Genomic DNA, 72,089 nt, shown 5'->3' with positions numbered 1-72,089 from the left:
TTTGGAAATAGCCAAGTTTTCAGGCTTTTCCTGAATTTGGTTAGTGAAGCACTCGGTCTGATCATTTGTGGCAGCTTGTTCCATAACTGTGCCCCTACAACGCTGAAAACCCTCCCCCCATCCGAGAGCGTTTAAATTTTGTGACTGTCAGCAAACCGGTACCCGAGGACCGGAGCGGTCTCGGAGGAAGATACCAGGAGAATCTTTCCTGTAGTGGAATTGGGACCATCTCATGTGAGGCTCTAAACACCTGGCAGAGTGACTTAAACAGAAACCTTTCCCTGATTGGTAGCCAATGAAGCGGTCTCAATGCGGAAGTGGAGGACGAGTCGCGTCGCAGACTCAGCACTAGCAGACTGGACTCTTTGCAGCCCTTGAAAGATGTACTGGGGGGCTCCTTAATATAGGGAGTTACAATAGTCCAGTCTGCTCAACACTGTGCTGCTCACTACCAAAGAGCGCAAATTTCTTGGTAGGATGGGGAGAATTTGACGTAGCAGGCGTAGTAAGCCAAAGCAAACATTAGCTGTCTTAGTTGCCTGTGACTCCATCTGGAGGTTCTTGTCTATTAGGACCCCCAGATTCCGCACCGTATTGGCCGGAATCAGTGGATCCTCCTCCGGACTGAGTCTAAACTCTAACGGAGAATATGTGGATGGCCTTACAGGAGAGCAGTAGAGCACCTCAGTTTTTCCGTCATTGAACTGCAAGGAGTTCCTCCGCAGCGAATCTCCAGTCTGGCGCATACACTCTTGAAAGTGCTCCAAGGAACCAGCCTGTTCTCCTTCCAAGGAGAAAGCCAGCTGTGTATCGTCCGCATAGTTGACCAAGACAACCCCGAACGATTTAATAATAGTAAATAGTGGCTGCAGGTAAGATTAAAGAGAATAGGGCTGATGGCAGATCCCTGGGGCACCCACGAGTGCCGATGTCTTGCAGGAGGTAAATGGTGCCATGGTGACTGTCTGTTCTCTTCCTATCAGATAAGAACATAGCCATTGCAAGGCCCTACCCCTAACCCCCATCCTTTCCAGTCTCTCTAAGAGGATTGGGTGGCTTACCGTGTCGAACGCGGCCGACATATCGAGAAGTACCAATATTACGCCATTCCCATTGTCGACTCGCGTTCGTAAGTTGTCCATCATAGTCGAGAGAGCGGATTCCGTCCCGTGCCCGGCCGGAACCCAAACTGATCCTTGTCCGACAGCTCGTGTTCATCAAAAAAGTTGGACAAGGACCTGCTTACAGCCCTTTCCAAGATTTTATTAGGAAAAAGGAGCAGAGAGATTGGGCGGAAATTGACCGGGATTGTGGGGTCCAAGGAGGGTTTTTTAATCACTGGTGTCACCACCGCCTGCTTCCATTCCCCCGGGACCATCAATAAGGGTTGATTAGACTGGTGCAAGGTGCCCACTAGAACTAGTGGACATCATATGGCAGGCTAACTTCTCACAATGGGCTTGTCCGAAAGTACTCTCGTTTTGGGAACAGGTTACAAAAGTGTATACAAGTGATGGTGGAGACATCCATAGCTTGCACACCTCAAGTATGTCTACTAGGTCATGTTACAGTGGTTAAGGCCTCCATTAGAAGGTTGGTGGTGATTGCACTCTTACTTGCCAAACGAAGAGTCTTCATATGCTGGGGAGGTAGACGGGCTCCGACTGTCAAATGCTGGTTGCAAGATATGGTCTATTGTCGGGACCAACTCACCTGTTACGCTGAAGAATTGCCCGGTACGTCATAACCTCGTGGTATATGGCGCCCCCTTACTTCATATCTGTTAACTCTACCTGATATTTGATAGATATGACACCAGCTGTATCACTTCTAGTTACTCAATTTTTACCTCATTTTTGGAGTCTTCCCTTTCGTCTTGATGTAATGTTTTTGATTGCCTCATGTTTCATTTGATTTGTAGCTCTGTGCAATGTCGTACTGGTGTCTATATAATGTGTCCCAATAACTACTCCTGCATATGTAATGTGTTTGGTTGTGTATTTGAAAGGCCAAATAAATAAATTTTAAAAAAATTAAAAGAAATAATGCAATACGTAATGCTACAATCATTTACTTTGCAATGGAGAAATAATGTAATGCATAACGCTATGAGCATGTACTTTGCAATGGAGAAATAATGCAGTGTGTACCGCTACGATCCTGTACTTTGCAATAAAGAAATAATGCAATGCGTAACAATACAATCATGTACTTTGCAATGGAGAAATAATGCAATGTGGAACGCCACGATCATGTACTTTGCAATCGAGAAATAATGCAAAGCGTAATGCTACAATCATGTACTTTGCAATGGAGAAATAATGCAATGCGTAGCACAACAATCGGGTAGTTCGTTATGCAAGAATAATGGCAGGCGTCATACGACTGTCAGGTAGTTCGTTATGCAGCAATGATGCAATGTGTATTACGACAATCATGTAATTCGTTAACAGTTGCCTCCAACAAGGATAAAAGATTAAACAAAGTACAGCTTCTCACTCTGGCCCCAGTACTGCCACTTCTTTGGCCAGTACGGGCCTCGATCCAAGCCAAAGCAGAGGCTTGCACCACTGGAAGGAGCGAGATGCCGAGAGAGTGTCCCTTCGGGCCCTCACCCCGCCCAAGGTGCTGATCCACGTTACCTGGGGGTCGCAACCTCAGTCTCCTACCCATCTTCAGTGATTTGGGCCTCCGGGCAGAACTCTGTCAATGGGCCACAGCGGGCTCCGGCTGGCGGCTCGGCTACTCCAGGGCTGCTGGTCCGGGCCACTACTGTACACGAAGATCTCAACCTGCCGCGGGGCACACATACCCCACGTCTCTGAGACTCACACTACCTCCGGGAGCACAATGACAAAGGCAATCCTCCCGGTCGTCTCCTTTGGCACGAAGCCACACACACAACGCTGATGGGACTCACGTTGCTTTCGGGTGCGCGATAACCAGGCACTCCTCCCGGCGGTCTCAGTTGCACCAAGACACGCACACCACATTACAGAGACTCACTTTACTCCAGGGCACACGATGACCAGCCGATCACCACCACAGTCTCAGGTTGCACCAAGACACATACGACGCGTCGCTGAGACTTACTTAACTCCGGTGCACACGATAACCAGGTGCTCTTCACCAACGCCTCCGATTGCACCAAGACACGCTCGCAGCACGTCTGAGACTCACTCCAACTACGGACAACCAGGCGCTCCTCACCAACACCTACAGTTGCACCACGACACGCACACATCGCGTCTGAGCCTCACTTCAACTCCACCTGCCCAAAATCACAGGGCACACCTTCAGAGGGTCTCAGGCTGCAACAACACGCACACACCACATCGCTTGAGACTTCTTATGGAAACTTCCACAACAGGGAGCCAGCTCACCTCGGGCCTTGGGGTTAACAGGACAAAGCACAACCCTCTTCAAGCAGGGGGACTCAATGCACAAAGCAAAGCCCCAACAGCCTCTTTTTTGGTTAAAACAGCAAACTGCAGAGCAGCCCCGGATCACAAAGCAAGGGTCACTCCTTCCCAGCAGTCTCTTCAGTTGCTTCTTCCTTAGCAGAGGTTCCTCTTGACCACGAAATGGGTCCAAGCCTTTTCAGTTTCAATGCATTTTGATTCCAAAAACCAAAGTCTAGGGGTTTCAGCTCTCCTAGATATACCACTCAATGTCTTTGAAGTCTTTGTGTTCAGGGGGGCACTGACCCCGGTCAAAATCAGTTCTGGGTGTCTGCCTCCCAGTGACACCTTCTCCCTTTGATACTGGGGGTCTGGATCCTTAATCAATCAGTTGGAGATGGGACAATTGTTCTATAGCAGCAACCCAGGCCTCTTCACCTCTAGGGGCTTCTCCTCCCCCTACACTCCAGATGCAGGTTAGCCTGTTGCAGTCTCAGCTCCTCCCCTGGGTTAATACATTCCTGAAATCCAGACAGCCAATCCACATCCAGCCAGAGACACCCAGAAATGCTAAAGCACAAAACCCCAGCCACTTCTACAAGAGTGGTTTCTGAACACCCAATGTAAAAACCACCTTCATAAAAAGATGTGTTATGACACTGTGAGTTCAGACATACTAAACTTCCCCTCTCCATCTTGAGCCTACAGAAAGATAGGCTGGAAAACATAATACACAGCCCCCCCTTTCTCTCCTATGGGCAAGATGGCCTTTCAACAGTGAAAAACAAAATGGGAGTGTTTTCACAGTTAGGACATAGCACACACCTCAGTGCATGTCCAGCCTTTCACATACACCACACCCTGTCCAGGGGTTACCTTGGACCTACCATAGGGGTGGCTTATGCGCATAGAAAGGGAAGGGTAAGGTCTAGTAAGTGGGAGCACTTGTCAAGACAACATGGCAATTTAACAAACTGCGCGCAGTCACTGCAATGGCAGGCCTGAGTTTCCTTTTTAGCGCTACTTGTGTGGGTGGCACAATCAGTGCTGCACCCACTAGAATCCTTTGCATTACTAGCCCTGGCACACACAGTCCACATTAATAGGAACTTTACTAGTAAGGAAAACACACCAATCACGGACAACCAATTACCATTACACTTTATACACAGGACACTTGCACTTTGACACTGATCAGCAGTTCGAAAGCAGCTAAGTTGGCAAAACTATGTCAGGAAAACGGTCTGGGGGGAAGGCAAAAGTTTTATGAAACTTTAGCCAAAAAGACCTATGTCCAACACACATCATTTCATACCCCAGCAGAAGTTTCTCGTAAAATGAGAAGGCATGCTCCCAGGAGGTAAAGATGGGAATTAGGAGTATGGGCTATGATTTAAGGTCAACCCAGGCCAGCTGTTACCAATGTCACCCTCTCCGAAGAATACGACAAGCGACACCGGAAAGATTAACAGAGAGTTACAAAAAAATCCTACTCGCAATGACGTTACCATGCAAAAACAAATGTAAATGATACACACAAATATATGTATATAAAGTGTTTGATGAGATTTACAAAGGAGTAAAGGGTCACATAACATTAGCCCATTAATTGATTCAGTTGACCACATCGTTGAGATAATTGGCAAAGGGGGACCGGCGCAAAATGAACTGTTGTAAACCCTGCCTTTACCTGCTGCGGAAAACCCATATAACAATGCCTGTATTATGTATATAAAAAATATTTTGAAAAAAGAATTGTAATCCCACAATCACTACAGAAAAGGGTGGTTGAAATGTCCATTACAATCACTAGGGTCACAGAGACAAAATTTCATGTAACAGTAGGTTTGGACTCCTTAGTAGAAGTGATCGCCTTGTCACTTGTGCCACATTATTGGGAACACTTAACCCGAAAAGCTGCTAATGTTGGAGGCTCCAGAATATGTTTGCTCTACAGTAGAGACAGTTTTGTTGCTCAGTCAGCACGTTCGCATTTACTCGTTGTTTAACAAGAACATCTGTGTCTTGAGCTGTACGTCCGGCATTGGATGATGTGTTTGCTGAATGGGAATACCAAACACTCAAGCTGCACAATTAGACAACATTCAGTGGAATGGAATGTCATAGCTTCCGTATTACATGGTTGACAGTCATAGGACAATTCCACCCTTACTCTCCACCAGCTAACCGTACGGCTGGGAGCCTCATGGCTGGCCTTAAGAGTGGCCCAAAGAGACAAAACATCACAGATCATAACACTCCAAGCAGTGGATCAATTGTTAGGTGATTATCTGGCAACCCTAGACTAGGGCTCGATTCACAGAACTAACTTCAGACAAAATCCTAAACTTACTACTTTTGGTATTCACAGAAGGCATTTAGTAGAAGTAAAGTTAGGATTTTGTTTAAGTTTGACTTAAGACAGACTTAAGACAGGAGTCTGTCTTAAGTCTGTCTTAAGTTTGTCTTAAGTCAAACTTAAGAGAAAATCCTAACTTTTCTACCACTAAATGCCTTCTGTGAATACCAAAAGTAGCAAGTTTAGAATTTTATCTTAAGTTAGTTCTGTGAATCGGGCCCATCAACGGCAAAGTCACCATCAGAAAACAAAACAGGCTGCCAAAAATGGAGAACAAACATGAACGGATTCAGAAAATGACAAATGAGCAAAGCAAAAGATGATGCAAAGGATATTCTAAAGGATCCAGTGTCAGGCCAGAGAATTGGGTCAGGAATAAATAAAATCAGATTAAATAACCAGATGCTCTACTTAAGAAGACACCAAAACAAGAAGCGCAGATCAAGAGCGACATTCCTACAACATCTCAGCAGAAGTCCACAACTTGAAATGTAGCTCATTTCCTCATGCAATGGGCCAGAGTTTACAAAGATTTGACGCAGACCCTAAATTGAGTCAAACAAAAAACGTCAAATCATCTCTGAGGATGTGTGTGACATCAGAGGCTGCAGCCAGCGGGAAAAGTGAGCGACTCGCATGTTTGTAGGCCTGTGAAAGTCAAACGGAGACCAATGTGATTTACAGAACAAGCGAGAAGCCTGCAGAGACGGATCGTTTAATGAAACAATGGTCGAGTGATTATACTTCTTACATTATTTCTTCTACTATAGTTGAACAAACGAGGAAGATGTAATGTTTAGATGAAGTAATGTGTATTTGCGTGTGGGATCTTTACATCTAGAGATGCCCACAGTTCTAAGATCTTTAAAGATGCAATGGGACTGGGAATTCTCCGTTGGTGGCTCAAAGCAGTGGGGGTTGAATTTTACCAAGCTCGGTGCCTACGGTAATATGGAATGTATAAAACACCGGAATACTTGCAGTGTCCTGCGTCCTGGCGATGAATCTGACAAACCTGCTCTTCCAGCCGAGGCTTCGGTGGGAGACCTGAGCCCTGGCCGGCAGACGAGGACATCAGACAGGAGCCTACTCTGGCTTCAGGTTCAGGATAAAGAAAGGCCTGCATCCTACTCTTGAGGTGAGATTTCAGGAATTCTACAGTGGTGCAAACAAAGGCTTGGCAAGTTCGTTTGTGCCTTTTTTGATGTTTGTGTAATAAGGTTTGGATTGTTCTTGTGAGATAATCCAGAGTGGAAGTATCCCAGGGCAATCGGTGGTTGATGGGCCTCAACTGCACCAATGTCAGTCACTGACATTCGGTGCCCTGACACCCCTGAGCAGCGGAGCCTGACACCCATGTGCAGCGGACCCTGAAACTAGAGCCAAGTGCCCCTTATAACACCTGGATTTCAGGTTAGCAGAGTTCTTCAGGCCTGACCCGGGGAGGGCTGTGGACTAGAAACTCACCACTCACAAGAATAGCACTTAAGAAATCAATCAATCAATCAATACATTTATAGAGCGCGCCACTCACCCGCGAGGGTCTCAAGGTATTGAGGGGAGGGGGGTGGGGGGAGACAGCTGCCACTGCTCGAAGAGCCAGGTCTTGAGTTGTTTCCTGAAGATGAGATGGTCCTGGGTCAGTCGTAGGTGTGCGGGGAGGGAGTTCCATGTCTTGGCGGCCAGGTAGGAGAAAGATCTTCCTCCGGTGGTGGTTCTGCAAATCCGTGGGACGGTGGCGAAGGTGAGGCTGGCAGAGTGGAGTTGGGAGTGTAGAACGAGAGGCGGTTGTTGAGGTATTCGGGGCCCATGTCGTAGAGTGCTTTGTGTGCGTGGGTGAGGAGCCTGAACATGATTCTCTTGCTGACGGGGAGCCAGTGCAGGTCTCAGGTGGGCAGATATGTGGCTGTGGCGAGGGATGTCGAGGATGAGTCATGCGGAGGCGTACTGTATACGCTGAAGTCGTTTCTGTAGTTTGGCTGCGGTTCCTGCGTAAAGGGCGTTCCCGTAGTCCAGTCGGCTGGTGACGAGGGCCTGGGTGACAGTCTTTCTGGTTTCGGTGGGGATCCACCGGAAGATCTTTCGGAGCATGCGCAGGGTGTTGAAGCATGAGGATGAGATGGCATTGACTTGTTTGGTCATCGTGAGGGAGGGGTCCAGGATGAATCCCAGGTTGCGTGTGTGGTACGTGGGCGTCGGTGCGGCGCCCAGCGCTGTGGGCCGCCAGGAGTCGTCACAGGCGGATGGGGATTGTCCGAGGATGAGGACCTCCGTCTTGTCTGAGTTCAGTTTCAGCCGACTGAGCTTCATCCATTCCGCGACGTCTTTCATTCCTTCCTGGAGGTTGGCGATGGCTGGGTATTTGGTGAGGGAGAGTATCAGCTGGGTGTCTGCGTAGGAGATGATGTTGAGGTTGTGTTTGTGTGCGATGGCGGCGAGGGGGCTCATGTAGATATTGAAGAGGGTTGGGCTGAGCGAGGAGCCTTGGGGTACGCCGTGGGGCGGAACAGAGGGAGGCAGACTCTCTGGGTTCTGTTGGAGAGGAACGAGGTGATCCAGTCCAGGGCTTTTCCTTGGATCCCATGTTGTGGAGGCGAGTTATTAGGGTGCGGTGGCAGACGGTATCAAAGGCGGCTGAGAGGTCTAGGAGGATGAGGGCGCTTGTTTCCCTGTTGTCCATCAGGGTCCTGATGTCATCGGTGACTGCGATGAGGGCGGTCTCGGTGCTGTGGTTGGCTCGAAATCCGGACTGGGATGGGTCGAGCGAGTCGTTTGTTTCGAGGAATGTGGTCAGCTGTTTATTGACAGTCTTCTCGATTACTTTTGCCGGGAAGAGAAGAAGAGAGATGGGGCGGAAGTTCTTGAGGTCTTTAGGGTCTGCTGTGGGTTTATTTCAGGAGGGCTTTGATCTCTGCGTGCTTCCAGCTCTCTGGGAAGGTGGCTGACACGAAGGAGTTGTTTATGACGTCCCAGAGGTGGGGCGCAATGATGGTGTCTGCTTTGTTTTAGATGTGGTGGGGGCATGGGTCCGAGGGAGAGCCAGAGTGGATGGTGTTCATGACGTTGGTGGTGGTCTTCAGTGCTGCTGGGGGTCCAGGCGTTGAGGGTGGTGGTGGGGGGCGTTGGTTTGGTGACTGGAGGCGGAGTCTGGGCACCAAAGCTGTTGTGTATATCTGCGATTCTGCGGTGGAAGATCATGGCAAGGGAGTTGAAGACATCTTGCGACGGTGTGATGTCGTTGTTGCTGGCGCTGGGGTTGGAAGGCTCTTTTATGATGCTGAAGAGTTCCTTGCTGTTGTGGGTGTTGTTGTCAAGCCGCTCTTTGAACGATGACCTTTTGGTGGTGCAGATCAGCTGGTGGTGTTCACAAGTGGCGATCTTGAGGGCTGTCATGTTTTCTGTCGTCCGTTCGTGTCGCCAGGTTTTTTCGAGGGTACGGCAGGATTTCTTTGAGGGCGTCGGTGAACCATGTGGTTTTCCTGTTGCCGGTCTTGCCTGGTGGGTTCTTTAGTGGAGCGAGGTCGTTGGCGCAGTTGGTGATCCACTGAACGAGATTGTGGGCTGCGTCGTTGGTGTTAGAGGTGTCGGCTGGTGGGTTCTGGCTCAGTGATGTGGTTAACTGGTCTGTGCTGACTTTGCTCCAGCATCTGCGGGTGATCTGTGGTGTGCAGTGGTGGGATGTAGTCTTCTTGAAGGTGAAATGGATGCAGCTGTGGTCGGTCCAGTGTAGTCCGGTGGAGTGGCTGGAGACGTGGTTGCTGGCGGAGAAGATGGGGTGCAGCGTGTGGCCGGCGTAGTGCGTGGGGGTGTTCACCAGTTGCTTGAGTGGTGTTGTCGTTGTTGTTCTCCAGGTGGAAGTTCAGGTCCCCTAGGAGGATGTATTCTGGGGAGGCTAGGGGGAGCGGGCTGACGAAGTCGGCGATGGTTTTGCTGAATTGTGTGCGTGGGCCCGGGGTCTGTAGATGAGGGTTCCTCTGAGTGTGGTGTAGGGGTCGGTGTGGATCTGGAAGTGTAGGTGTTCGGCGGCGGAGAGTGTGTCTTCGGCGTTGGTCGTGACGCTGACGGTGTTCTTTTAAGATGATGGCGACTCCTCCTCCGGTTTGGTTGACGCTGTCCTTCCGGGTGATCTTGTAGCCGTCCGGGATGGCTATGGTGATGTCGGGGGCTGAGGAGGCGTTCATCCAGGTTTCCGTAAGGAAGGCGACATCCGGTGCTGTTGTATCGAGGAGGTCCCAGAGTTTGACGGAGGGCTTGTGGAAGGAGCGAGTGTTGAGAAGGATGCACCTGAGGTGGTGGTGGTTGTTGTTGTTAGGTCCGGCGGGCGGGGTGCAGGTTAGGCAGGTGAAGGGTCCGTGGGTGCGTTTCGGGGTGGCTCGGTAGCAGGCAGCTGGTCGTCCGGTGTTGAGTGATTTGAGGGCGGCGGTGTTGTATCTCAGTCGGGGTTCCTGGCCTCAGTGGGGGCCAGGGGTTCTGGCGCTGGGCACGGTCCAGGCGCGGACGGGCGCAGATGGGCTTGCCTATGGCGCACCTTCGGCACACCAGCAGCGCGCCCGCTGCATGGCCTCCATATGAGGGGCAGAGGGAGGAGCAGTTGGGAGGTGTGAGCGGGGCTGCCAATGGGAGACTAGGGGGAGGGGCCACAGGGACACAGCGGCGGGAAACGGATGGCGGGGGGACAGAGAAGGAAGGGGGCACAAGGGGGGAAAACGGGCAAAAGAGGTACAAAAGGCAAAATGGACACAGAGGCAAAAGAATAATAACAATAACAGTACAGTACCAATCAGAGATGCAGGCGGGCTGAACACGGGCGGCAGTAGCAGAGAGTCACAGGTCACACATGGGGCTGCGTGGCGGTGAGGGGAGCGACCTGCCTGGTGACAGAAATCAATGTCCAGCCAATGATTGGACTTCAAAAGGAAATGTACTTTAAAGAAAACAGTACAAAATGAGAAACATTTATGAGAGTTCAGTTGAATTAAAAAAATACACTGAAACCTCCCATAGAGGGGCCTCGGAATAACTCTAATATAAAGCATGTCCTCTGAAGGTTTATCAAAGGGGGTTAGCTCCAAACATGGCCTGTTCTGGTTAATAGCTGACTATGTGTGCACCTGCAACCCCTACAATAAAAAGCAGCAATATCCCAAACCAGAAGCAGGCCTATTGCTACAAGGGGCTTTGCTCAATTACCTAGGTGACGCACACATGCTTTGTTTGGTGTTGCCACAATACAGACGTACAGGGCTGCTGCCTTTGTCAACACAATTTCCTGAGCACCAACAAGTGTAAAGATGAAGTGTGTCCAATTTTTCTTATTTCCAACTATATACATTTCTTCTGAATTCTTCCATCTCACAAGTTCTTATCTTCAAATATAGCCTTCAGATATAGTCTGTTTCATCAGATACAGACGTTCTTACATCACTGACCATCAGGACTTCCGAAATCCACAAAATATATCAAATCTTCCAATCGTTTCTCAATTCTTATCTATCTTATTTCCCAATTGTGAGGATTAAACCACGTGTTGTTCAGCCTCTTCGATCAATGACCACACCATCTGGAACCAGGCATGGAATACTCTCCGATCGAAGGGTCTGTCTTGTGCATCTTTTTGCCTCTCACTCTGCCTGTCTTGTGCATCTGTTTGCCTCTCTCTCTGCGGGTCTTATGCAACTGATTGCCTCTCTCTCTGCTTGTCTAGTGCAACTGTTCGCGGCCACCGAGATCATCTGCGGCGTCCCTCAAGGATCCTCACTCAGCCCAACACTCTTAAATATCTACATGAGCCCCCTCGCCACCATCGCACGAAAACACAACATCAACATCATCTCCTACGCCGATGACACCCAGCTGATACTCTCCCTCACCAAGGACCCAGCCACCGCCAGAACCAACTTCCAGGAAGGGATGAAATAAGTAGCAGACTGGATGAAGCACAGCCGTCTCAAGCTCAACTCGGACAAGACGGAAGTCCTCATCCTCGGACAGTCCCCATCTGCCTGGGACAACTCCTGGTGGCCATTGGCGCTGGGAACCGCACTGACACCCACGAACCACGCACACAACCTGGGCTTTATCCTGGACTCCTCCCTCACGATGACCAAACAAGTCAACGCCATCTCATCCTCATGCTTCAACACCCTGAGAATGCTCCGAGATCGGTGGATCCCCACAGAAACCAGAAGAACAGTCACCCAGGCCCTAGTCATCAGGCGACTGGACTACTGGAACGCCCTATACGCAGGAACCACCGCCAAACTTCAAACGTGGCTCCAGCGCATACAAAACCCCTCCGCACGACTCATCCTCGACATCCCTCGCCACAACCACATAACCACCCACCTGAGAAACCTCCACTGGCTCCCAGTCAACAAAAGGATCACGTTCAGAATGCTAACCCACACACACAAAGCTCTTCACAACATGGGCCCCGGCTACCTCAACAGCCGACTCTCATTCTACACCCCCACCTGCCAGCTCCGCTCCACCAGCCTCGCCCTCGTCCCACGAATACCCAGAATCACCTCCGGAGGAAGATCATTCTTCTACGTGGCAGCGAAGACCTGGAACTCCCTGCCCCTCACCTTCGACTGACCCGTGATCATCTCAGCTTCAGGAAGCACCTCAAGACCTGGCTCTTCGAGCAGTAGCAGCAGAAGCACACCCTCCTCCACTCCCCCCCAGCGCCTTGAGACCCTCACGGGTGAGTAGTGCGCTTTATAAATGCTTTGATTGATTTATTGACCTGTTTGCCTCTCACTCTGCCTGTCTTGTGCATCTGTTTGTTCTTCACTCTGCCTGCCTTGTGCACCTGTTTGCCTCTCACTCTGCCTGAAATGTGCACCTGTTTGCCTCTCTCCACCTGTTTTGTTCATGTTTCCCTCTTGCTCGGCCTGTCTTGTGCATCTGTTTGCCTCTCACTCTGCCGGTCTTGTGCACCTGTTTGCTCCTCACTCTGTCGGTCTTGTCTGTCTGTTTGCTTCTCACTCTGCCTGTCTTGTGCACCTGTTTGCCTCGCTCTTTGCCTGTCTTGTGCGTCTGTTTGCCTCTCACTCAGCCTGTCTTGTGCACCTGTTTGCCTCTCACTCTGCCTGTCTTGTGCACCTGTTTGCCTCTCACTCTGCCTATCTTGTGCACCTGTTTTCCTCTCTCTTTGCCTGTCTGGTGCACCCATTTGCCTCTCTCCGCCTCGCCTGTCTTGTGCATCTGTTTGCCTCTCACTCCGCCTGTCTTGTGCACCTATTTGCCTCTCTCTTTGCCTGTCTTGTGTGTCTGTTTGCCTATCGCTCGGCCTGTCTTGTGCATCGGTTTGCTCCTCACTCTGCCTGTCTTGTGCATCTGTTTGCCTCTCACTCTGCCTGTCTTGTGCATCTGTTTGCCTCTCACTCTGCCTGTCTTGTGCACCTATTTGCCTCTCTCTTTGCCTGTCTTGTGTGTCTGTTTGCCTCTCGTTGCCTGTCTTGTGCACCTGTTTTCCTCTCTCTTTGCCTGTCTTGTGCATGTGTGCTCCTCACTCTGCCTGTCATGTTGTGCACCTCAGCGCAACCATCACCCTCTCTTGCTTGGCTTTCCTATACACAGAGGGCCACCCCTCCCTCCCCCAACTCCAGGATGGACAGACCTCTCACTCATCTCAAACGCTTGGTGTGTTGTTGGAAAGTGTCATTAACACTAGAGGTGGGGGGTTCTAAGTTCCAGGAGAGCTGAGAGAGTGACTAAGCCAAATCTGCCAGGGGGTGGGGGGCTGGGTGCATGGAGGGCTGGGGGCATGGAGTATCTGGGTGGGTGTATGGAGGGCTGGGGTATGGAACATCTGGGTGGGTGCATGGGGGCTATAAGCATGGACGGCTGGGGGCATTGGATGGCTGGGGGCATGGAGTATCCAGGTGGGTGCATGGAGGGCTGGAAGCATAGATGGCTGGGGCATTGGAGGACTGGAGTATCCAGGTGGGTGGATGGAGGGCTGGAAGCATGGAGTATCTAGGTGGGTACATGGAGGGCTGGGGGCATGGAGTATCCAGGTGGGTACATGGAGGGCTGGGGGCATGGAGGGCTTGGGTCATGGAGGGCTGGGAGCACACAATATTCGGGTGGGTGCATGGAGGACTGGGTGCATAGGAGGGCTGGAGGCAAGGAGCATTCAGGTGGGTTCATGGAGGGCTGGGGGTATTGGAGTGCTGGGGCACTGGAGGGCTGGGGGCATGGAGTATCCCTGTGTCACCAGGAATGTGGAATCCTATAACCCGACGTCCAGGACATATTTTTTGGGGTCAAGGCAACAAGTTTTAATGTGTATTTTGTCCTTGAGATAAGTAGGCCCAACCCCCTGCAGCAAGAACCCTTTGGCTGCTAGTTTACAGTACTACATTATGGATCAGTGAAGGGCTTGGCCTACAGTTGATGTAAAATGTGTGTCCACGTGTCAATGCTGTTCAAACTTGTATTGATGGTTCATTAATTGAAAGCCTTTATTATTAGGGTGAGCTCTCCAAGTAAAAGCTCTGACTGCACTACTGACAGTGGTCCCAGCATAAATGTGTACACACGTTTTCAAAGTTTAGCAATATGAGGCTATGTATAATGATGCAAATATTTGCAGAAGCTTGAAAGCAAGATTGATGAGTCTTTGCTTTAAAAAAAAAATGTTCCTATAAAAAAATGAAAGTAGGAAAAAAAAATGTTTTGCTTAACTACTGTAAAATATCAGGTACCATTTATTTGCAGCATCATTTAGTAACATGTGTTGATGCATGCTAGTATCTCCCAAAAATATTCATAATGGAAAATCAGTGTAACCAGTTTCAGTAAGATTATGGGAAACACAAATAAACAAGCATTGGCAAAGCCAGTAGAAGTGAAATTGATGGTCAGCTTTTTAGTTTTGCCAATGTGTGACTTGTTTTAGCGTGATTTTTGTAAAACCTTACTGTGTGGGAGCTGCCTGGCCCTCACCATTATAACAAAAAAACATTGGCAAAAGCAAAAAGTGTTTTTTGGTATCAAAAAGCACACATTGCCACAGTAGTTACTGGCACTGAACAAAACTACTCAGTGTGCCGACATGCTCCTTGTGAAAGAGCAGAATGCCATCACTCACAGTGAAGCCAGCCGATAATCAGGCAGAGAGACAGAATTTTAATAAACACAAAAGGTCACGGTCAGCGCCAGACCAAATTAGGGGCCCAATTATTAAAGAAAGTCTCAAAGTGCGCCCATGGTATATGTCTTTGCATTAAGTGCAGCCATAAGGCTTTCATGAATTCCTAAGAAATTACAGAAGTAGAACAAGAATTAATACTCCAAGAAAATATTTCTGAACTTCATTTTGGCATGAGCAAATATGCATGTGTAGATTTTCTCATGAGAAAATCTGAGTGTTTGCAAGTTCACTTTCCCTCCAACCACTTTTTTTCCCAACTCTGGAAGAAGGTTTAAGTCTGCCAGCGTCAGGAGTAAATTTCCAACATTTCTCAGGATGGGAAAAGATTACAGAAGATTTGTTGAAAACCATCAAAACATGAATGTTAATAGGTTTGCACAGACTCAAAAAGGCATTAGAACCCTGGAACTATTGCTTACCACTACCTTCAGCCCCAGTATGTAGATCTTCAGAAACGTGGCAACATAAGGGGATTGCAAGTATTCAACCACTACGATGGTATGAGCCATGGCATAATCAGAGAGGCTATATCAGAGCTCTCATCAAATGAGATTGCTGCCATAATTTGTCCCCACACTACATGGCACCAAAGGGACAAGTGGATTTTATTACAGGACAAGTAGATTTACAAGTAGATATTTTATTAAATTCCACACCCCTGCGGTGTGTTTTACGTTTCATTCTGAAGTAGCTTAAGTGACAATTTAAGTACCATACTGGAAGCCCATGTGTGGGGTCTGGAGACAGTTTCCGCTGGCTTGGCGTGCCCCCTAAGCTGTAACAGCCTGACCACTAGACAAAACACTGCAGTGCCCTTTGCCTTTCTTGCATTGCAGAAGGAACCTCGGCTCACCCAAAATTAACAACAGAGCCGTGTGTGGTAAAAAAACGGATGAAAAACAGTAATGGACTTTGCAATGAAGTGCACAGAAAATATACAAACACATCCATGTACACCAAACCAATGTAAGGTATGCAAATCTTCCATCGCATTGTGCAACAACACTTTTATTTATTAACTGAAAAACATAAATTACCATCTTGATATCTAGAGCTATTAAGGGCAAAAAAAGGAAATGCATCTTTTTACTTCCTGCATAAAGGTCATGACACTGGACATCACCCCTACTGTGGGGAGGGCTCAGTTTGTGATTGTTTGCAGTTCCATGTGTCCTTTGGGAATGCTTCAGTCCTACCCTCAAAGCGCCTCCCACAGGCGCTGCCACTTCAGTCGTGGTCAGCAGCGCAGTCGCCAGGACAGCTGGAAGCCAGGTCATCGCCATCTTCATAGGCAGTTCCACACCAAATGCAGTAGAGATGTTTCTCTCTTAAGTAGGCTGTCAGAGCCTGCAGCTTCTCCAGGGAAGTCAGCTCTTCCGCCGTGGAGTCCTCTTTGTCATCCCCATCCTCCTCCTCCTCCTCCTCCTCCTCCTCATCCTCCGGTTCGTCAATCTTGGGCCAGAACCACAGTTCCTGAGGGGCTTGCAAGCCCTTCTGCTCGTCGAGCTGTAGACAGGCTCTTTGACTTTTCCTAAAATCTGCCTCAATCCTCATTTCTTCATGCTTGCTCTTGAACCGCATTCGGAAGTGGTCTGCAGCTTGCTCCGACGCACGCTGTCTCATCTGTATCTTTCGCCTATAATTTTCAAGCTTCTCCTCTGCTTTGCGCTTCTGCAACGCTTCATGGCCAAGTCCACTTCTGCCTGTTAAAACAAAAGATATTCATTAAACTCCGAGAAGAAACGAATAAATGTACAATAAAGTGCTTTAAAATTGTTCTAGAAACCAAGAAAAAGAAACCATTACCAGAGTATGTACCCCGCAGCAACAGAACATGACAAGGATACTGTTCACATCAACAAAACTAACACATTAATAAGGTAAGAATGATTTTTACTCAAGATACTCCACAGTTTTGATTGTGCCTCACCAGCCTGCGTGCACCAATCTGAGAGGTACAGTAACATTGTGCATTTGTATAACCATCGCCCCCTCCTGCAGGCTGTCGCTCCGATGGCGGACCGCCCCACAAATCTAGTCAAGTCAAGTCAACGAATTTATATAGCGCACTACATACCCAGAGGGTCTCAAGGCGCTTAGGGAGGGGAGGAGGATTACTTGTCAAATTTCCACGTTTTGAGTTGCTTTCTGAATGCTAGGTGGTTCTGGGTAAGGCGAAGGTGAGTGAGTTCCATGTTTTAGCAGCCAGGTGTGAGAAGGATCTGCCTCCCATGGTGGTCTTGTTGATGCGAGGTACAGTGGCGAAGGCTTGGCTGGAAGAACGTAGTTGGCGGGAGGAGGTGTAGAAGGACAGTCGTGAGTTGAGGCATTCCGGTCCGATGTCGTAGAGTGATTTGTGTGCGTGGGTTAGCAGTCGGAAAGTGATCCTCTTATTGACGGGTAGCCAGTGGAGGTCTTTCAGGTGGCCAGAGATGTGTTCGTTGCGCGGGATGTCTAATATGATCCTGGCTGAGGCGTTTTGGATTCGTTGGAGTTTCTTCTGGAGTTTAGCGGTAGTACCTGCGTAGAGGGTGTTTCCGTAGTCCAGTCGGCTCGTGACAAGAGCATGGGTGACTGTTTTTCTGGTTTCGGTGGGGATCCAGCGAAATGTTTTTTTGAGCATGCGGAGAATGTTGAAGCAGGATGAGGATACGGCGTTGACTTGTCTGTTCATTGAGAGTGAAGAATCCAGGATAACGCCTAGGTTCCGTGCGTGGTCCGTCGGGATGGGTGCTTTTCCAAGGGCTTCTGGCCACCAAGAGTCGTCCCATGCAGAGGGGGATGTACCTAAGATGAGGACTTCTGTTTTATCTGAGTTCAGTTTCAGACGGCTATGTTTCATCCATTCGGCAACTTCTTTCATTCCTTCATGTAGGTTAGTTTTGGCGGTGCTGGGGTCATTGGTGAGGCTTGCCCTTATAGACCAAAACTTGTGGAAAAACGGCACCAACATCAATTTCAGTGATGGGAGATAGAGAAAAATAAAATCTTGCCTTACAATCATAAATGAAACTCTGCAACAAAAGTGGAAGCCTCTAAATGTTACCAGAACTTCTTATACAATCATTTAAGCCACAGAAATCTAATAGAACAAGCATTTGCAATGCAATAGGTCTCGCAATTGCGAGATTTTAACCTATTGGCATTGTAAATGACAATGCCTTTTATTTATGTGTTTAAAACACACCTAAAAGGCCATTTCATTTACAATTCAAATAGGTTTCTAAAATGCGAGACCTATTGCATTGCAAACTGCAGGATGGTGGGGGCAAGCAACAAGGATGGCCAGAGTGTTGTAAAAGTAATATGGTGGTGGGGTCAGCGTTCAGCTGGATGCAAAGCAATATACAGGGCCGTGGGGGAGGAGAAGGTACGGACAACGGAAAGAGGGTGTGTGGGCCAGGGGAAGAGACACGGAGTACAGGGTGGAGGGCAGCAACAAAGAGCTAGAGAGCAATGTATAGGCAGAGGGGGAGAAGTACGTTTTCCTCAAAGCGGGTTAATTAAAACCCAGTGTCACGAGAAAAAAAAATTGAAAAAAAGGGATAACATGGTTTTAGAATTGTGGGGTATGTTGTTAACTCTGTGTGTTTTAAATGATGTTGTTTGTTTCATGATTATATAGTAAAGACTGTCATAAAAAATTACACAAGGGTTGCTTCATAAATAAAAAGTAGTTTGGGATCACCTAGTTTGAATCTGTGTGGAAATTTTGGTAGACCAGTTGCGTTTTAGATGGTATCTTAACCTACTGAATTTAGTTAGGATTTGTATTTAACCAACATTTACTACTCAAACAAAGGAATTGTTGTCCGGTAAAGAGTCAAAATTAAAACAGACTCAGTCTTGCATTTTTGCTAAGGCCGTAAACGGAGTATCATAAATAGTGTAACTAACACGTTATTTAGAGCATTTAGAAATGGCAGAAGAGAGTGTGACATGCTCAAAAGTTATGAAGTTAAAATGGCTGCTTTTCCTCCGCCTTCAGTCCTGACCTTTTAATCTTTAAGAGGTCAGTAATGTGAGTACCTTTTAACTAGATAACAATAGGAGCACTTGTTTACAGCTCATAGATATAACAAGATGTGGTAGGAAGCGTTACATGAAAAGCACTTTCATATTTTCTTTATAAACTATTTTCGGTTGTGACTAAATCCATGAAAAGCAAATGATTTCTGTATAAAATGCAGATACGAGAGAAAGATTTGAATGTGACCAACAGTGTGATGATTGGGTTTACTTTTCGCGTGGAAAACTTTCCCTTATGCATTCTAAGGAACCCTTCCCATAGGCGGAGGAAGAAGACACCCAACAGCCAATACAATTATGCAAGGAGCCAAAGCCCACTCCATATATATTTTAGAGAGTTGGTAACAATAAGTAATGCAGGCAGATGCACTGTCACTCCAGATCTCAATAGACAGAACACACTATTTAAGCTGCACAGTATCTGTATACACGCACAACAGCCCGGACCAAGGACTCAATCAACCACTACAATGTCTGCACAGCCAAGAGGCAGAACCAGTCTTCCAATCCCTTCAATTCTCTATTAACCAAAAGGCAGAATCAATTATCGAATCCCTACAACAGCTGCATAATTTAGAGACGGTTAAAAAAATCCAGTTAAAAAAAGTTGCGGTACAAAAGAGCACGAGATGATCATCTTCTTCCAACACGTGTATAATTCATAGCAGAACACTCATACAGCGTTGAGTACAAGAATCACAGGATGCAGAAAACAACATTCACTGGTACAACAGTCTCAAGAGAGAATAATCTGGTGCCAACAAAAGTAGACAAAACACACGAAGACAGAAGATGAAAAGGATGAAGCAGAAAACAAAAGGGAGAGATCTCAAAGTGAAAATGCACCTTATTAAAGAGTCCCTGCACAGTGGTCCTCGCATGCCAGCTCATCTGCAGGCACTCGAAGCACGAGCCCTTAATGTGGTAATTATTCTCTGGGAAGGTACCATGATTGGTTGCAGATGCTCATGCTGCCTTATGACAACCTCCAGCAGAAATAATTACAAGACAAAACATTCAAAATAAACGAGAAGTCTGAGTGCCTTGAGACTGAATCACTGTAGGTCAGGGAGCAGCTGGGTAGCCTGATTTGGCAGCACACACATCTGCCGGCGAGCAAGTGAAGGCCTGTGGCGGGGGGGATGGGTGATAAATACAGAAGTGTAAAAAACATGCGGGAGAAAAAGGGGGAACCATTCCATTCTCCAACATGCAGCATAAAATAAATGTCATAGTCCATATTCAGCATCAAGATGCACCAGGGAACAGTATATGTTTAATGTCATGTTCACTCCACAGCCACTTGTTCAGTGCTTCATGCTGCACAGTGCAGCTTCAGAGAGCTTTGCTTCAGGAAGTTGATGGACAGTAAAGGTTGTGTATAACTGGTTGTAACTACAACTACAAGGTTTTTAGAATTCCTGAACCGGAACACACTGTGCCGTTCTGACTGCACAATCTCCTTAAATGTGTATGCAAAAGTGAAAGAGAAAATGAAGACAAGCATTGGCCACGAGGCCATGAAAGCGATCACGCTAAGAAGCAGCAGCTGTTTTCAAGCATACTCGTGCTTGTGACACCATCCGCCTTGCGGGAGCGAGCAACAGCCAATTAGCATGCGCGCTGCTGCTTGCTCCCGCAAAAAGAGCGGAGCGACTGCTAAAGGTCCTTCTATGCAGCATATGCGCGCTGCGTAGGTGAGACCTACACAACGGGTTAATTCAGTGTGAAGTGTAAGGGGAATGAGGGAGGTTTCTTGCCATAAGAATTGATGGAACACTTGTGAGTGGCAGCACACACATCTGCCGGCGAGCAAGTGAAGGCCTGAGACTGGAAAAATATTGATATATCTCAATTAGCAGAGATGATACAGGATACATATATCCCTACTGAGCAAGACCCTACCAAAGCATCTCTAAACTACCTGTCCAACCTGGACTTGGCCTGTAACAAACTAGCCCCTCCCAAAACAACACACCGAAATAGAACAACACCTTCAGCCCCATGGTTCACGGAGGCCCTACGCATGCAGAAACAACATTGCAGGAACCTGGAAAGACAATGGCGCCGCAACTACAGCCCGGCAGACAAATCCAACTACAAAAATGCCCTCGCTATCTACAAAAGAGCGATAACTACTGAGAAAAGTCACTACTTTATCACTCAGATCAACCAGGCAAAAAATTCATCAGGAGAATTATTCAGGGTAGTCACCACCTTATCCAACCCCCCGACGCCGCCCTTAGAGACTTCTCAATCACTGACCGATGCCTTGGCTAGTTTCTTTGAGGAAAAAGTCAGTTCCATCTTCCAGACTTTTTCGCGATCTACCCCTCTACAATCTGTGACTTCTCCCTCTACTAGCAATTCACCAACTTTTTTATCTTTTAACCCTGTAGATAAAGATCATATTCAACGTCTAGTAGTCAGCACCAAATCTGGCTCTCCCCTGGACCCTTGTCCCCCTTCCATTCTCAACCGCATACCGGAAGCAATTTCCCCTTCACTAGCCACAATATGTAATGCCATGTTCACTACGGGAACATATCCTTCTGTCTGGAAAGAAGCGATAATAAAACCTTTGCTGAAAAAACCCACGCTAGACCCTCTTCTTCCAGCAAGCTATAGACCGATCGCTTGTCTCCCATTTCCAGCAAAGATTTTTGAAAAATCCATGAACCTGCAGCTGTCAAAATTCATAAATGACAACAACTTGCTAGACGACACTCAGTTCGGTTTCAGGCAGGGACACGGGACTGAGACGGCACTACTGAAAGCCGCGGACGAAATTAGAACAACTATGGACAAGGGAGGATCAGCTGTCTTGATACTCCTAGATCTCTCCGCTGCATTTGACACGGTCGATCATATCACTTTGATCGACCGTGTCGCAGCCCTGGGAATAGGAGGAACGGCCAAAGACCTGATTGCTTCATTTCTCGCCAACCGGCCACAGATTGTCAAAATGGGTAACTACACCTCCCAGACCTTCTCTCTCCCCTGTGGAGTCCCACAAGGTTCCTCGCTAAGTCCGACGCTTTTTAATATCTACGTATCGGACTTGGCGAGGGTGATAAAATCCTATGGCATTGCACTGACCACATATGCCGATGACACGCAATTAGTGCTATCGGTACATGATAACGGAACTAGCGTAGCAGCCAACTTCCGGGAGGGTATGAAGGCAATAAGCTCCTGGATGTCATCAAATTGCCTCAAGCTTAACTCTGATAAAACGGAGGTGATGACATTCGGGAGCTTGAAACCAGCATGGTCCCCACAATGGTGGCCACCGGAGCTGGGATCCCCCCCCGAACCGGTGACTAAGGTTCGTAACTTGGGAGTTATCTCCGATAACAAACTGACCTTCCACCACCACGCCAATGCCGTGATATCATCTGCATTCTTTATACTTAAAAAAATCAAGAAACTTCTTCCATATCTACCTCAGTCAGCTGGCAAAACTCTCATTAGTACTCTTGTGTTCTCAAAAATGGACTACTGCAATTCCCTGCTTCTCAATGCGCAGGAAGGAGTCCTTAACAAATTCCAGACCGTCCAGAATGCGGCTGCAAGAATTTTACTTTCAATCCCCAAATTCACTTCAGTATCCCACCGCATCAAAGAGCTCCACTGGCTCCCAATCAGGAACCGAATAAAATTTAAGGCTCTTTGTATAGCTTACAAGACCCTAAAATATCCAGGGCCTAAGTTCCTAAAAATAGCTCTTCATCCTCTGGAGCATCGCAGAACACTTCGATCCTCTACTACTTGCATGCGGTCTGTCCCTCGGACAAAAAAAGCCACTTGGGGAGACAGGTGCTTTACTACAGCTACTGCCAAATTATGGAATACCCTCCCACTGCATATCAAAACTGCCCCCACCCTCATTAAATTTCGAAAGAGCCTCAAGACATGGCTTTTCTCCTCTGTTTAACTACCCTCAAAGAGTAAGGAGTTCTCTGATCACTAGCGCCGAGACACCCGTATGGGTATTTGCGCGCTTTAAAAATAGCAAAAAATAAATAAATAAAATAAAGTGAACTGCATGTGCAGGCTCATCTATGAGACAAGCAGGGATAAAAGGGTAATGTGTTGCCGTAGACAAACAGTAACATAAAAGTAACATGAAGGTAATACTCCTGTATAGTACTTTTAGGCCTTTACAACAATACCTAGCGTATTTGAAATGTGCTGCTATACTTGAAACTGTTATTTACCTGCAACGTTTTAATAATAAAATAACAAAGTAATAACTTTTATACAAAAATATAGGTCTTGGATTCAGGCATTGTGTGCGTTAAAATATCTTTCCATGACTATGTACAACAAATGCTTAACACAGCCCTCTGATAAGCCTAACTGCTCGACCACACTGCCACAAATAGAGCTGAGTATTGTCTACTTAAGCGTCTGGAGATCCACTGGACTCTGTGCACACTATACTTTACTTTGGTACAGTATATAAAGAGCCAGGTTTCTACAAATGTTTAAATAAGTCATATTTAAACAAAGCCAGTTTAATAGAATAATCGTAGAAAAGTTTGATGGAGCGGGCGGTTCGGATGATTTTTTTTACTTCACTGGTGGGACGCTGCATTAAGAAGTTTTAAAACCACTGGTGTACAGCGATACTTCTCACAGCAGAGTGATCGACATTATGGACCACCCCCACAGATGCACAAAGAAGTAAGAGCTGTCTGTCCCTAGCTATCAGCGGCCACACTGAACATCGATCAGGGACGAGACAAAAGGATGGCCTTTTATCTTAACAAGAGAGACTGAAGGCCCACCTTTCACCAACACTATCTACCAAATGTCCAAGCTACACTGAGACTAATCAGCAGGGGATGTGTCTCCTCTGCTCCCACTTCAGTGTTGATTCTCCACCCTACAGCTTCAGGAATGTAAGCAAAACACTTCAACTGCCTGGGGAAATAAATGTACTACATGTTTACTGGTTATTAGTTTAATTGTATTTTAATGCGTGCTACTTTAACTCGGTCACTAGCTGCCAGGGATGCTTCCCTGACACCCTGCTTCATGGTCCCCCGCAGCTTGTGTCGTTTGCGTGCAGGAATGTTTTAGCCTTAATTCCAGTTTGCCCTGTCAGCAGCAGGTACCAGGCTAGCTGCTCCACTCACGTCACTTATGCCGGCTATTTCTAGCTGATGCCGGGACCGACGTGCAGCACGCCAGAACCCCTGCATCTCCACCATCAGTTTAATGGCATTATTGGTTTGTTAAAAATTAAGTACTTTTCCTGCCTTTGTCCTGGATAAAGTGCGAGCTGGTTTGTGCAGAGTCGCCTGGAGTCAGACAGTCGGTCATTTATTGAAGTGACACAATACCCCTCCTGTTCCTCCTTTTTCCAAATGTTTGTACCGATATGTTCATGTAAGGTCTCTGAAGGTGCATGAGGATTTTAAATTAAGACTCGTCTGGATAAAATATAATCATGTTTGTGCAAACCTGCCAAGTTACTGTTGTGATAGAATCAAGCCAAGGTACTTCTAAAGATGCAGGTGTCACGCTGTTTGACAAACTACAAGTGCTTAATGCCTTCATAAATCCGTCTGCATGCTCCCTAGAAATAACTATTTCACAAACACTCTGTGATGCCTTCGCCAACTACTTTGAAGACAAAATCTAAATGATTTATCAAAATTTCTCCAGTCCACTTGATTTTTGTACACTTCCCCCTAATTGTGCTACGAGCTGAAGTACATTTGAAGATTATTCACCAGAGACCATTTAGAAAACTTCTTGTCTAAGCTAAGTCAGGCTCTCCCTCAGATGTCTGCCCTCCCAGAATTATGGCAGACCTCTCATATGAGCTCGCCCCCTTAATCTGTTCCCTATTTATCTATCAACAGAGTAAAATTCCATTGGACAAAAAGACGTCTCAGATCAGATGTTTTTACAAAAAGGCCAATTTGGCACCTACCAATCTCACTCCTCCCTTTACTAGGGAAGCTACTAGAGAAACACAAACAACTTACAGAATATTTGGAGGCCAACAGAATCTTACACTCGTTTCAGTCCGGTTTTAGACCATCGCACAGCACAGAGACTGCCCTGGTAGCGGTCACTGAACACATCAGATGCTCTCTCGATGCTAAACACACCTTCAATGTTGGTGCTGCTAGACTTGTCTGCAGCATTTCATACTGTATCCCATCCCAGGATACTTGGTAGGTTGAAAGAGATTGGTATCCACAGAACAGCTTTACAATGGCTGGCTGATTTCCATTCTAATAGGACCTAAACGGTCATTCTGAGTCCCTATAAGTCTCGTACCATGACACTGAACAGGGCTCCTGCCCCAGCCATGCACTTTCCTTTTTTTTTTTTTCAATTTTTATTGTAAACAGGTTGACAGAAAAAGAAAAGAAAAATACATATATATATCCAGGACATGGAAAATATTAAGAGAAAAATTATTAAATATACAAATCAAATACATGAGAAGTAAGAAGTACTGAAGGTATCATTAATAAAACACCAAAAGATCATATACATACAAATTCATAAAACAGCAGGAAAAAAAAAAGTAGCTAGTATATTTCATAATGAGTCAAATAAAGATAAAGCTTGACAACGTCATATCAAGTCAAACAACAGGTTCCCCATTTTCTTTCAAATTTGACCAAAGAGCGTCCACCCCTTGTATTTGCTAAGGCAAGTACCATGGAATATATTTCCATTACTAGAGCCCACCAATCCCAAACAGTAGGTGGGTCGTAGCAATCCAGGCTCTTGCGATAGTTAGTTTAGCACAAGAAATTAGTATAGTTGCCAAGGGAGATTGAGGGGTTGGGGAAGTATTACAATCTAACAGAATTAAAGAAGCAGAAAGCATGGGCAGCCCAATCTTCTTAAGACTACATGTATCTTGGACCTTATCCCAAAAAGTCTTAAGCTTGGGGCAAGAGAATAGCATGTGTACTAGATTAGCAGCTACTTCGGAACATTTAGGGCATTTTGTACGATCTGTGAAATCAGGATTAGGGGACCACCTAGAGATTCTTGCCGGAGTGTAATAGAGCATACAAGTTGTTCTAAACTGCTGTAGCCTAAGGCTGGAAGATCTAACTAGCTTATTAATATTAGACAGCGAGTTCTCTATTTGCTTCATGGTAACATTTAGGCCGAGTTGGGCCCCCCATTTTTCCATTAGTTTAGACAGGTCATTTGTTTTGTATTTTACAAGTAGCTTATACGCCCCACTAATGACTGATTTGGTTTTTTTAGAATATAAACCGGTCCATATGTCACATTCTGTAATATTTCGAATCTTTTTTTTATTAATTAAAAAATCATGAATCTGTAGACACTTATATCTGGCATGTTCTGGTAAATCGAATGTTATTTTAAGCATTCTGAAGTCACCAAACCCCTGTGGGCCATATAAATTGGCCAGAGTATTAATTCCCTTCTCGGCCCATATGTTATTAGTATTGTCGGAAAATACACTTGGAAGACCTGGGTTGCTGCATAACGGTAGCTTTGGATGGAAAAATGAAGTCCTACTATAAGTCAGTATGTTTTTCCATATCTTTACTATATCCCTGGCCGTCTTGAACCTTACCCTCTTGAAATAGTTGGGGTCATTTACTCTAAACAAAAACATGTTTGACTCTTGTTTCAGCATAAATTGATGAAAAAATTTACTTCCCCCTTTATGAAGTAAAGAACGTAATCGTAAGAAAAATGAAGACCAAAAGTACAACTTAAAATCTGGAAAATTAAGCCCTCCCTCGTTCGTGGTGTTTTTCAAGTATTTCAATGATCTTCTTGCTTTTTTGTAGCCCCAGATAAAGCTGTTAAAGATGCCATCTAATCGTTGAAAAAACCGGTTATTCAGTGCTAACGGGATCGATCGAAATAGGTATAGGAATTTAGGTAATATCTTAATAAGATTGATTCTGCCGATAATATTCAAGGGTAACCTATGCCATTTCTTTAAAAATAAAGCTGTGGATTTGATTAATTCGTTGTAATTAATATGATTTATTTCTTGTATTTTGGCCGTAATCTTAACACCAAGATAAGTAGCTACCTTGCAGATCTCTGGAGTGGCCGTAGATGGTGAGTAATTGGCAATGACTTGCGTCTTTTGTATATTAAGCCTGTATCCAGACACTTTCCCAAATTTAGTAGCTTCTAATTTAATTTCTCTTAGAGCCTAATTTATATTGTGTGTATAAACGGCAATATCATCAGCGTAAGCGGTCAGTTTAAGCTCTTTTGAACCAGAGCTGAAAGGGACAATCAGGTTTTGAGAATTGAGAGCCATTAAAAAAGGTTCTAAAGAAAGAGCAAATAAAAGAGGTGAGAGAGGGCAGCCTTGGCGTGTGCCATGCAGAATTGGGAATCTGAGGAAGTTAAACCGTTATAGCTAGTACAGGCAATGGGGTTATTATATAAGGCCTGTATACCCCTCAGAAACCTTCCCCTAAACCCTATTTTGGACAGTGCACTCCAGAGATAGTTCCACCCCACTCGATCAAATGCTTTTTCTGCATCTAATAAGATCATGCCTAATGGGGTGGATTCTATCTCTGCGACGTCAAAAGCCGTAATAGCCACGTTTACATGTGAGGTGGTGTCTCTCCCAAAAATAAAGCTGTGTTGTTGTGTGTTAACTAGTTGGGGCATAATAGGTGCCAGTCTAAGTGCAAGTATTTTAGCAAAAAGTTTAGCGTCAGTATTAATCAATGAGATTGGTCGGTATGACCCCCCTCTCATCCTTCGGTTTATCCTTTTTTAAAAAAAATATTATTTTCGCCTTATTCCATGATTTAGGTGCATTTCCGTTCGTTCCTACTGACTGCATAACTTCTAATAATAGTAAGTCTAGTTCAGGCAAACAGGCCTTGTATAACTCTAACGGGATGGTATCTTCCCCTGCTGCTTTGCCCCCGGGCAAGGAGTTGATAGTCTGGTGTAACTCTATCATTGTTAAATTGTCAGACAAAAAGCTCAGATCTGGCCTATCAGCAGACCTTGGTGTATATTTATCAATATAATCCCGTATAAGATCAGAATCCGGTTGATTTTCTGGGGTATATAGAGTTTTGTAGAAGCTAGCAAATTGCTCTAACACTTCCTGTGGATTATTATATATATTGTTATCTGAACCCCGTATGTTGGAAATTAAAGAGCCTGCTCTAGCTTCCGCCACTTTATAAGCCAGAATACGGCCAATTTTGTCCCCTCCCTCGTATTGTGCTATTTTACGTTTGTGAATGTTGGCACTGTATTTCGGGTAAAGATCTTTCTTTGCATCATTTTTTAATTTACTAAGTTTAGGATTAATATCCATACAAGTTGGTAGATTATGTCGTAGTGCTAGAGCTAATTGCTCTTCTTGGTTAATTATTTGCAGAGTTACCAGCGCTTGACTTTGTTTAAGTTCAGCATTTTGCCTAAGCACATAAGCCTGTGTAAAGCCCCTGATACTTGCCTTGCAAGCATCCCATACTATATGACATGAGGCCGAGTTCTTGTTGATGCTAATAAATTCAGCAAGATGGGCTTTCAGCTGCGAAATATAAGATTGATCTGAAATAAGATATCTGGGAAAGGAAAACATTATAAAAGGAGTTACACTATGTGGTATGGAAAATGATATGATTATGGCATTGTGATCAGGTGAAATACGAGGGCAGAGGGTCATAGAGCAAGTCTTTAATATATTATCGCTGACTAGGGCCATGTCCAATCTGGAGCATAGTTTGTGGGGTGCCGAATAATAGGTATACCCAGGTCGTTTTGAGTAAAGTTGTCGCCAGGCGTCTTTGATGTTATGTAATCGGCAGATATCTGATATAGCTGCCTTCGTCTTATGCATCCTTTGATGGCTATTTGGTCTGGTTGTATCCAATTTATAATCCATAGTGCAATTAAAATCGCCCATAATTTTAAGTTCCCCTGCCCAGTCCAACAGTTTATTGTTCAATTGATCGAAGACCCTTGGTTCGTCTATGTTTGATCCATATACTACACATAGTACAAATGTATTATTTTCATACTTAAGCTGGACTATTGCCCATCTACCCTCTTTATCATGAGCAGTCTGCATCACTTCTGACCTAACTCGCCGGTCTTTAAGTATAGCCACCCCTCTTACTGACGTACCGGCAGAAGAGCAAACCATGATTTCATATCCTAGTTGATTAAGTAATTTCCTATCTTTCCAAATAAGATGTGTTTCTGATAGTAGACAAAAATGAGGCTTATTTAATTTCAGCTCTTCGGAGACCAACGATCTTTTGCCTTTAATATTCAGACCCGCTATATTCCAGGCTAAACATTTTATTTCATGCATTTTAAAATTAACAGATACATCGGTCCCAGCTCCCAAATGCCAATTAGTCGTTTGTAGTTGTATATATTAAAAAGCAGAAAAGGTGGCAAAAACATAAATTCTTGATTCCACAAACAAATAATACAGCGTCTGATGTACTTCTCATTCAGTACCATAACATCCATGTCTAGTCCATCTTCAAACAAGTCCTTGTCAGCCTGTGAACTGATTTTTACTGTTCTCCCCTCACCCACCCCCCACCCAAAATGACCTGCGGAGAAGGTCCCCACCCCCTTACCCCCCCTGGTACCTACCCCAGCCGGGGAGGAACCGCCCTTCAGCTTCAGCTGCCGTTGGTGAGGCAGCTAGTGTAGAGGATCGTCCCTACGGGCTCCCCGCCCCCCCCTTCCCTATAGTAAGCCATGATAAACCTATGCAGATTCTGATTGCTTCATCAAAAAGGACTAGAAAGACTAGAAAGATTCCCTAGATAACTCTTCTATAAATCTAGTTTAACTTTTGTCAGAGTTTATATTGGCTAAAAAAGCTTCGGCCTCCTTGAGATCGTTAAGATAATGTGTGCGCCCATTCTTGATAACTTTAAGACGTGCTGGCTCTTGTAGAAATATCTGGGCGCCACAAGCTTTAATGGGGTCAATCAATTTTCGGAGATGCCACCGCCTGTCCATAGTTTCCTTACTTAAATCTGAGCGAGTGAAAAGCGACATCTCCCCAACCAAGATTGGTGAGTTAGGACGTGCTCTCTGCCAAACAGCCTGACGTAAAAGAAAGTTCCCAAAATAAATTATAAATGGACGGGGAAACTGTGAGTCTTTGTTTCTCTGAAATAGTGGCAAACGATGGGCCCGTTGTATCTGTGAGTCCCAGTCCCAATCGGCCAAGTCAGGTAGGGCCTTCTGGAGTATACCGACAATAGAGGCCCTTGGATCTGATCCCTCCGATTTTTCTGGGATCCTGAATAGTCTCAAATTAGAGCGTCTTTGTCTGTTCTCGAAATCCTCAACTTTCTTTAGAAGACCAGAGATCTGATCATCATGTTTCTCGGATGATGCAGCCATTTTAGTAGTAGTCTCTTCCACCTCCGCGACCCGTTGCTGAAGCTCTATTGTTTCTTGTGATATACCACCAATTTTAGCCGTAAGTTCAGAAAGAGAAGATTGCATCTTATTATTGTCTTCCCTCAATTGAAGGTAGTATTCTTGTGCCTCCGCTCGTTGGTTACTTAGCATTTGTACTATTTCATCTAGCGGTGATTGATTAGTCATTGCAATCCCCGAGGTTGGACCTGGTGATACTTCAGAATCAGAGCCTTCAAAAGTCATCTTAGAAGACGGTGCATTTCTTGACTCGGTGGCTGGTATCTGATGCCCACTAATAGAGGGCGATGTGTCATTATTAACCATGCCTCCTACTACTGCTGGTGTCATCACAGATGTGTTAGAGGTGGTAGGATCCCCATGTCCCTTTGGAGTCAGTTCCGAGGTCTGCTCAGCTGACTGAACTAATATTGCTAGATGAGATACTTGTGGGGGTTCAGTTGAGGAGGGATCTAAGGCCATAGGGTCCGAGGGGCTCCCCCCGAGTCTTAGCGCCATGGTTTTAACTAGGCCCTTTGCCTCTATCCATTTTCTCAGCGGGCTCTTGACTTGTAGGGTTTTTTTTTGCGTTTGCGCTTGCTTATTGTTGCTTTTAAGTCTTGTTGGAGTTTTACAAACCTTGCCCCCTTTTTTGGCTTTCTGCTTATTTTTGGCCTTACAAATCCCCCCCACCCCACCCGAAGATTAGAGCTGTTGGCTTTAGGATCCCTGGCTTCATCAGATTCTGCCTCATAATCTTCGTAGGAGTCCAAATCGATATCCGTATCAATGTTGATATCATCTATTCCATCCATTTCCTCCAAATGCGTGAAGGTCGTTGATTGTTTAACTGGGGGAATATTCTCCTCGGTTCTGGCTGATATGCCCTCTTCTGATTCATTCAGGGGTAGGGGGGCAGTGCTACTATCTACATCTTGTGCTGATGGTAGATTAATGTCCGAATCATTCCCCTTACCGGAGGTCGACAGCCCTTGCCGCGCTCCCCCTTGTAGTGTCGGGATATCGAAGACCTTAGATGTAAGGGGGTGCCCTTCTTGAGCAGAATTTAGAGGGGAAGTAGATGGGGTGCACTCTTTCATCGAGTTAATGAAATTTTAGCCCGGACCACCTCCATTTGCTTCAGCTAAGAAGCCCGTTTTAGCTGTTAGTTTATCCCCGACCTTAATAGATTTAGTCTGTAGGTTTTTAATGTCTTTACCCACTATAGGCGGTTTCTGTACCTGTTTGCCTTTGCTTTGTGCCTGATCTCCAGTCCGGTTTTGTTTTCCAGCAGCTGTGGGTGTTGGCTGTGCCGGTAGTATCTCCGTGTCTCTTGCCCCTTCCTTCTCTCCACCATTGCAGTCATGGGTAGCCCCAGTCTCCTCAGCATTGTGGGTTACTGCAGCCGACTCCTCAGTAATCTGTGCTGGTATACTTGCAGCAGGCGCTGCAACAGGAACTGCTGCCGGAGTCGTCGAGGTAGCTTGTTTATTACTCCTAGTGGCTCGAGGAAGATTCGGACCCTTGGGAGACATCCTGCTCCGCCACCGCCTGCCGCTGGTGGTAGCAGCCCTGAGGCTCAGGCCAATCCAATTGAGCCCCGAGCCGCTGATCCAGACACGGAACACCCATCGGAGAAGTCTTGCCGGATCAGAGAAGCTGAGCATCGGAGTCCGGTCGTGCTGCAGTACGTCTCGAATCTGAAACCTCGTCTGCTCGGTGGAAGTGCCTCGAGGTAAGCAGATGACGAGGTTATCGAGACTTTGTTTCCAGCTTTGCTTCTCCGGCTTTTGAAACTATCCGCCGCTGTCGGTGAGCCAAAGTAGCGGGCTTCCTAATCGCTTTTCAGCGACGCTTCATTGTATCTCATTGTATCTCTGGAAATGTAATCAATCAATCAATCAAAGACATTTATAGAGCGCACTACTTACCCGTAGGGTCTCAAGGCGCTGGGGGGAGGGGGGTGCCGTTACTGCTCGAACAGCCAGGTCTTCAGCTTCTTCCTGAAGGAGAGGTGGTCTTGGGTCAGGCGCAGGTCGGTCGGGAGGGAGTTCCAGGTCTTGGCGGCCAGGTAGGAGAAGGGCCTTCCTCCTGTTGTCGCTCTTCGAATGCGGGGGACGGCGGCGAGGGCGTGGTTGGCTGATCGGAGGTGGCGTTTGGGAGCGTAGAAGTTGATTCGGTTGTTGAGGTAGCTCGGGCCTTGGTCGTGTAGGGCTTTGTGTGCGTGGGTGAGGAGGCGGAAGGTGATTCTTTTGTTGACGGGGAGCCAATGCAGGTCTCTGAGATGTCCGGAGATGTGGCTGGTTCGTGGGATGTCGAGGATGAGTCTGGCCGAGGCGTTCTGGATCCGCTGGAGTCTCTTCTGGAGCTTGGCGGTGGTGCCGGCGTAGAGGGCGTTGCCGTAGTCCAGTCGACTGGTGACGAGGGCCTGGGTGACGGTCTTCCTGGTCTCGGTGGGGATCCACCAGAAGATCTTCCGTAGCATGCGTAGGATGTTGAAGCACGCCGAGGAGACGGTGTTGACTTGCCTGGTCATGGAGAGGGAGGAGTCCAGGATGAAGCCCAGGTTGCGTGCGTGGTCTGTCGGTTTGGGTGCGGTGCCCAGGGCGGGAGGCCACCAGGAGTCGTCCCAGGCGGAGGGCGAGGAGCCTAGGATGAGGACCTCCGTCTTGTCTGAGTTCAGTTTCAGGCGGCTGGTCGTCATCCACTCGGCTACCTCTTTCATCCCTTCGTGCAGATAGGCTCTGGCGGCGGCGGGGTCGTTGGTCAGGGAGAGGATCAGCTGGGTGTCGTCGGAGTAGGAGATTATGTTGAGGTTGTGTTGGCGTGCGATGGCCGCGAGGGGGCTCATGTAGACGTTGAAGAGGGTGGGGCTCAGCGGGGATCCTTGAGGGACGCCGCAGATGACTTCGGTGGCCTCTGACTTGTACGGTGGTAGGCGGACTCTCTGAGTTCTTCCGTCGAGGAAGGAGATGATCCATTCCAGAGCCTTCTCCTGGATTCCGACGTTGCTGAGGCGCTGTACTAGGGTGCGGTGGCAGACAGTGTCGAATGCCGCGGAGAGGTCAAGGAGGATGAGGGCCGCTGTATCTCCGTTGTCCATCAGGGCTCGGATGTCATCGGTGGCGGCGATGAGGGCGGTCTCGGTGCTGTGGTTGGCTCGGAAGCCAGACTGTGAGGGGTCGAGGGATCCATTCGTCTCAAGGAAGGCGGCCAGCTGCTTGTTGACGGTCTTCTCGATGACTTTGGCTGGAAATGGGAGGAGCGAGATGGGGCGGTAATTCTTGAGTTCGGTGGGGTCCGCTGTGGGTTTCTTGAGTAGAGCGCTGAGTTCGGCGTGCTTCCAGCTCTCAGGGAAGGTGGCGGTGTTGAAGGAGGTGTTGATGATGTCTCGCAGGTGGGGTGCGATGACAGCGTCGGCCTTGTTGAAGACGTGGTGGGGGCAGGGGTCGGTCGGAGATCCTGAGTGGATGGAGTTCATCGTGCGGACGGTGTCTTCGGTGCTGATCGGGGTCCAGGCGCGGAGGGTGGTGGTGGAGGGTGGTGGTTCGGTCGTGGTGTGCGTTGGTTGGTTGTTGAAGCTGTTGTGTATGTCCTGCGATCTTGTTGTGGAAGTATGAGGCGAGGGAGTTGCAGAGGTCTTGTGATGGGGTGATGTCGTTGTTTCCTGCGCTGGGGTTGGAAAGCTCTTTCTCGATGTTGAAGAGTTCCTTGCAGTTGTGTGCGTTGTTGTCCAGCCGGTCCTTGAATGCAGTTTTCTTGGCGGCGCGGATCAGCTGGTGGTGCTTCCGGGTGGCAAGCTTGAAGGTGGTCCTGTTGTCCGGTGTTGGTTCCCTTCTCCAGACTTTCTCGAGGGCTCGGCAGTTCTTCTTGGAGCTCTTGAGTTCGTCGGTGAACCATGGGGATTTCTTGCTGCCGGGTCTGCTGGGCGGGGTCCTCAGCGGGGCGAGTTCGTCCGCCCAGTCGCTGATCCACTTCGTGAGGTTGTCGGCGGCCTGGCTGGGGTTCGCTGTGCTGGCAGGAGGGTGCTGGCTCAAGGAGGTGGCGAGCTGGTCGGCTGTGATCTTGTTCCAGCTTCTGCGGGCAACCTGTTGCTGGTGGTGGTGGGTCGTCGTTCTTTTGAAGGTGAAGTGGACACAGCTGTGGTCTGTCCAATGAAGCTCTGTGGAGTGGCTGAAGGCGATGTCTGTGCATATTTTGTATTTAGGTCCACTCCCCACGACTCTGCTCGTACCTAGTGATTTCCCATTGGACAACCTACCTTCCCTTCCTGTCAAGTACCCCAGCATACAGTTCAACGCAACTAGGTAACTTGAACCATTGATCACGACTACCACCGCCAGGTACTAACACCTGCGCAGAAGAAAAAGTATGATGGACACGGCACTGAATTATTCATGGGTTGCAGATTTACTCCTACCTGATTACCTTTGCCCCCAGAATATTACCCACCCTCCCGAGACTCCCAGTCACAGCCTCCTATAGACAGAAACCAGGTGAGTCACAGTCAAACTGCTTATACCAGCAATGAAAGTAGCCATGGCTGAACATGCTGGTACAGTCAACAGTTCAAACAGCCGCTGCCTGCACCCCAAGTTCAGTTATTCATAATCTTTTCTGAGGTCTGAACATCCCTGTAAGACATCCAGGTTCTCATACCTCAAACCATTAGCCCATTTGTGACACAGCATAACCAACAGCTTGATTTAATTCATCCCCAATAATTGTGTTAAGCACACCCGATATATATACCCGTGAGCAAGGCGAGTGAATCGCTGAAATGCGCTGGGTTGTTTTTCCATTGCTACGATTCATCATGCTGGAAATGAATTAAATAAATAGACCTTGAATATATATATCTTCAATAAACAAGCATTTGCCATGCAATAGGTCTCGCATTAGAAAAGTTTGAGCTATTGGCATTGTAAATGACAAATTTTGTCTTTATGTGTTGGTTTTGAAAATAGCGAATTTAATAGCTTTGTCATTTACAATGCTAATATGTATAGCTTTCGCAAATGTGACAACTATAGCATTTGTAATGCAATATGTGTTTAATTTACGTGACTTACATGTATTGATATTACAAATAAATGGCTTTTTTAAAAAATAATTAATACTTAAATAAAAGTTATTGTAATTTATAATGGCAATAGCTTAAACTTTTGTAAATAACTTTTGTGAAGATTATGTTCAGTGTATTTTATTGTGATGAAAATCCAAGAATAGATGTGAAATATGAACATCTTTTTTGTGACATTTATAATAAAGCTTGAAACATTGAGAGAACATATTTGAACTAGTTGTTGTTGAATGGTTGCACAGATTGATGCTGTGGTGGTGCTGAGTGATGCTGTGGTGGTGCTGAGTGATGTTGTGGTGGTGTGATATATAGAGTGAGGGTGATAGATAGAGAAAGGGCGATAGAGTGGGGGCGATGGTTAGAGTGGGGGCGATAGATAAATAGAGTGAGTGTGATAGATAGATAGATCGATAGAGTTAGGGCGATAGATATAATTATGTGGCACTGAGTGGTATTGTGTGGAGTGTGTGTTGCATTCAGTAGAGTGTAATTATGGGGCGTGTAATTATGTAGCATTGAGTGGTATTTGGAGTGTATGTTGCATTGAGTGCAGTGTAATTATGTGGCATGTAATTATGTGGCACTGAGTTGTATTTGGAGTGTATGTTGCATTGAGTGCAGTGTAATTATCTGGCGTGTAATTATGTGGCACTAAGTGGTATTTGGAGTGTATGTCGCATTGAGTGCAGCGTAATTATGTGGCACTGAGTGGTATTTGGAGTGTATTTTGCATTGAGTGCAGTGTAATTATCTGGCGTGTAATTATGTGGCATTAAGTGGTATTTGGAGTGTATGTCGCATTGAGTGCAGTCTAATTATCTGGCGTGTAATTATGTGGCACTGAGTGGTATTTGGAGTGTATGTTGCATTGAGTGCAGTGTAATTATGTGGCGTGTAACTGTGTGGCACTGAGTGGTATTTGGAGTGTATTGTTGCATTGAGTGCAGTGTAATTATGTGGTGTGTAATTACGTGGCAAAGTGATATTTGGAGTGTATGTTGCATTGCGTGCAGTGTAATTATGTGGTGTGTAATTATGTGGCACCGAGTGGTATTTGGAGTGTATGTTGCATTGAGTGCAGTGTAATTATGTGGCGTGTAATTATGTGGCACTGAGTGGTATTTGGAGTGTATGTTGCATTGAGTGCAGTGTAATTATGTGGCGTGTAATTACGTGGCAAAGTGATATTTGGAGTGTATGTTGCATTGCGTGCAGTGTAATTATGTGGTGTGTAATTATGTGGCACCGAGTGGTATTTGGAGTGTATGTTGCATTGAGTGCAGTGTAATTATGTGGCGTGTAATTATGTGGCACTGAGTGGTATTTGGAGTGTATGTTGCATTGAGTGCAGTGTAATTATGTGGCGTGTAATTATGTGCACTGAGTAGTATTTGTAGTGTATGTTGCATTGAGTGCAGTGTAATTATGTAGCATATAATTATGTGGCACTGAGTGGTATTGTCTGGAGTGTATGTTGTATTTAGTAGAGTGTAATTATGTGGCGTGTAATTATGTGGCACTGAGTGGTATTTGGAGTGTATGTTGCATTGAGTGCAGTGTAATTATGTAACATAATTATGTGGCACTGAGTGGTATTGTGTGGAGTGTGTGTTGCATTGAGTACAGTGTAATTATGTGGCTTGTAATTATATGGCACTGCGTGGTTTTTGGAGTGTATGTTGCAGTGAGTGCAGTGTAATTATGTGGCATGGAGTGGTATTTGGAGTGTATGTTGCATTGAATGCAGTGTTATTATGTAGCATGTAATTATGTGGCACTAAGTGGTATTTGGAGTGTATGTTGCATTGAGTGCAGTGTAATTATGTGGCGTGTAATTATATGGCACTGAGTGGTATTTGGAGTGTATGTTGCGTGAGCGCAGTAATTATGTAGCATATAATTATGTGGCACTGAGTGGTATTATGAGGAGCGTGTGTTGTATTCAGTAAAGTAATTGTGTGGCGTGCAATTATGTGGCACTGAGTGGTATTGTTTGGAATGTATGTTGCATTGTAATTATGTAGCATATAATTATGTGGCATTGAGTGGTATTGTGTGGAGTGTGTGCTGCATTCAGTAGAATGTAATTATGTGGTGTGTAATGATGTGGCATTGAGTGGTATTTGGAGTGTATGTTGCGTTGAGCGCAGTGTAATTATGTAGCATATAATTACGTGGCACTGAGTGGTATTGTGCGAGTGTATGTTGTATTCAGTAGAGTGTAATTGTGTGGCATATAATTATGTGGCACTGAGTGTGCACCTCTTGGCCTGCCCACTTGCCCAGACGTCAGTGGTGAACGGGGCTGCCCTCTAGTGTACAGTCATCGGTTCTCACCTCTGTGCCATCCTCTGGCTCCTAAAGGCCGACTCTCGGGTGCGCTCCTTGGCCCCGGTGCACCCTGGTGTCTCTGGAGGCCCAGCACGGTGGGCGAGAGGGAGAGCACCGGAATGAAGATCTGCCATACCTCGGGCTCTGCGCTGGCGCCGGGGTCCCTGCGGACCCCCCTCTCCTCGCTGGTTCCACCTGCCAGAGTCAGAAGGCTCGCCATCTTGCTCTGCTTTCGCTCAGAATTGTAGGATTGTGACCCCCAAGCCCTCTCAGCTTCTTAAAGTTTGTCTCTCGGGGGAGAATGGGAGGGGAGACTCGATGGGGGGCGGGGTTGCTCCCCAGAATCCATAGATATGCTAATGTGATCATCTTCCCCAGGTGTGTTGGTGCCAAGGCGGGAAGAAGCTTGGCAGTCTCCTGTGACCCCTGCCAGGAGAGCAGCTGAAATGCAGCGCTTTGTTATGGAACAAGATCCCCCGGTGCAATGCCTTCCAAACAATCAGTAAATTTGTAAAATATGAAGTGCAGGTGCGCAAATGTTTTTCGGAGGCCACGCCTACTTTTCTCTGGCTCCACCCGCCTTCTATATTAGCTCCACCCACATCGTCAACTGCCACTGCTAAAAGTCAGATGTAATATATACCTGATCTGAATTTCTGCAAGGAAGCCTTCTCATAGTAAGGTCTTGATAGGAGTTAACTATTTCCTGTGAACATTTTGATAAAGATTAAATTAAAAGTGCATTTAAAGCACAATTTTGGAATAAATTAGCTAAAATCACTAATGCAGTGAACAGGGACAATTTCAGTGCTGTATGTGCTGATCTGGTAAAAGGACAATACTGGGGTAGGGTATGCCATTTTTTTACAGTCTCTATGAGTTCAAAGGTACAACTTTTAAATAGCTTATGCGGCAAAATAAACCAAAATGTTGTGAAAACACTAAACAGATAAAGTGAATAAAATCATGCAATACACTTGAATGAGTCAGTCACAGTCACTTCCAGTGGCCGAAGGGGTATGGGGTTCGGATATTCAGTATAGTAGAGTATTCCGTAGGCAGTGGCATGAAAAGTCAAAAGGTGGCCTGTGTCATCAAATGCTCAGGTGGTGGCTGGGGCGCGTTACTGATTGCTTTGAAGTTCAAATTAAATTCATGGAGGACACTAAGAGGGTCATGACTGACCTACTTATGTCAGTTTTTTTGCACATCATCTCTTTAATACATATTACATCATGCTACTACAACCACGCGGTGACGTGACCTGCTGCGACCGGTGTCATGCCACCACCAACCTGCACATTATGCAATATTCCTGCCCTTCGCAAAAGGTCTCTCAGACTAATTTAGTTTTATAGCTCCTCTCATACCAGTGTACGGTGTCAGAGTCCTGCATCTGCCAGAAGCGGTCGCTCCCAACGCTGCTCCCTGCCCTGACCCAGACCCAGAAACTGGTATCGTTAAGATATTTCTCCAGACTGCTACTTGCCGAATTCGGATTTATTAACCCTCCGACCGCATTCCTGCAGACTCAATTTGTGGCCGCTCTGCTCACGCTACAGCTGCTCGCATTACTGCTGTTTTGATTTCGATTGCATTTGGGTCCCGCCCTGCTCGCACTACTGCTGCTTAACTCTATGCGTGGCTGATTGAATGAAGTAGCGCTCTGCTCGCACTACTGCTGCTTAACTCTATGCGTGGCTGATTGAATGAAGTAGCGCTCTGCTCGCACTACTGCTGCTTAACTTTATGCGTGACTGATTGAATGAAGTAGCGCTCTGCTCGCACTACTGCTGCTTAACTTTATGCGTGTCTGATTGAATGAAGTAGCGCTCTGCTCGCACTACTGCTGCTTAACTCTATGCGTGGCTGATTGAATGAAGTAGCGCTCTGCTCGCACTACTGCTGCTTAACTTTATGCGTGGCTGATTGAATGAAGTAGCGCTCTGCTCGCACTACTGCTGCTTAACTCTATGCGTGGCTGATTGAATGAAGTAGCGCTCTGCTCGCACTACTGCTGCTTAACTTTATGCGTGGCTGATTGAATGAAGTAGCGCTCTGCTCGCACTACTGCTGCTTAACTTTATGCGTGTCTGATTGAATGAAGTAGCGCTCTGCTCGCACTACTGCTGCTTAACTTTATGCGTGGCTGATTGAATGAAGTAGCGCTCTGCTCGCACTACTGCTGCTTAACTCTATGCGTGGCTGATTGAATGAAGTAGCGCTCTGCTCGCACTACTGCTGCTTAACTTTATGCGTGGCTGATTGAATGAAGTAGCGCTCTGCTCACACTACTGCTGTTTAACTTTATGCGTGTCTGATTGAATGAAGTAGCGCTCTGCTCGCACTACTGCTGCTTAACTTTATGCGTGGCTGATTGAATGAAGTAGCGCTCTGCTCGCACTACTGCTGCTTAACTCTATGCGTGGCTGATTGAATGAAGTAGCGCTCTGCTCGCACTACTGCTGCTTAACTTTATGCGTGGCTGATTGAATGAAGTAGCGCTCTGCTCGCACTACTGCTGCTTAACTTTATGCGTGTCTGATTGAATGAAGTAGCGCTCTGCTCGCACTACTGCTGCTTAACTCTATGCGTGGCTGATTGAATGAAGTAGCGCTCTGCTCGCACTACTGCTGCTTAACTTTATGCGTGTCTGATTGAATGAAGTAGCGCTCTGCTCGCACTACTGCTGCTTAACTCTATGCGTGGCTGATTGAATGAAGTAGCGCTCTGCTCGCACTACTGCTGCTTAACTTTATGCGTGGCTGATTGAATGAAGTAGCGCTCTGCTCGCACTACTGCTGCTTAACTTTATGCGTGTCTGATTGAATGAAGTAGCGCTCTGCTCGCACTACTGCTGCTTAACTTTATGCGTGGCTGATTGAATGAAGTAGCGCTCTGCTCGCACTACTGCTGCTTAACTTTATGCGTGGCTGATTGAATGAAGTAGCGCTCTGCTCGCACTACTGCTGCTTAACTTTATGCGTGGCTGATTGAATGAAGTAGCGCTCTGCTCGCACTACTGCTGCTTAACTTTATGCGTGTCTGATTGAATGAAGTAGCGCTCTGCTCGCACTACTGCTGCTTAACTCTATGCGTGGCTGATTAAATGAAGTAGCGCTCTGCTCGCACTACTGCTGCTTAACTTTATGCGTGGCTGATTGAATGAAGTAGCGCTCTGCTCGCACTACTGCTGCTTAACTTTATGCGTGGCTGATTGAATGAAGTAGCGCTCTGCTCGCACTACTGCTGCTTAACTTTATGCGTGTCTGATTGAATGAAGTAGCGCTCTGCTCGCACTACTGCTGCTTAACTATGCGTGGCTGATTGAATGAAGTAGCGCTCTGCTCGCACTACTGCTGCTTAACTTTATGCGTGGCTGATTGAATGAAGTAGCGCTCTGCTCGCACTACTACTGCTTAACTTTATGCGTGGCTGATTGAATGAAGTAGCGCTCTGCTCGCACTACTGCTGCTTAACTTTATGCGTGGCTGATTGAATGAAGTAGCGCTCTGCTCGCACTACTGCTGCTTTACTTTATGCGTGTCTGATTGAATGAAGTAGCGCTCTGCTCGCACTACTGCTGCTTAACTTTATGCGTGGCTGATTGAATGAAGTAGCGCTCTGCTCGCACTACTGCTGCTTAACTTTATGCGTGGCTGATTGAATGAAGTAGCGCTCTGCTCGCACTACTGCTGCTTAACTCTATGCGTGGCTGATTGAATGAAGTAGCGCTCTGCTCGCACTACTGCTGCTTAACTTTATGCGTGTCTGATTGAATGAAGTAGCGCTCTGCTCGCACTACTGCTGCTTAACTTTATGCGTGGCTGATTGAATGAAGTAGCGCTCTGCTCGCACTACTGCTGCTTAACTTTATGCGTGGCTGATTGAATGAAGTAGCGCTCTGCTCGCACTACTGCTGCTTTACTTTATGCGTGTCTGATTGAATGAAGTAGCGCTCTGCTCGCACTACTGCCACTTTCTCGTGTGCTAGAGTGCTGATTAATTTCCATAGCGCTACACAGGAGTTTGGATCATTTCAGTGCGCTATACTGCCACAGTGCGCAGTAATTCACCAATCAACTGTGTTTTTCTGCCTTTAAACTGTGCTATCGATTTTGGGTGGATTGTGCTGGCGCCATTGCCCTTTCCCTAGCCTAACTCAGGCTGTGCCCTAATCTGTTCGTGTTTGACTTTTTGGCTCGCAGCCATTTTGTTGTTTGTTGTTTAAACCCGAGCCCAGTTCCCCACCACGCTCCCGCCTCCCAGCTGCCCTGCCCTCGCCCCTCCCCTCTCCTCCATCCACTTATGACAGATGCCTTCCCGCGCAGCGTTCACGCGCAGCAATCGCGCCCAATGCGCGCCGAAGGTGTGCCAAAGGTAAGCCCGTCTGCGCCTGGACCGCGCCCGTCCCCCTGGTCCCCGCCGTTCCCAACCCACTAAAATCACATATGATGCCGCAACTCTCCTCGCCCTCATCCCCGGACGCACACCACAATGCTGCGAAGCCATCCCAGGACGTACCCACGGCCCATTCACCTGCCTCCCCTGCAAGTTCACCTGCTTCAGGACCCTCACCAAACCCACCGCCCCCACACACAGCTCCGACTCTAACCACCTGAAGTGCATCCTGCTTAACACCCGATCGGTCCACAGACACGCAACTGAACTCTGGGACCTACTCGACACTGCGTCACCGGACGTCGCCTTCCTCACAGAAACATGGATGAACTCATCTTCAGCACCCGACATCGCCATAGCCATACCGGACACTTACAAGATTATCCGAAAAGACCGCACCAATCAAACAGGAGGAGGCACCGCCATCATCCATAGGAACAAAATCAAAATCACGACCAGCTCCGACGATAATCTTGCAACCGCCGAACATCTCCACTTCCAGATCCACACCGACCCCAGGACCACACTTAGAGGCACCCTCATCTACAGGCCTCCAGGTACCCGCACTCAATTCAGCGATGACATCACTGACTTTGTCGGCCCACATGCCCTCGCCTCCGAGAACTACATTCTTTTAGGAGACCTCAACTACCACCTTGAAAACAAACACGACAGTAACACCACCACCCTTCTAGACAACCTGGCCAACCTCGGACTCAAACAACTTGTTTACACCCCCACCCATGCTGCCGGACACACACTCGGCCCTATCTTCACTTCCAGCAAGCTTATCTCCTTCGATCACACCACAGCTCTCCATTGGACGGACCACAGCTGTGTTCACTTCAGCTACAAAACCACCCTGAACCACAACCGCCCACAACCTATTCCTCGGAGAAACTGGAACAAAATCACCTCCGACCAACTCCTTACACCACTAAACCAAAACCCTCCCACCCTCTCACTGGACCCAAACCAAGCGGCCACCAATCTCAAGCAATGGATCACCCACAGTGCTGACGAATTAGCACCACTGAAAAAGCACCAGATCAAATCTGCCAGCAAAAAGGCTCCCTGGTTCAACGATGACCTTAAAAAATCCAAGAAGCTATGCCGCACCCTGGAGAAAACATGGAGAAAAAACCCAACCACCGACAACATGGCCACCCTCAAGGCAGCCACCTGCAAACACCACCAACTGATTCGATCCGCCAAGAAATCAGCATTTAAGGATCGTCTCGACAACAACTCTCACAACAGCAAGGAACTCTTCAACATCGTCAAAGAATTCACCAACCCCACCGCAGCATCAAACGACATCACTCCCTCCCAAGTCAAGTCAAGTCAAAGATTTATATAGCGCACTACATACCCGTAGGGTCTCAAGGCGCTTGAAGAGGGTGGGGAATTACTTGTCGAATATCCAAGTTTTAAGTTGCTTTCTGAATGCTAGGTGATTCTGAGTGAGACGAAGGTGAGTGGGGAGTGAGTTCCAGGTTTTAGCTGCGAGGTAGGAGAAGGATCTACCTCCCATGGTGGTTTTGTTGATGCGAGGTACGGTAGCAAGGGCTTGGTTGGAAGAACGAAGCTGGCGGGAGGGGGTGTAGAAGGAAAGTCGTGTGTTGAGGCATTCGGGACCAAGTTCGTAAAGTGCTTTGTGTGCGTGGGTTAGGAGGCGGAAAGTGATCCCCTTATTCATGGGAAGCCAGTGGAGGTTTTTCAGGTGACTAGAGAAGTGGTCTTTCCGCGGGATGTCTAGTATGAGTCTGGCTGATGCGTTCTGGATGCGTTGGAGTTTTTTCTGGAGTTTTGCGGTGATACCGGCGTAAAGGGTGTTTCCGTAGTCCAGGCGGCTTGTAACAAGTGCATGGGTGACCGTTTTTCTGGTTTCGGTGGAGCATGCGGAGAATGTTGAAGCAAGATGATGAAACGGCGTTGACTTGTCTGTTCATAGAGAGTGAGGAGTCGAGGATGACGCCCAGGTTCCATGCGTGGTCCGTCGGGATGGGTGCTTTTCCAAGGGCCTCTGGCCACCAAGAGTCATCCCAGGAGGAGGGGGAGGTACCTAAGATAAGGACTTCTGTTTTGTCTGAGTTTAGTTTCAGACGGCTGTGCTTCATCCACTCGGCCACTTCTTTCATTCCTTCATGTAGGTTGGTTTTGGCGGTGTTAGGGTCTTTGGTGAGTGAGAGGATCAGTTGAGTGTCGTCAGCGTAGGAGATGATGTTGAGGTTGTGTTGGCATGCGATGGACGCGAGGGGGCTCATGTATACGTTGAAGAGGGTGGGGCTGAGTGAAGATCCTTGTGGCACGCCGCAGATGACTTCAGTGGCCTCTGACTTGAATGGTGGGAGGCGGACTCTCTGGGTTCTTCCGGTGAGGAACGAGGTGATCCATTCCAGTGCTTTTCCTTGGATTCCGATGTTTCTGAGGCGCTGTAGAAGGGTGCTATGGCAGACTGTGTCGAAGGCTGCGGAGAGGTCGAGGAGGATGAGGGCGACTGTGTCTCCATTGTCCAGTAGAGTTCGAATGTCGTCTGTTGCTGCGATGAGGGCGGTCTCCGTGCTGTGTTTTGCTCGGAAGGATCAGCCCTCCCCACCCCCTCAGATCCTACTCCGCCAACTAACAACCTTAGCAACTGGAACCCAATCACCACTTTAGATACCACCCGCCTAATGAACTCAATCCACTCTGGCTCGCCAACCGACCCCTGCCCCCACTACATCTTCAACAAAGCTGACTCCATCATCGCACCCCATCTCCGTGACGTCATCAACTGCTCGTTCAACTCTGCCACATTTCCAGATAGCTGGAAACACGCCGAACTCAGCGCCCTTCTGAAGAAACCCACAGCAGACCCCTCGGAACTTAAAAACTACCGACCCATATCCCTCCTCCCATTCCCGGCCAAAGTTATTGAGAAAGCCGTCAATAGCCAACTCGCCGCATTCCTTGAATCCAACAACTCCCTCGATCCATCTCAATCTGGGTTTCGAGCCAAACACAGCACCGAAACCGCCCTCATCGCTGCGACTGACGACATCCGAACACTACTAGACAACGGAGAAACTGTGGCCCTCATTCTACTCGACCTCTCCGCCGCTTTCGACACAGTCTGCCACAGCACCCTTATACAACGCCTCAGCAACATCGGCATACAAGGAAAAGCCTTGGACTGGATCATCTCTTTCCTCGCTGGGAGAACTCAGAGTTCGACTTCCCCATTCAACTCAGAGGCCACTGAAGTCATCTGTGGCGTACCACAAGGATCTTCACTCAGTCCCACCCTCTTCAACGTTTACATGAGTCCTCTCGCCTCCATCGCGCGTCAACACAACCTCAACATCATCTCTTACGCCGACGACACCCAGTTAATCCTTTCCCTCACCAAAGGCCCCAACACCGCCAAAACCAATCTTCACGAAGGCATGAAAAAAGTAGCCGAATGGATGAAACATAGCCGCCTAAAACTCAACTCAGACAAAACCGAGGTGCTCATCCTAGGATCTTCCCCCTCTGCCTGGGACGACTCTTGGTGGCCCTCCGCTCTGGGCACAGCACCCACTCCCACAGACCATGCACGTAACCTTGGCTTCTTCCTAGACTCCTCTCTCTCGATGTCCAGACAAATCAACGCAGTCTTATCCTCCTGCTTCAACGTACTTCGCATTCTCAAAAAGATCTTCCGCTGGATCCCCCTCGAGACAAGAAAGACTGTCACCCACGCACTGGTCACGAGTCGACTGGATTATGGAAACACCCTCTACGCCGGAATCACAGCAAAATTACAGAAAAAACTCCAACGCATCCAAAACGCATCAGCGAGACTCATATTAGACGTCCCTCGCCAAGATCACATCACCGGACACTTAAAAGACCTCCACTGGCTTCCCGTCAACAAAAGAATTACTTTCCGCCTTCTCACCCACGCACACAAAGCCCTCTACAATCTTGGACCCGAATGCCTCAACACTCGACTGTCATTCTACAAACCCACCCGCCAACTAAGATCGTCCAATCAAGCCCTCGCCGCAGTCCTGCGCATCCGAAAATCCACCATGGGTGGCAGATCATTCTCCTTCCTTGCTGCCAAGACCTGGAACTCACTCCCCACTCACCTCCGCCTTACTCAAAACCACATCTCCTTCAGAAAAGAACTTAAAACATGGCTATTCGACAAATAATGAACCCTTCCCCAAGTGCCTTGAGACCCTCTGGGTGAGTAGCGCGCTATACAAATGCAAGAACTTGAACTTGAACTAGAGTACTTTGCATCATACACACATTGCATGGATGCAAATATTACGTGTGTAAATCAGTATGTAGGGAATTTTACATTAGACAGGACTACAAGGTATAGGAGCCACATGTCATCCATGATTGTCATTGTGCAATATAGTTTAAGAGTTCTAAGTCTGGAAAAGCGCTAATTCAGAATTTAAAACATAACAGCATTGTTAGGGGCTCTCTCCAATAAGAATTTATTTCTACCCAAACGAACCATTTTTGCAAGATTAGGATAATGAAAGATTGGGCATAAAAACATATAGCTGTAATATATAACTTTCAGTTTGCATGCAGGTCTTTGATGACACTCAAACTAGTTAATAGCTTGCGGTTCTATGATAGGATTTTAACTTACAAACTGCAAGTAACAAAAGGATATCTCTGATAGAAGCAGTAACACACTGACCTACTTTATTTATATGCACTTTTTAATCTGCATGGTAAACGTTAAAAGCAGCAGGTATATTAACCATTTGTACGACCTTACAAGCAGTCACAACTTCCCCCAAACAAAACTCCTCTCTCTCTCTCTCTCTCTCTCTCTCTCTCTAGGAAGATGATTAATGACCAGAGTGATCTTGACATTTCAATTTATGCCTGAATATTATTGAGACCCAGGTCGGCAGAACTGCAGCGGGTGCTTTTTGTCATGCCTGCCGAGCCTGTAATGACGTGGTTGGCAAAGACATGGTTGGCGAGTGCCGCTAAGTACCGATGAGCGCATGCGCAAGGACTAGCGCATGCGTGAGCAGACTATTTAGTCCTTCCTTTCTGTTGTTACGACGCTTTGCGTTCGTTTCGGGATTTGCGCATTGCTTCCGGGTTTGGTGGCGTCCGGACCGCGTCGGGGATTCTCTGCTGTTTCATGTCGTCTTCCCGATTGCACTCTTATGGTATCAAGATAAGTACGAGTGGTCCTTTGATCTGCAGTATCCGGTGATTTGGATTACGTCCAGGGCAGGTTTAGCGCTGGAAATTTGTTTCTGAATTATTGTTTTACGGAGTTGGTATCCGTGATAGTTGTACTGACTGGGGTGATTTATGTTATCGTCAGGAGTGACTCAGAGGTTGTTTTAGCGCTCCAGGATATCTTTTGAACTTTTGCCATAGACACAAAACAGGTACTACTTGTTCCTTAACGGGCTACTAGCTGCACATGAAGGTCTAGAGAGAAACTAAACGTCTCCATTGTGTTTTAGGGAATCACTAGTAGAGGACCAGCTGACTTCTTGTGGAGAAACAGGGAGACATTCTTCTTAAGGCACACCACGTATCTGGTACCTTTATATGCATTACTCATTATATACAGTTACGTTTAGGGTATGCACTTAGAACTAATATTTATTCCTTACTTATAGGTGTGCTCTTTCCGCTGCATATCACTACCTACTTTTCTGTGAAGATAACAGAATCTAGTCACGTCTAGGTAGATGCATTGCTCACAGCGTCCAGGTATCACATATTCCTGTTTAATTAGATACATATATAGAGAGCCACTTAAACATCTCTATTAATCAGTCCTCTTATTTATAGGAGAAGATCCTGAAGACCATAGAGTGGGTTGTCCAGTTCTCTACGCATCCTGGATTCCTGATTCCTGTGTCTCCCTCCGCCTTTCCTTGTTTTGTTTCCCTGCTTTCCCTGCATTGGCATCATCTCTGTTCACCAGTATATATATATTCCTTGGTGTAGAGTGAACCGGTGTAGGGGAGTTGTGGACAGAGCTTCAACTCCGTGGTGTTTCCGAGGCATCCTACTACAGGACACGACACTTTTAAAACAAGAATATACTGGCAAACTGGCACCCCCACAGTGTTACACGAAAGAATGAAACAGAACTGAGTTACAATGTCAATGCACGCAGTATAATGGTGACTGGATCCTGCAGTGCTCAGTCTGCTGACACCTTCCTTTGCCCTTCACTGTCCCCTCAGTCTTTGTGTCAGCCATGGAAGGAAGGGTCAAACTTAAAGCCCCCTCTTCCTTAAATAAAACAGCAAACAGAGTTTCAAACCTGTCCTCCTTCCCAGGCAAGGCTAAATGACTTGAAAGGGCCGTACACAGGAGCCCCGTCGTGTCCTTTGAACTGCGAGGCCGCCGCCTACCTGCATTGTTGACCCCAGGCACACACACTGCACACTGCACAATAGTTATTGCTGTGAACTAAATCGTGATGTGCAGAGCTATATATGGTGAACAGGTGAAGGATGGTTAAATGACACTGAGCATATGCTGATGTGATGACGTAAGTGTAGCTGACAGTAACAGAGAGTGTGGGCCTGCCTCTCAGGCATCTACTGCCATTCGGGCTGGTCATTTTATCTCTTGGCCTGACTGAGGCGCTTTCTCCACACTTGAAGATAGAGTGAAATGTCGCCCTGTGCATTTCAGTAGGCGGTGGGGGGGGATATGCTCCGTGTTATGTACTCTTGACGCTAGTGCAGTGTCTAGAGCGAGAGTCTGAATCTGAGGTGTTCAGCGGCGCCTCTGTAGTATTAGCCTGGTGGGCTGAATGAGCACAGGATTTATGAAAACTATCCTCACTTCCATGCCAGGATGAAGGCGCACAGGGGCTGTCGGTATGCTAATGCACAATGGGAACTCCCCCTGCCAGGCTTCAGAGATTCCAGACAAAAGCGGGTGGCAGTGCCTTCATCCTACAGTGGGTTATTTAAACGCCAATATACAAACCACAGGCAGACGTCTGTGTCAGAACGAAAAGGTTATTTGTATAGCGGCCACTAGAGCCTCCTCGAAGCGCTCGCTCCGAGCCTTTCGAGGCATGCAGGTGAATGCCAGTGTGGATGGGACGACAAGGAGCAACGCCAATTCTAAGAATAAACTGCTACTGTAAATACCCCTATGTGGGACTGGAGACAGTACTGGTGGGAGGGCGGCCCAGTCAGGATAGGCCATTAGTGTGCATGGAGCAATGGAGGTAATGCTCAGGCCAGGGATGTTTTTTTTTTTATTAACAAGGGAGTCCGTGTAGCTGAGGGCTGTCGTATGAGGTCGCATTCCACAGTCTCCTGTTGCTTGCCCCCATAGACGCAGGTAGCATGCAGTGCTCCGCCTGGGTGGGCAGTTGTACTTATGTACTGTAACTGTAGTGTCTACTTACTGCTCCTCAACGCAGACAACCCACTATCGTCCAGATCGCGCTGCCTGCCTCTCTCGTTCAGGGACTTGGAAAAGCAGCGGCCGTGATCCACTCCACATCCACGATGAATCAGTGAGGTCAGGTGCGGCTGGGTATGCTGGGGCATGGCAAAAAACGGGTGAATGCGCGCCTATTGCAATGATAATCTGCGCACGCTCACGCTGCTTGCTGCCGCGCACAGCCCCAACCCCCGCACAAGACCAAAGCCCTGCCCAGGCCCCAGTTACTAGGCAACTGCCCGCCTCCCTGCTCGGGGCTGCGCTTTGATTGGCGGCCGCCGAGGCAGGAAGACAGGCAAACACGGAGGAGACGTGGGCGGGGCCTGATCGAGGTTTCCGCTTCCCCCTGCCTGGGTGAAACTTTAGCTGTCGTTGCCGGTCTCCCATGCGGTGGAGGAAGACCGGAGTTGCTGCAGAAAGCCCGGGTCCCAGGAGGGGGCCCAGGTGAAGGGGAAGCTGGTGGAGCTCCTGTATTATGGAGGGAGCCCCGCGCTACATGAGGAGATGCCGCCGCAGGAGCCCCTAAGAACGGGAGCTCCAGAGCAGACCGGCAGCCTACCAGTATGTAGGGCCGGTGTTGTGGTAGCAGAGGGGGCGTCGGGGCACATTGCCGGTGGCCGCGCCCCGTGTGCTTTCCCTCCCTGCGGGTGCCCGTGTGTAAGAGAGAGTGTGCACGGCGCCGTGCTGGACGTGCGCGCACCCAAATCCACATGAAAAGCTCGTAACACCCTCCTGTCCCTAATTCCCCGGAGACGGGCAGCTATACGTCTCTAGCTAGACGCATCCTTCGGATGCTAACTCCAGCGAGACCTAAAAACACGAAGGGTTATAGTTAGATGAAATGTTCAGTAACAAATTGACTTTTCCAGTATGTGCCCTAAGATAACTATAACTTGTGCACCCACCATACACTGTTTTCTCATCAGTAATTTCATTGCAAATGTTGCAGTGATATTATCAATTATGTCATGGAAGATGTCATAAGTGATGTAATATGTGGGGCAATTAGCAGTGCATGGCGAGAGAGTGTATTATAGTTACTTAAGATAACCATAACTGGTGAATTTCTGTGGTTTACGTTACGTTGTTACTGAACATTTCACACAGCTATAATGTTACTTTAACGACAGTGAATTTCTAGTTTTTTTAGGGGTAGAATTAAATTTAATTACCATATGTAAAGCTAAATTTCGGCTGTGCGCAGCAGGGGGGTGGTCGCAGAGCCCCTACAGCCAATCCCCACAGGCAGCCAAGCATCCCTGCCCCCACGCTACACCTACCCTGTACATGACACCTTATACATAAAAGCAGATCTTTCTCCAAAAATTAACAATGATTTTAATCAAATCTATATTTCAAACAAGACTTCAAAAATATTGAATAAAGTGTTACTGAAATACAGGTCTGTGACTATCTTTCTGCACATTTTTTGTTATATTTTGAGGGTGGAAAATAAATAGATACATACTTTTTTACTTTTAACAAAAAGAAGAATGAATATATATATATATATATATATATAGATCTCTATCTATATCCACAAAATACCTTTATCCGTTTGAATAAAACGTCGCCGACACTCTGAAAGTTGCTGTGCACGAAGGATTTAATAAGGCAGGAAAACAACGCGTTTCGCTTTACAGCTTGATCACGTTTACAAATTGCCCCTCCACTAATTTTAATTATGCGCAAACCAGGATAGACTTGTTTTACTTTTCAAGAAAATTAAAACTCAAAAAATGGTTTGAAACGCATCCCACTAGACCTCCCTCGGAGAATGGCATAAATAATTTGAACGAGTTGAACTTAAATGATGTAGAATTGATGGAAGTAATTTCCTCGGGAAACATTGCAACAGATCAGTTTCTGAATGATGGGGAAATTGATACGAATGTAAACCCTGGTAGTCACTTTAAGGTCAAATCTAGGTTCCTTCCTCATATTGCTTGTGATTCAGTAGAGGTTTTTGAAAAATGTGTTTTGAATGACATTAAGAAATTGAGATTGAAACGTATACCCAACAAAATGAAAAATCTTTCTTGTGAACAGAAACTTGCAATTGATAACCTCAAGTCTGATAATACAATAGTGATTCGTAATGCAGACAAAGGGGGAAATGTTGTAGTCCTTGATAAAAGTAAATATCTTGCTGAAGGTCACAGACAATTGGGAGATTCAACTTGCTATCAATTATGTAGCCACTCAGACTTAAGATTAGCTAAAAATTGCTTTGATGACCTTTTACAGGATTTTAGGGACAGAGGACTATTGGAGTGGGAGGAGTATCAATTCTTGAGATGTGAGTACCCTAAAACTCCTATTCTGTACTTGCTCCCTAAACTCCACAAAAATGCTACAGACCCCCCTGGAAGACCCATTGTGTCTGCTATGGGATCGCTGTTGGAGAACACATCCCAATACATTGATCACTATTTGCGAACTTTTGTTGTTGCTCTCCCGACCTATTTGAAAGACACCACCCACTTCCTAAAAATCATTGAAGGTATACATTGGGAACCAACCTTTATTTTGGTTACTTTAGATGTAAGTAGCCTATACACCTGTATCAGGCATGACCTGGGACTCAAGGCCGTCAAACACTTTTTGAAGTCCAGATCCATCTCCTACACAGGTCATTCCCAAATGTTACTCACTCATCGAATTTTGTTTGATCAACAATTTTTTTATGTTTGATGACAAGATGTACCGACAGTCACAGGGCACGGCAATGGGCACCTGCTTCGCCCCCAGTTATGCCAACCTCTTCATGGGTTGGTGGGAGGAGCAGGTGTCCAATGAACTTGCCGAATTTAACAACGAAGTGGCCCTGTGGCTTAGGTACATCGACGATATTTTTATGATTTGGAATGGAAGCACAGATTCAGCCAGAGATTTTGTTAAGACTCTAAACAAAAATACCTTTAATCTCATATTCACAGAAAACATCCAGAAGGATTCGATTGAATTCCTAGACATCAATGTTGAGGTGCAAGGTGATACTATAACTACCAGCCTCTTTCGCAAACCAACGGCGGGCAACAGCCTGTTGAACGCCAGAAGCGCCCACCCTCGGAGCCTAGTAGATAGCATCCCCTATGGTGAGCTTCTACGGGCAAAAAGAAACGGTAGCACAGTAGCAGCATACCAACTGGAAAAAGAAGTTATGTGCAACAGATTCCGAGAAAGAGGCTATAAAAACAAAACGATTGCCCAAGCCTGTAAAAGAGTAGATGCTAGTACCAGAAACGCGACTTCTCAATCCTAACAAGATCAAAGAAAATGATGAGAAAGTAAGGTTTATTACAACTTACTCTGGTCAGTCACAGGATCTTAGAAAAATCTTAAATAGACACTGGAGCATTCTCTTAACGGACCACCATCTGAAACCCTATCTCAGCAACAACCCCCAGATCACTTTCAGGAAATGTAGATCTTTGAAGGATGAACTGAGTAAGAATGTTGTTGTTGACAAGATAAAGCCTAAAGATATTCCAGGCTTCAGATGTTGTAGATCATGTAAGGCTTGTCGCAATAGCACTAATTGCAAAGAACTCACAGTCCCTGCAACAGGCAATGTATTCATGATCAAAAAGTCTCTGTCATGTAATACAACCTACTGTGTTTATGTGCTTATCTGCCCCTGTAACCTCTGGTATGTGGGAAGTACAATCCTAAAAGCTAAAGAACGAGTCCTACAACACTTAAGGGCAATAAAGAATCTCAATCTGCAATATCCAGTGGCTCGCCACTTTGCCAGCCATCATTTCCAGAATGAAAACCAAGTGAGGATGGTAGTTATAGATAAAATCACCCTTGGCACACGTAGTGCAAATAAAAAACTTGCGCTACAACAACTTGAGTCGCGCTATATCATTGACTTTGAGAGTATGATGCCTAATGGATTGAATTTACGTGAAGAATTAGCGGTACATCTTGCTGAATAGATCATACAAATATGAAATTACTGTATTGTCTGCAATGCGATTTAGTTAAATTGGTTTTAACTTCCCCTTTTTTTAACATTTTCTGTTTAGGTACCTCATGAACTGATGTGACAGAATAAGGAGCGTGCAATATCTAATTAAGCACTGTGAAAGCTTTGAAAATTGACAAATTGCAGGATTTAAAATACGTCCTGACAGTTATACTTCAAACAAATTGTTACAAATTTGGCTTGCCCACTGGGGCGTGGACTTTGTATAGTAGCAATTGCACATGTAACCTGTATTTAGAAACATTGAGCAAATTTCGCACACTTGGGCTTGGATTCTTCACCATCATAATAAAATCAGGAAACTTGTTTTGATTGGGCCATTTACCCACTTGGGCGTGGCTTTGCACCATCCGCTCGCTGAGATCAATGACATGAATGCAATATGTTCTGTACAGTGCAGGCGCAGGATATGAATTAGATTAAGAACAATCCTCTGTTTTTAACATTTAGCAGCAATGCAAGCGTAACTGTCAATATGAAATCGGCTTATATGATTTCTGGATTTTTGTGTTTGTTAATCTACATACGCATATATTTGTTTATGGCGAAAGCTTTCTTTGTAAATATGTACAATCTATAAGGCTGAGTGCAATGCACATATATAATACTTTGCTCCTTAAAACATGTCTGCCATGTAGATACCTATTACTTTATTCACTTCGTGGTTTGTCCTCTTTTTAGATCAATAGAAAGTGTAAAAGGACAATTGTTTGGTGATTCACTTTGTAAACGTGATCAAGCTGTAAAGCGAAACGTGTTGTTTTCCTGCCTTATTAAATCCTTCGTGCACAGCAACTTTCAGAGTGTCGGCGACGTTTTATTCAAACGGATAAAGGTACTTTGTGGATGTGTTGGGTGACCGGTAACCCTACGCCGACCCATCCGTGAACATGACTGGCTCTGGACCGGAACTTTGGTGATATATATATATATATATATATATATATATATATACACACACCCCTATGCTTATAAAATCTACTTGCCTACTCCCTAAGGCAAGCCAGATTTAATCGTGCAGAGATATTTTTAGGGCCTACTCCCCCGTTCTGTTGAGCTGACAACAGGTGTTCTGATTGCTCACAAGTGAATGAGCAATAAAGATGCCTTTAAATCTTGTCACGTTTGCTATGCATTCAGAGCCAGAGGTCAAAAGTCAGTTTGCCTCCCTACATTTACTTTCGTTTCTGGGATTAAAGTTAGAGGATTTTGTAAAGTGAACTGGGTGACAATCGTGCTGTGCAAAGCATATGAAATGAAAGACTCTAAGATGTCAGGACTTTTTTCTAACACAACGCTAAAATAGGTAATATGTGAACTCTTCAAACATATTTCACTAATTATTAAGACACATTTTTGCAATTCTGTGGTGGAAAAAAAAAATATTGTTATGGATCGAAACAAATCAGAACACTTTACTTGATGTGCAAATTTCAAATATTTTTGCTCTAACCCAATTTCCAAACATTGTTTAGGCACTATATAGTTTTATCAGCACAACTACATGTTACACGGAAAGTTTTGTGGGCATTTCAATGAAAGATATGCTATCTGTAAATGACATTGAACTACTACATCATGCTTTAGTAATATATTTATGAAAAGTGAGTTTTTAAACATGAACTGGGAAATATTCCTGCCCAGATGACAATGATGGTGGGGGCTGCAGGGGCAGGCGCAAGGCCCTTGCAGCCCTGCCAGCTCCCCTGCTTCACCCATCGCGGTGCAGCAGGAGCGGCATTGCTCAAATCCTGTGGAAACAGTTTTCTTTTGCTGGTGCTGGGTGGACAAATCAAAACATTTCCCTGCCCGAAAGCACAGCAGGGAAAAACTTTGTTCTCCCACCAGGCAGGATCAGCTTTAAGCAGCCCCGCCCACCCCCGAGGCGCACTTTACCTTTTCCCTGCCCGCGAAATAGACTGTGTATCCAGGACCATCGTAGGTCTCATGTAGGAGAGTACCTCGCTTTCTGTCTCCTTTAACTGAAAGAAGGCCAGAAGGGTAGGGGTCCTGGAAGCTCAGGCAGCGGGAGCCACGCGCCTCCACCCTTTAAAAAATTTTTTTTTTAAATACCAGTACAGACTGTCTACTCTAAATAAGGCAGGCGGCCTGATGTTCTTACATTGACAAAGTGTAATACGACAGGCTGTTGAAGTGGGTTTCCCACAGTAGAGCGAGCGGGGCACCGCAGTCGGAAAGGGGTATGGACGTTGTGGAGGAGTATCCTGCCTGACCCGGTGGCTAAGAGTAGGTCGAGAGGACTGATACACGGCAGTAGAACTCCACACTTTATGGCAGTTTGAACCCGGTGTACAGCCCGCCGGGAACTGATGATAAGTGGAAACTTCACACATTAGGCAGTTCCAGCATCAATCAGGTACACACCGACACAAGACAATTATCCTGTTTTTGTTTTTAGAACAACACACTGGATACCCTGTTAGATCCATAACACGTAGACAGTTTTTTAGGACACATTCCTTTTTCCTTAGGACCTGAAGAATCTCGACTGATTCCACATTTACGCGAGAAACATGGTCGACCACTTCACACACTGAGAATCTTGTAGGGAACATTACAACCCATCAAGGACTGGTTAGGCTTGTCCTTTTTAACTAGAGCAGGAGACCCCAGAATAAATTTGGCACTGGTACTCCCAGCTTTATTTTAACTCACCTATACGTCTACCCACTACTGGCTACAAACCCGCACTTAACTCTACGGCTGTTGGATATAAGATCTCTGCCAAAGTGCTCCTCTTGGAGGTGTCGCCCTTTGGGTATTGCACCATTGACCCAACGAGGAGCAGCCCAGATGATGAAGCACGACACCTGAAAGGGTGTCATGCTTTAAATTACCGCCCCATCTCGCTCCTTCCATTCCCGGCAAAAGTAATCGAGAAAGCTGTCAACAGCCAGCTCGCCGCTTTCCTCGAAGCCAACAAATCCCTCGACTCCTCACAATCTGGCTTCCGAGCTAAACACAGCACTGAGACCGCCCTCATCGCAGCAACAGACGACATTCGAACTCTACTGGACAATGGAGACACAGTCGCCCTCATCCTCCTCGACCTCTCTGCAGCCTTCGACACAGTCTGCCACAGCACCCTTTTACAACGCCTCAGTAACATCGGAATACAAGGAAAAGCACTTGATTGGATCACCTCGTTCCTCTCCGGAAGAACCCAGAGAGTCCTCCTTCCACCATTCAAGTCCGAGGCCACTGAAGTCATCTGTGGCGTACCACAAGGATCCTCACTCAGCCCCACCCTCTTCAACGTATACATGAGCCCCCTCGCGACCATCGCCCGCCAACACAACCTCAACATCATCTCTTACGCGGATGACACTCAACTAATCCTTTCCCTCACCAATGACCCCAGCACCGCCAAAACTAACCTACACGAAGGAATGAAAGAAGTTGCCGAATGGATGAAACACAGCCGTCTGAAACTGAACTCAGATAAAACAGAAGTCCTCATATTAGGTACATCCCCCTCTGCATGGGACAACTCTTGGTGGCCGGAAGCCCTTGGAAAAGCACCCATCCCGACAGACCACGCACGGAACCTAGGCGTCATCCTGGATTCTTCACTCTCAATGAACAGACAAGTCAGCGCCGTATCCTCATCCTGCTTCAACAATATTCGCATGCTCAAAAAAACTTTTCGCTGGATCCCCACCGAAACCAGGAAAACAGTCACCCATGCTCTGGTAACGAGCCGACTGGACTACGGAAACACCCTCTACGCAGGTACTACCGCAAAACTCCAGAAGAAACTACAACGAATCCAAAACGCCTCAGCCAGACTCATATTAGACATCCCACGCAACGAACACATCTCTGGTCACCTTAAAGACCTCCACTGGCTACCCGTCAATAAGAGAATCACTTTCAGACTGCTAACCCACGCACACAAATCACTCTACGACATCGGACCAGAATGCCTCAACTCACGACTGTCCTTCTACACCCCCTCCCGCCAACTACGTTCTTCTAGCCAAGCCCTCGCCACCATACCTCGCATCAACAAGACCACCATGGGAGGCAGATCCTTCTCATACCTGGCTGCTAAAACATGGAACTCACTCCCTACTTACCTTCGCCTCACCCAGAACCACCTAGCATTCAGAAAGCAACTTAAAACGTGGTTATTTGACAAATAATCCTCCTCCCCTTCCTAAGCGCCTTGAGACCCTCTGGGTATGTAGTGCGCTATATAAATTCTTTGACTTGACTTGACTTGTGAGGGCATTATTCCAACAAAATGGATGCCCCACTGTAGGTCGTTACCTGACCAACAGCGTCCAGACAACCCGTTGACACGTACATTTCTTCTCCACATCCCCCTTTCGAGGAACGGAACAGCTCCTTTTGGATTCTTTACTTACTGTGGGCATTTGCTGTAGCTGGACCTCCGATTCTTGGTGAGTGGAAATTGCCTGTTTACCTGTCTCCCTCCTTTGTATACAGAGTATACTGCCTGCCATATTTACATCAGCTTTAGTCTCTTTTCTGAAGTGCCCTGAAGACAAAAAACTCTTCAGCTTCGGTACTACACAAACATCTGCAGCTCAACTCATGCAAGGTCACAGCAAAGGCTCATTTCTTACCTGTTTTAATATGCAGAGGTATAGGCTCAGCAATCCCGTCACCATGCTTGCCCAGGGACTGCCCCTTCTTGTAGCCCATTTTCTGCAGTAGTGCAAAGCCTTTGTTTTCGTTGCCAATGGCACTATTCAGCACGGTGTTTCGCTGCTCTTTCTCCACCTCTTTCAGGCTCTTCTGGCGGTTTTTAAGGTTTGCCTCTTTGTGCTTCTGTTCTTTCTGATAAACTTCTTGGACCCTCCTGGCAATAGGTAAACCTGGCCTGATGTCTTGCTCTGTGGTGATGAAAGCTGCAGACATGTAGTCCTCTTCCTCGTCTGAAGATGCTGCCATTCTTGGTCACAGCCCCTAAACACTGCACACCAGAGAAGCAGCACTGAGCACGATTCTGCAGCTAAATATACAACAGGACCTTGTCCCTGACACCCATGGACGAGAGGCCTTCAGCTCAAACAAGGACAAGGACTCTACCATTGAACCACACAAGAGGCCCCTGCACTCCAACACAGAAGAGGGCCTAGCAGCTCAAACACACACCAGGACCGTGAAACACACATACACTCACATGACCAGCTCTTCAAATCGAGACGTTCCTGCAGAATAAACACACACTGGTGCCCTGTCCCTCAAACTAAGAGGTGCCCTGTCCCTCAAACTAAGAGGATCCTCCAGTTCAAATGCACAGCTGGGTCCTACACCTCAGATGCACAGCTGGGCTGCACAGCTGTGCCCCGCAGCTCAGATGCACAGCTGGGCTGCACAGCTGGGCCCTGCACCTCAGATGCACAGCTGGGTCCTGCAGCTCAGATGCACAGCTGTGCCCTGCGCCTCAGATGCACAGCTGTGCCATGCAGATAAAACACAGCCCAGGAAGGTGCTCGAGAGCGAAAGGACACAACTGCGGATCAGCCTCATGCACAGCCCTGCGTGCCGCAGCTCAGTCACAGGCAGAGCCCAGGAGCTCAGTCTCACCCTCCGCCCTGGAGCTCAGTCACGCACAGAGGCGCCCCCGCCCGGCCTCGCTCCCTCTCACGCCCCCGGCTCCCAGCACAGCAGCTAAAGCAGAAGAGCCGACGAAGGCGCGGCCATGACGGCCCTTTACCGGAAGTGATCGCCTGACTAACCCGGAAGTGGCTGCTCTGAATGCGGCGCGCCCGCAGCGGACCGGAAGTAAGACGCCATCTTTGTGAGGGGCGGGGTTCCGTCGCTAGGATACGCCGTACGTCACAGCTGCCAGGGCTTCAGATTGGCCTTGCGAAATTTTCATCATTTCAGTTATTAACGAGTGACGTTTCAAAGAGTGGAACTGACAAGTTCTCACGAGAACAACCGACCAATAAAAGACGAGGGAAACAAACACATGAACATCAGCCATGACAGCCATGAGCAGAGGGCTCCGAGGGCAGTCACTGGTTACCACCTGGTTTGGGTACTCCTTAATTTGCGCGTCGCTAAATGCAAATTTGGGGTTTTTCGCTATTTGCGATTTTTCATGAATTGCGATAGCGATTTCTTTGCGATTTCACACTTTTATTCGCAGAATCCATGCATTCTCGCTATTACCGATTCGCTGATTGTCTTCTTCCTGGATTCTGCGAATTTCATTGCGATTTCTCAAAAAAAACTAGCGATTTCGCAATTTTATTTGTTGAATCCCTTTTCATCAAATTGCGATCGCAATTGCTTTTTCGCAGCTATTGCGATCGCAATTTGGCTTCATGAATCTAGCTGATAGTGTTGGTGGTTGACAAACACAGGGCTGATGCTTCGAGCATGTTGTTATGCTCCGATTAAGGCAGATCGGGAGCAGCAGTCGCCGGCGTTCATTCTTAAAATGAGGACAGCAACAGAGGAGGTGCAGCCAAGATTCCCTTTAGTACGTGCATAGCCTGCAGGATATGGAGTCCCCTCTTTGGGCCCAAGCGGGGTTGAAATCTGCTATCCCGAGCGTGATCAGCCTCATGGATAGGATTTTGCTTCGGGCCTGTGTTGTGATGGCCTCGCTTAGATATGATTGTGCTTTGCCCACAGTGTATGAGTGGTTTAGGGGTTCCAAATTGGGGCTACGGCGAAGGGATTTATAATCAAGTTCAAAGGAGATTTTGTTCACTTGTTTGTTAATGGCTCTCTTCCAAACGTTCAGCGGGATGTCCTGCCGCACAAGATTTTCCTCCACTATCTTAAGAGCTGTAGTTGCAATTCCCAGCCTGGTGTGCCATGTCGATGCTGGGTCTTCAAAGATGTATCTCAAGTGGTGTTTAAGGGAGTTATCCGGGGCCTTTAATATACTTAGATACAACTTGATAAGGTCCCTCTGGCCGATCATGTCAGGCCTTGCTAGGCCAAGCTCCAGCCTCAGCCTGGTTCTTCTTGCAGACCTTGGTATATGTAGCACCGACTTGTAAGCCTTAACTTGGGCAGAGTTGAGAAGTGGGTCCAGCTTCTCAGGGAATGCCAGATGTCCATAGGAGATTGCAGGAAGAAGCTTTGCTCTTAAGGCTACCAGAATTGGGCTAGCGGAAGGGCTGATCAGGTTATGGCTAAATTGTCTTAGCAAATGTGTTACCTTGTTGGCTTTCGAGGTCAGTTGATTAAGGTGGACATTAGCTTTGGCCCTTTCCGAGAACCAGACCCCCAGATAGTTGTAAGAGGCCACAGAGTGTATTTGAGCATTTCCCAGCTGCCAATGTGCCTGCCGTTTCTGATGGTAGGATCCGAAAATGATGACCTTAGTTTTCCCTTGGTTGACTGTCAGGCTATTGGCGATGTTGAAGCTGTTTAGGGCCGTTAAAGCTCGTTGTAGGCCTATCCTCGTGTGATCCATTATGGCTGTGTCATCACCGTACTGTAAAACTGGTAACCTCACTCTTCCTAATCTGGGGGCTACTAGACTGGCACCTTTTAGGGCCTCACCCAAATCCGTGGTGTATAGATTAAATAGGATGGAAGCCAGCACGCACCCTTGCTTCAGCCCGTTTGCTGTGGCTATTTTGCAAGTGACAGTGTGTTAGACGGACCGGGAGGGTCGGCCGAGGACAAGGGGAGAGGTCTCCGGGGAGAGCCGTCTCCAGCGATCGTACAGACGAGTAACTTCCCCCCCACAGATGTACACCACACAAAGATAAGGTTTAACGCTCTTTATAAGCAATCTTTAAGTACGGTAGAATGGTACAAGGGGGTCTGGACTCAGGGGTCCCCTCAATTCTAGTCTCTTGGATGGGAAGGGGGTAGCGGGACAGTCTCGTTACCAATCTGGTAGATGCGATGATATGATGGATAGCTCACAATCCTCGAGCTCGGCGTTCTAGATGGACGGGCCGCGGCAGCGCCGGCAGGTCCCGAGATGATCGAAGGTGACGACGGTCCGCGGCGGCGCCAGCAGGTCCCGGTGAAGGTGGTAGTTACAACGGTCCGCGGCAGCGCCAGCAGGTCCCGACGAGGATGAAGGATTCAGAAGGTTGCGGCAGCGCCAGCAGGCAAGACAATAGTTCGCAAGGCAGCGCTACGGCAGCGCCAGTAGTCCGTCAAGGATGAGTTCTTCACGGTGTCTCTCGACTCCAGGATACAACTGCCTTCCTGCTCTGGAGCTGCCCCAGTTATAGGTCTGGCGCCCTTTGATGTCCGGACCCTCGCACTTGGAGGTCGGGAGGTACGGGATGAGGGAGTCCAGACACCCAGCAGGGGGGTGGAGCCAGCGCCCGGGGGAGCTGGGGGCGATCGGCACCTGGCGGGGGAGAGCCATCGACACTTCTTTCTCCCATTGACCTGCCAAGTGGTCCGTTCACCTCCTGGGTGGATGGTGGTGCCGGGATGTCGGGGCCTGGCCAGGCCTAGGGTTAGGGTCGATCTGAGGCCACGCGGCCTCGTGGTGCAGTGTCCAAGATGGCGGCCGGACCGGCCGAGGGAGCCGGAAGTGATTCGGCCCCATGATACAGAGATGTCCGGGGGCAGGAGTCCCGTATGAGACGGGGTGCAGGTTGCTTCTGTGGGTAACACCTGGAGGGCCGGGGCTCGGGCCCTGTCATGCGGGGAGGAAGCAAGCCCTTCACGTGGCCTGTCCAACACAGTGCGAGTGCTTTTTTAAATTTTTTTATTTCAAAATATTTTTATTGAAAATAAATTTTACATATACAAGAAAAAACAAGCAATTGTTTCATAGTGACCTAATAGCCTTCAAAAGTTTCAGTGGTATCCCCCATTTTTCTAATTTCCACCATAGGTGTTTTCTGTCCACTTTGTCAAATGCTGTGCTGTAGTCCACAAAGCAGCAGAATAGTGGGGGATGGTTCTTCAAGGTTGCCTTAGCTGAAAGATGTGCTAGCGCCAGGACGTTGTCCATTGTAGATGCCTTGGCCCTAAAACCAGTCTGATACGTTGGTATTATATTTTCATCTTCAACCCATTTTTCTAGGTCGCTGAGTAATAGGGGCCTCATTTATGAGGCTGTGCGTCACTTTTGCGCCGCGTAAAAAAAGCACCTTGTTGCGCCATATTTACAAAGTGATGCATCTAGGTAGATGCGTCACTTTGTAAACCCCTGCGCCACATTATACCTGCGCCAGGTATAATGTATGCAAGGGGGGCGTATTGACGCAAGGAAGGGTCGTAGAAGTGACGCAGTGAAATCTATGAGATTTCACTGCGTCAAGTCAGAAATACTGACGTATCTGTAACTCCTTGCGACATGATGCGTCATACATTAAATATGACGCATCAGGAATGGTACAGAGAAGGAATATCGCCGGGAAAATATCGCCTTACATAAATATCGCCGCAGAAATATCGACATGAAGAAATATCGATGTCAAAAATATAGTTTGACAAGAATATCGACAGACAGGTAAGAAATATCGATAACAATAACATAGTAGTAATAAATATCGTTTACAAAAACATAGTTTACAAAAATATCGTTAATTAAATAAATATAAGTAATTTAGTGTTTTTAATGTGTTTTGTTAATTAAAATAGTATATTTAGTAGCATTTTTTAGTGAATAATGTATTTTATGTTGAATTTAGTGTTTAAAGTTCCGTAGCAGGTTGTGGGTTTATAGGGGAATAGGGTGGGAAGTAATTTAAATATAAATAATTAATTGATTAATTAAAATTATAAATTTATATAAATATTTTAATAATTAATAGTTAATTAATTTTAATTGGTTAATTGATAATTAATTATGCTAAATAATTATGTTAATTATTTAATTATTTTTAGGTGTGTGTACTTCAATATTTAATAGAAAATGTAGTTAATTAATTACATTTTAATTGAATAATTAATTAATTAATGATTATTTAATTATAATTAAATACGTTTTTATTTTTAAACCAATAAATAATTTGTAGTTTGTGTATTGGTGTTTATAAGTTTATATAGTGTGAAATCAGAAAAATAATTATTTTTGTTAATAATTTGAAAATTCAATACTAATCAATAATTAATTACAAAAAATGTAAAGTAAAAGAATAATTATTTTTAGGTGTGTAGGTGTTTGTTAATAATAATATATTTACATGTATATAATAAATAAGTTTATAAACTAAATTAAATGTAATACTAAATTTGACAGATGGTGTATTTGAGTTCTTGCGTTTTCCCTACTGTTGCACCCTCTGGAGTGGGAATAGTAATTATTACCCCTACGCTATCCAGCGCTTTCCCTACAGTTGCACCCTCTGGAGTGGGAATAGCAATTTTTACCCCTACGCTATCCAACGCTTTCCCTACTGTTGCACCCTTTGGAGTGGGAATAGTAATTTTTACCCCTACGCTATCCAACGTTTTCCCTACTGTTGCACCCTCTGGAGTGGGAATAGTAAGTTTTACCCCTACGCTATCCAGCGCTTTCCCTACTGTTGCACCCTCTGGAGTGGGAATAGTAATTTTTACCCCTATGCTATCCAGCGCTTTCCCTACTGTAGCACCCTTTGGAGTGGGAATAGTAATTTTTACCCCTACGCTATCCAACGCTTTCCCTACTGTTGCATCCTCTGGAGTGGGAATAGTAAGTTTTACCCATATGCTATCCAGCGCTTTCCCTACTGTTGCACCCTCTGGAGTGGGAATAGTAATTATTACCCCTACGCTATCCAACGCTTTCCCTACTGTTGCACCCTTTGGAGTGGGAATAGTAATTTTTACCCCTACGCTATCCAACGTTTTCCCTACTGTTGCACCCTCTGGAGTGGGAATAGTAAGTTTTACCCCTAAGCTATCCAGCGCTTTCCCTACTGTTGCACCCTCTGGAGTGGGAATAGTAATTATTACCCCTACGCTATCCAACGCTTTCCCTACTGTTGCACCCTCTGGAGTGGGAATAGTAATTTTTACCCCTACGCTATCCAGCGCTTTCCCTACTGTAGCACCCTTTGGAGTGGGAATAGTAATTTTTACCCCTACGCTATCCAACGCTTTCCCTACTGTTGCATCCTCTGGAGTGGGAATAGTAAGTTTTACCCCTATGCTATCCAGCGGTTTCCCTACTGTTGCACCCTCTGGAGTGGGAATAGTAATTATTACCCCTACGCTATCCAACGCTTTCCCTACTGTTGCACCCTCTGGAGTGGGAATAGTAATTTTTACCCCTACGCTATCACGCGCTTTCCCTACTGTTGCATCTTTTTGAGTGGAAATAGTATTTTTTACCCCTTCGTTATGAAATGTTTTAACTAATAATATTTATAATATTTTAAATAAATGTATCTATTATTTTTGTTATATAATTTTATGTGTTAAATATATGTATATGTACACAATTATTAAGTTTATAATGAAAAAGTGTAGTTAATTAGTTAAAAATAGTTAAAATATTAAAGTAATGTAAAGCATTTTGTTAATAGTAGTTATATTTATTAATTATTTAATGTAATTATAATTAATTTATAAAGTCGATATTTTTAACATCTATATTTATTACATCGATATTTTTGAGTCGATATTTATGTACTTACCTGTTTAGGTATGGGGTGTCGATATTTATGTAAACGATATTTTTGCTACGATATTTTTTACATCGATATTACTGTAATCGATATTTAAACACCCTACCTCAGGAATGTCGCAAGGAGTCCGTACTGAGAAGTGACGCATCGCTGCTTTCACGCAGCGATGCGTCATTTCTCATAAATGAGGCCCCTGGTGTGCATATGCCTTGGCCTCCAAGTCGAGCAGGGCGATGAGCCTGTAGTTCGAAGGCTCTGAGCGGTCCCCTTTTTTAAAGATGGGAAACAGTATAGAGCCCCTCCAAGAGTCGGGGATTGTAGCGGTCAGGTAAGTGTGGTTAAAAAGTGGAGTTAAGAGTGATGCCCAGAACTCTAATGCCTGTTTAAAGACCGGCGCTGGAATCCCGTTGGGCCCCGGCGCACCGTCAATCCTCATCCGCTTTATGGTATTGATGACCTGTCTGGTGTTTGTCCAGGTTGGTGTAGTAACTTCAACGTCGGCCGGAGAGCTACTACCCCTTATGTTGTTGCCTGGGCTTGAGATGGAGGCGGGACTGTTGGACATCCTCAGTTAGCTCCGCCTTGTCCGTTGTCGAAGGTTCATGACTGGGGGCTGTTTCGTAAAGCTGTTTCACGTGTTGGATCCAATCTTTTTCGGCTACCCCGTTTTCTCTCGTTGGCCCACGGTTGCTTAGCTTATTGATGAATCTCCAGAGTTGTGCCAGGTTCTTTTGTTTGAGAAGGAAGAAAACTTTTAGCCATTTGCTTTCCATGTCTGTTTTTTTAAGTTCCCATAGCTTGTTCCTTAGGGAGGCCCTCAGTTCAGATGTTGAAGGCCCTACTGTTTGGCAGCCCCCTCTTTTCTTTATTGCGCGAGCCATGCACAGGAGTTGTTTAAGTTCCTGTATTTTCTAAATGCAGGTGTTCCGGTTCTAGAGAGGCGCTTTTATCATTGAGTTTTGTGGTTTGGGATTTCCGAGTTTGTTTTGTAAATCCGCAATGATTTGCACCCATCCTGTTGTGGGGGATCAAATGCAAGCAGGCTCCCTTGCTGTGTCTGATCCAGCCATGATTGAAGTTTCCCCTCTGTCTTATCTGTCCACTTGATTCTCCGCAGGACGGTGTGTGTCTCCTCCCCACTTGACTCCCCAATGGGTTGGTAGAGGGTGGCGGCCGGTATGACCAGCTGGAATGATGCTCTTAATGGCCTATGGTCGATCCTGCCGGTTCACAACTTCAAAATCAGTCATTCTATCCGCCAGTACTCCACTTATCAAGATGTAATCAATTCTGGACACGTTCCGAAAAGTGGGCTGAGGCTGCCAGGCACTTGAGCGAGATGTTTTCTGTACATGAGTTGATGTCAGTTTGTAGCTGAGAAAAAGGTCACGCAGGGGGGCCGCCCTTCCCGATCCTCGGGTAAGGGTTTCCAAATTGTCTAGATTTTTTAGGTTAAAGTCCCCCGCTAAGATGACCTGTTGTGTTTTATATTTATTTAGCAAGTCCTCCAGATTTGATGCCTGTGCCTCCAGATGGTCTTGCATTAGAGTCTGTGAGGGGTTGATGTAGCAGTTTAGTACTAGCAGATGGATTGGATGTTTGGTGAGACTCGGACCCCTTATCTGTAGCACTTGTAGACCAAGCATGCTCGCGTTGATGGAAGTAGCTTCGAGGGCACACTCATGTTTTATGAAAATTGATAGTCCGCCTGCTGGACGACCGAAGATGTTTCTTTTCGTTGCTGGTAATTGGAATTCGTAATACCCGGCCAGAGGGTGTGGGTCAGAGCCCAGGTTTCTTGGAGACAAATTAGGTCTCCACATTCCAGGAACTGCTTCAGGTTTTCATTGTTGCGGATTTTGCTAATCCCTGCTATATTCCATGAGATTACTGTTAGATGAGACTTCGCAGTGGTACCGAGCCTGACGACCCCGCAGGGGGGCAGACTTTTGTTGCGGCTAGGAATGCTGTGTCCTCCTACTTCCGAGTCCCTTTTACTCAGGGGTGGGAGAGATGTTGTGTATGACTCGTTGGTCATTTTCTCATAGGATTCTGATTCCTGTGGGTGCCCTATGGCTTCTGTTAGGGGGACCCAAACTGGTTGTCCCTTTTAGGACTGATCAGGGGGTCTTTCTCCCGCTGTCTGGGACCAAAATGAGTGGATATTTTTGGGGCGATAATATCTGAACTTCGATGCCCCACTCCGCAAGTACGGCGGAGTTTTGCTTGATGGCTTGCTGTATTTCTTTAATCTTCAAACCCACCACAGTGGAGTCTCCATGAGTGTCCCCTTTCAAACTCACAAATTTCACCCCTTCTATATCCCCTGATTGTGTCTTGTCCCGGGCGTCCAGATGTTTAGAAAGACATAGGAGATTGGTCCGGTTCAGGATGTCATGGTGTACTGTGCTGGAAAATCTTGGAGTAAGAACCACCTCATAGACGGCTGCAAGTGCATTCAAATTTTGGGCCCGCCTCCCTTTTTTGTGGCTGGTTCTACTGGGGTGGGCGCTGACCTATGACTGCCTTGGGGGTTGAGGGTGGGCCTCCTTGCGGCCTCTTGTTTTGGTCATAGTTGATCCTAGTTGAGAGCTGGGGGCTTGTTTGAGGTTGATGCAGAATCGCTCCTTGTGGCATGCATATTGATGGATTTGGCTGCAAGGGCCATGTTGGCGCTGGTAAGCTTGTTCCGGCCATTGGCTGATTTTCCGTGGGGGTAGTTTGCATTGCTGATGCCTTTTCATCCTTTGAGCTGGGGGGACTTGATGGTGTGGTTTGTTTGTGTTGCTCTCCCTTTGATGTGGAGACCTGGAGAGTTCTTTTGCCCCAGTTTTTATCCGTAAATATTGGATACGGCTGAGTTGCTTTTGCGTTTGTCCCCTCCTTCGAAGGTGGGTACTTGAGCTTCAATAGCTGTGGTTGTCTCACTTTTAGCTTTAATTTTTTCTGTTGCTTTTTTAGCTTCTTTTTTGCTCTCCTTGACAGTGGGGGATTTTGCGTGTCTGTTATACCTGCTGAATCTTCCGGCCTAGCTGTTCCGGTGTCTTCACTGTCCCTGTGGTTTGGGATTTGGGCAGTTATAGATTCTGGTGAGCTGCTGACTGACTTTATGGTCATTTGCTCTACACTTTTGCCGTTGCCAGCTGTTTCATTCTTCCCCGTTGGGGCCCATGGTGTCTGTGTCGCCTTCGGGTGTGTCTGTTGTGCTTTGCCCACTCTTCTTTGTCGTTCGACGTTGGTGCTGCAATTCTCCCTTTCGCTATTTCCATTATTTCTGCTAGTACCTCAGGTAGGGAAGCCCACTTCTCGATGAGGTCTGAGCAGCGGCAAGAGCAGGACCCCAGTTGGAGAGCTCATGCAGGGAGATCCTGTTAGCCAGGTTATGTCTACTAATCGCTCCGCTATTGTCTGTAGGAGATCTATCAGTAGTTCCATCTTAGTGGATTGCCACAGGAGAGCTTTGTTGATGACACTGTTTGTCTCCAGCTGAGATGGGTTGTCTGTATTCGTGTCTGTACTGCTGTTACGAGCTAGGTTCTCAGCTTTTGTTTTGTCAGCCCAAGGAGATTCTTGGGGCCACGGTGGAATAGGGGTTAGATTGAGGGTTCTTTCGATCTTTTATTCAAGGTTATAAAGAAAGGAGCCTGTGAGCTCCCCGGCGGCTGGCAGCACTGGAACAGGGGAATCCGGTTGGAGGAATGTTAAGTTAAGATTCTTAAACTCGTGTTCATGATCGTGCTGGGAGATACTTGAACCCGGATTGTGAGGAGATGGGCCAGAGTCTTTTAACTGGTGGATTTGCACTATTGTAATTGCCGTAGGGCCACTTTAGGTCGGGACAGTGGCTATGATCTAATCGGTCGTAATGTCCTGTGTCTCATCTGTGGACTGGGGGGGAGAACTGGCCCAAAGTTGTCCTGCTGTTAGCCTTGGGTGTGGTTGACCATGGGCTATACCGGCCTGTGCACTGGCCTGTTCCTGGGCGGCCCTGGGTTCCTCGCAGAGGGGCGTCGCAACTTTAGGAGTACAGTTAAAGTTGGACAATCGTCCACTGTGGGTGAGTGTGCTGTAGTCTTGAACCGGGTCTTGGGTGCCAGAGGAAGTAGTCTCGCTGCAACAGTGGTTACTATTTGGGGGATCCCTTTTCTTGAAAAAGTTAGTAATTGTCCCTCTTTGGTCAGCCTCTTGTGGCCTTGCATTTGGGCTGACAGTTAGTGATTTGCTCCTTGTCATCCGCGTTGTCTTGCTGGTCGATGAATGAGTCGTGGGGCTTTTTTCCGGGGGTGTCACCTGGCGTCCCTTCTTTTTGGCCCCCATGACCAAGTGTCCTCCTAGTATTTGCCTTACTGCTGGTCAACAGCGTTACTACGGGGCTTCGCCTTTGCTGCAGTATGGCCTTGCCTTGCTTTGCCACGATGGGAGAACAGATGAGGCGGCGTGTGGGTGTAGAGGTAGGGGTGACTGCTACTGTTACTGCTTAGTAGTCGAGACTGGTCTCTCCTGCGCCGTGCTCATTCACTCCTTCACTTCTTTTGCGCCTTCTCTGCGCCTTGAGCATGGGGGGGGTGGCCGCTTGGCTGCAGCCTGCTACCCCCTCGATGCCTCGTGTGGCGGTCCGCGTGGTAGACTGAGGTGGGGGCTGAGGTGGATACAATGCGAGCAGGAGTGCGACGGCCTTCTAGCCACCGAACTCTGCCTGGCCGTTGCTGCGGCACCCGCAGTGGCTCCCGCTGCGGCAGCTCTCAATTCCTGCTCCAGCTCTCACCTCCAACGGGTCTAGCAGCTCTCTCGCCACTCTATGCTGCCGCTCTTCTGGGGGGAGACGAGGTGAGGTGAGATGAGGTGGGGTATGGAGGCTGAGGGGATCGCCTCCGCTCCGCCGAGCTTCAGCTCCGCTCCGACGAGACTCAGCTCCGTTCACCGTCTCTCTAGCTCCCTCAGACGCTCTGCTCTGCTCTGGCAGCTCCGGCTGTGGTTGGTCGGCAGGTCGGCAGGCGGGCAGGGCTCTCCCAGTCCTAGGGGCCCGCATGCTATACACCGCACGCCTCCGGCGCAGCTTCAGCTCCGGTGCAGCTTCTGCTCTGCTCTCTGGTGCCGTGCATGCGATCGCTACCTAGCGGTCACCGGAGGGGGGAACTGAGCCTCTTTTCTTGTGAGCAGTCTCCAATCGCTGGCATCCCGAAAGTTCCTGGAGTTCCAGTCCGCAACACTGTTCAGAACTCCCGTAAGATACTCCGAGATGTGAGGAGGAAGGCAGTAATTAAAAAAGTCCTTGGCAAGGTCCGCCAACACTTTGGAATGAGTGCCCCCCCAGGCGATTGATAAAACGGACAGTCGTCGTATTGTCCATCCGAAGAAGGACAGAACAGGAGACCCTGGTCGAGGTGAACGAGCGAATAGCAAAGGAACCCTCAAGGAGTTCCAGGCAATTGATGTGGAGATGTAACTCCTCCTCCGTCCATCTGCCCCCCACAGAGAGGGAGCCGCAACGGGCTCCCCAGCCCTGGCGACTGGCATCCGATTGGATCACCAGATCCGGGCGGGAGCCGAAAATCGCCCTCCCGTTCCAGACATCCATGTGTTCCAGCCACCAAAGGAGTTCCGATTTGGCCTCTGTGGAAAGGGAGATCAGTTCCGAGTAAGTGAGACCTTTGTGGAGATGAAAAGCCTTCAGTCGTTGGAGTGCCCTGTAATGAAGGGCCCCCCGGAAAAATGGCTTGGATAGACGAAGACAGTAAGCCCACAATTCTGGCCAACTGTCGAAGGGAAATCCTGTCCCGATGTAGGACCTTGCGAATCTCCTTCTTGATTTTGGAAATCTTCTGGGGAGGGAGATGCAAGGTGGCGTCCCTCGTGTTGATAAGAAACCAGAGGAAAGTGTCATTTCCTGTTGAGGGATTAGGTCCGACTTCTGGGCATTGATAGTGAACCCCAGAGATTGGAGAAGAGAAATCGTGACCTGCAGATGAAATAGAAGATCCCTGCACTGGTCCATAATGAGGATGTTGTCCGGATAAATGACCAGTCGAATCCCCTTGATGCGTAGAAGTTCGAATACCGGACGCAGGAGTTTGGTGAAGCACCAGGGTGCTCAGGATAGTCCAAAGGGAAGAGTCCTGAATTCGTAAACCCGATCTTTCCACAGAAACTGGAGGAACCTGCAATGAGGAGGGAAAATAGGAACTGAAAGATAAGCATCTTTGAGATCCAATCGAACAAGCCAATCGCTCTGAAGCAGAAGGTCCATGAGAAGATGGATGCCCTCCATCTTGAAATGACGATAAACCAACCATTTGTTGAAGGAACGGAGGTTGATGACTGGTCTGTACCCTTTGTTCTTCTTTTCGACCAGGAAGATATTGCTGCGAAAACCTGCCGGATGAAGGTGGGACGGAATAATAGCGCCTTTCGAAAGCATATCCTGAACCTCTCTGTCTATGAGCGCTTGATCTGAGGCGTAAAAAACCAAGGGGTGAGGACGAGTGAGTTGAACGGGGGATCCGTAGAATTCTATGTGAAACCCCTGACCAGTCTCCAGAACCCATGAATCTGAAGTGAGAACTGACCAGTTTGCTAGAAACAGAGCAATCCTGCACCCTAGATGCACCGGGGAGAGGAGAGGAATGCTTAACGTTGAATCCTTTAGAAGAGGACTGGATTCCTCCACGGCCTCGGCCCTGGCCTCTGCCTCCACGAGATGGGTAGAAGGAGCCTTGTCTCCCGTCATTCCATCCGTTGTTTCGCTTGCCTTGACCTTTATCGGAGCCTTGTTGGAACTGGCGGCCGGAAGAGCGACCCCTGGGTCCTGTAGTCTCTCGGACCACGTCACCCTCCTTGGCTGCAGGGGGGGATATAGAGACCGCTGGCCATGGGTCCCCGTAGTCTCTCGGACCCCGTCACCCTCCTTGGCTGCAGGGGGGG

The 72,089-nt window shown here is 47.1% G+C and overlaps 1 protein-coding gene across 1 annotated transcript; it reads right to left on the bottom strand.

The window, feature by feature from the left end:
* Positions 1-15,869: 15,869 nt before the first annotated feature.
* On the bottom strand, positions 15,870-59,337 carry GPATCH11 (G-patch domain containing 11). Its single transcript, XM_086964423.1, has 2 exons — positions 58,230-59,337; positions 15,870-16,626 (listed from the first exon to the last, which is right to left on the bottom strand). The coding sequence occupies exons 1-2, from the start codon at positions 58,555-58,557 to the stop codon at positions 16,151-16,153; spliced, it is 804 nt and encodes a 267-aa protein (XP_086820549.1). The 5' UTR covers positions 58,558-59,337; the 3' UTR covers positions 15,870-16,150.
* Positions 59,338-72,089: the final 12,752 nt, after the last annotated feature.

The sequence above is a fragment of the Lissotriton vulgaris genome, chromosome 3_2 (genome assembly GCF_964263255.1).
Source record: "Lissotriton vulgaris chromosome 3_2, aLisVul1.2, whole genome shotgun sequence".
NCBI classification, from domain to species: Eukaryota; Metazoa; Chordata; class Amphibia; order Caudata; family Salamandridae; genus Lissotriton; species Lissotriton vulgaris.
Note: the sequence above shows the minus strand (reverse complement) of the source record. Positions and strands in the feature narration are given on the sequence as shown.

Excerpts from the sequence above, each read along its gene's own strand:
- GPATCH11 (XM_086964423.1), bottom strand. The coding sequence starts at position 58,557 with ATGGCAGCATCTTCAGACGAGGAAGAGGACTACATGTCTGCAGCTTTC. Across the intron at positions 16,627-58,229 it reads ACCTCTGCATATTAAAACAG|GCAGAAGTGGACTTGGCCAT; the intron begins GTAAGAAATGAG and ends TTGTTTTAACAG.